The sequence below is a fragment of the Nicotiana tabacum genome, chromosome 23 (genome assembly GCF_000715075.1).
Source record: "Nicotiana tabacum cultivar K326 chromosome 23, ASM71507v2, whole genome shotgun sequence".
NCBI classification, from domain to species: Eukaryota; Viridiplantae; Streptophyta; class Magnoliopsida; order Solanales; family Solanaceae; genus Nicotiana; species Nicotiana tabacum.
In genome coordinates this window covers 34,710,050-34,782,138 of record NC_134102.1, presented here as the reverse complement: position 1 = coordinate 34,782,138, position 72,089 = coordinate 34,710,050, and the positions used below count along the sequence as shown (strand labels likewise).

The 72,089-nt window shown below is 39.2% G+C and overlaps 2 protein-coding genes across 2 annotated transcripts in view; both read left to right on the top strand.

Moving 5' to 3' along the window:
• LOC107762211 (vesicle-associated protein 1-2-like) overlaps nt 1–1,829 on the top strand; it is a 7,196-nt gene extending 5,367 nt beyond the window's left edge. Inside the window, exons 7-8 of the mRNA XM_016580552.2 lie at nt 300–377; nt 1,195–1,829. Coding sequence (XP_016436038.1) covers nt 300–377; nt 1,195–1,305 — 189 coding nt within the window. The 3' untranslated portion in view covers nt 1,306–1,829. The remainder of the gene's footprint in view (nt 1–299; nt 378–1,194) is intronic.
• A 40,138-nt stretch (nt 1,830–41,967) lies between these two features.
• LOC107762212 (auxin-responsive protein SAUR36-like) lies at nt 41,968–43,245 on the top strand. Its single transcript, XM_016580553.2, has one exon. The coding sequence runs from the start codon at nt 42,530–42,532 to the stop codon at nt 43,040–43,042; it is 513 nt and encodes a 170-aa protein (XP_016436039.1). The 5' UTR covers nt 41,968–42,529; the 3' UTR covers nt 43,043–43,245.
• Nucleotides 43,246–72,089: the final 28,844 nt, after the last annotated feature.

Genomic DNA, 72,089 nt, shown 5'->3' with positions numbered 1-72,089 from the left:
GACCCCTTTTTGACTTGTTTAGGACCACAAATTTCAAAAGTCTTTATTTTTTCTTAAACTTCGTGCTCGGTCAAACAGGTTCACATAAATTGGAACGGTGGAACGGAGGGAGTAGTATTTTCTTCTTCAGTATTTTCACGATGCTTATCTTATTGAATACTTGTTTCATATAAAGCTGGTCTCAATGTTAAAAGTTTACCAATTTAACCAAACCTTCGATAGTTTTAATTCTCCATTCCTCCATTTGTGTGGTTTAGTTATTAAGAATGTAGGTTGAGGGCTCTTTATCTTGTTTGCAGACAAAGGCACTAATTTCGAAGCTGACAGAAGAGAAAGTTTCTGTTATACAGCAAAATAACAAGTTTCAGCAAGAAGTGGTAAGGGTTCTAATGTACAATTTTTTTTTTTTGAGATTGAAATGTATAAATATATTTTACGACTTGCTTTCTCTCTTCTCAGAAAATTGTGTACTTCTCACTACTGCTTACAGGGCCCATTGACAATTTCACATGATCTTTCAATACTTTCTAAAGCTAGAGACTTAGATTGTATTGGAGAAAAGTGTTAAACTCAATTACATAATATGATAAAAAAGAAAAGGGCATAAACTACGTTTACTGGTTGGTTCGCGAGGAGAGATTGATAAGTATGAAATACACATCTTCTCAAAAATATAAGTATGAAAAACACATCCTTCTTCCTTCAATTGGAATACAGATGAGAGTGAAAGGCTATGGTTAGCTTAATATGCTTTGGTAGCATGAGAAAAAGAGATAATTAGGAATGTATATCATTGCTGTTTGCATGAGTAAAATGAACTCGTCAGCCCGACATTCTAGGTTAGGCTTTTGCCTAACCCATTTATGTTAGTTTCCTGATGAATTGGTTAATCATCAACACTTGCTTACTTTTCGTGAATGCTCAATTAGCTACTTATTATCTTTAGTATTTCAAAAAGAAGGGTCAGGCTGGTTCAGTTTTCTAATTTCAAGTTAAAAACTCAATTCATATTGAAATTAATGACACATAAAAGAGGGGATTTTGCCTACTCTGTCACGGCAAGAAGCTAAAATGTGGCCTTCTGAATTTTATTCTTGAACTTCATGAACTTTGTCCCCAGACCTTACTTGTGGGACTATACTGAGATTGTTGTTGTTGTTGTTGTTGTAACTTCATGAACTTTGTCATATGCAGGAGCTCTTGAGACGAGAACGTAACAGAAATCGTGGTGGGATCCCAACTATATATGTTCTCATTATTGGATTGCTGGGCATCCTTCTGGGCTATCTTCTCAAAAAGACATAATCATTTAGACAACCTTGCTATATTCTCAATGCTCCAACTGTCTGAAAAACTTCAGAATCTAAAGTCTATTAGTTGTCTGGTTGACATGACTTTTGTACAAGTCATTTTCACTGGCTTTGTAATGGCCTTGAGTTTCAAGAGCTATCATCATCTGGCCTACTATTTCAACATCCTCCTTTTGGCAATTTGAGAAAACATTGTGTACTTCCTAAGTTATGGCTGCAACGAAGTGTTGGAAATACTGATAAGTGATTGTAGTTGAGTGATCTTAATGGCATGGAGGATTTACTTGGATTGCTTCAACTATTTTCCTTGGTTACCCTTGGAAACCTTATTTCTTGTTTTTAGATTTAATCTTGTTTGCATCTCTCTGTATTTTTTGGGGTTGTTTGATTAACCATATTACTAGAAATAATTTCAGTGCAAAAGTTCGTACTACTAGTTTGATGTTTGGTTGAAATTTTGGTTTTTGTATTAATATACCAGTGTTGGCTACTGCTTTTCCTTCTATTTGCTAGTTCTTACGTTACTTGTATTACTAGTTTTTGGAAACGCACGTGTGTTCGGTGCAAGAGTGTTTTGATTATTTGGGTAGCAATGCAAAAATTTTCATGTTATAATTTTTCCATCTTTCATGTTCCTTTCGTAGCTTTAAAATCTTAGCTTTCTCTTCAAACTTTTCACATTTGCTTTCTGCTTCAGCAAGTTTATTGGATTTTTATTGCGAACATTTTCTTAATTATGATCCACATGGTTGGATAGCTAATTTGTAGAGGAAGTGTAAAATATTAAAACGAATTATACTATTATAAGTAAGAAGCAAGAAGCTAAAAAGAACTTAAAGAATCATACACCAGTCTGGGACAATAGTTTTGTGCTCTCTAAATAATATAATAACTCAAACACAACAATTTAACTTGAATATATTTTCAAAAGCAATTCAGAAAAGACGAAGACACTCAACCAATATCAAAGAAAATTATACATGCCTTATATTTCATATGCTGAGCAAGTAGACCAAATTAAAAGAACAATGATCTTTCATGAGAAAAGAAAATTTACCAAATTAGTAATGTTCGACATAGAAACTCTTCTCGTACACTTTTATACAGTAACACTGTAGAGTATCTGAAAGACAGTACAACTATTCTATTATCAGTGAAACACTAAAAGGTGTTCAATTAAAAAGTAAAAAGGCTTACAATGTATAAATAAAAAATGTGAAGAAGTTTACTAAATATATATCTTTATTTATTATAATATATAGATATTTTTTTGTATATTTAATTTTTGTATTTAACGTTTTCTTTTCCGTGCTCTGTTCTATTTTTAAAAAATTAGATAAAAGAAAAAGTAGTTAAAGATAGAGAATTTCGAGTAACTCAAAGCTCTCATTTTGGCCGACTCTATACATAGAACAAACTAAATGAATTATTCTTTGCAAATTAATTTTTGGTCGAATCTTTATATGAATCTTTTCTTTCCTTTTCTTGTAATTTTTCTTTTCCATTTTGTTTTTATTTTTTTCCCGCCACGGTTACTCCCCACATTATACCTATATTTTGCATTTAATTTCCTTGTAATTTGATGCAAATTTCTTTAAAATTGTTTTTTTGCTATAGCACGCTTATCATTTCTCCTTTAATTTTGAAGTACTTCAATGAAACAGGGAAAGAGGATAGAAGGAGAAAATAATGGATGCATTTGATCCACATTGTTTTTTTTTTTCCTTCTTTTCCACATTGTTTGTTTTCATTTCCTTTCCTTTTTCTTTCTTTGTCTTGTAATTTTTCGCTCTCTTTTTCCTTTTCCACATTGTTTGTTTTCATCTCCTTTTCTTTTCTTTCTTTCTTTCTTTCTTTCTTTGTCTTGTAATAATTTTTCACTTTCTTTTTCCTTTTCCACTTTGTTTGTTTTAATTTTCCCTTTTTCATTCCTCCACATAAATAAGATTTTTTTCAAAAATACTCTCATAATTTTTTTCCTATAAATTTAAAGTGCTTCGAAAGGAAAAGTGAGAGAGGACAGAGAGAAAAACTACACTACAAGAGTTCAAGTTGCAAAAGTATTCAAATTGGTTACAGCTTCCGGCCAAAACTTTAATAAGTTTCTGATCACTGCTTCCTTTCTTTTTCTTGCTTCATCCCATGATAAGAAATTTTAAACTCCTCAGAGAAAGCCTGGGGAAACCTTTTATTATGCCATGTGACCGTGCTTGATGACTTTATGAGTGAAGAAAGAATTATTGATATAATATTATATGATGCTAATGAAATACTATTTGATAAGATAGTAGTAGTAGTATTGATGATGCCATGAAATTACAAAAGAGTGTTGGTTGTTAATGCCTTGTTCTCTGACCTTATTCAATCTATGCATCTAACCTATTTCTCTTCATTCGCACTACACAGTATTTGAAATTTGGTCACAATGGAAGCAAGATGGTGAATGCATATGGTCTGTCTATTTATATAGTGGTACAATATTTAAAATTTAATGGTGAAGAATCCTTTTAAATTCCATAATTAAGTGACGAATACAAGAAGTTGTAACCGAAAGAATATAAAAGTGTTATAACTGAAACTTTATGTGATATAGGATTTTAAAGAGGAGAGAAAATTGAATAAAAGAAGGAAATAATATAAAGGAACTGTAATAGTATCGGTAAAAAGTGTACAATAACGGCTAAAAAGTGTACGGTAACGCCTAATATTGGTATTATTTCTTTCATTAATGTTATGAATTTTTTACAGGGCATTAAGTACAAAATATAATTTAATAAGAGGTAATTTTAATTTTAGGCAGAGGACAATTTGGTCATTTAGTTTTTGAAGGTTATTATAGTAAACTAACTTCACCTAAAAGTTTTCATTCTTATAATATAATATGATCTTTCTGGATTGTATTGCTGTTACTGATCTGCTGTCTCTTTTCGTCTTTTTGAGCCGATGGTCTATTGGAAACAGTCTCTCTACTCTTTCGGAGTAGGAGTAAGGCCTACATACACACTAGCTTCCCTAAACCCTGGGATTTTACTAGGTGGTTGTTGTATTTTTGTCGAATTTAATATGGGACTGCAGTGTGTATCGGCAATGGCTGTATAATTTTTATTTTTTAATCACACCCATAAGAGCTTTGGGTGAGGATATACTAAGGAAAAGGATCACACAATTGAGGGGGGCTTGGCCTGACCTCCTTCAATATAGTTGGATCCTCAAAAAGGCTTCAAAACAGCTTAAGATTGTACATTTGTATGAGCTCCTAGACAAAATCTACATATCTAAAGCTTCCTCTATAGAATCAACATACAAAGAAGTTTAGCTTTGTCATATCTCAGTCTAATGCGAGGGAGATGGTTAGGTCCCTTTGCCATTCTAGGTAGATCTTGATGTTGAAATAGGAGTGTGGACTCATTGTTTGTTGAAGCCTGTTTAGCCAAGACATCGGCCACCTGGTTAGCTTCTCTATAGCAATGCATTGTCTGACCATTCATCTGAATCAAAAGCTGATTAATATAATCTATCATATACTTCAGTTTGAAATTCTCCTTAGTGATTCCTGTCAACATATTGGTGATGAGAAGAGAATCTAACACCAACCAGCCATGAAATGCGTTGTTGTGCACACCATTCAACTCTAAATTTTGCAGAAAGAGCTTCCGCTTCGTTATTGCTACTGCAAACAATAGGTGCTGAAAAAGCCATGATCAGGTCTCCTCTCTCATCTCTGATTATGCCCCCTATTCCTCTGCTTCTGCTATTTGCCAAGAAACTACCGTCAGTATTTATTCTCACAGCTCCATGAGGTGGTTTATTTCAGCAGACAAGTTTCCACCTAGGAATAGTTTTAAAGACTTTCTACTTAACCACACCATTCTGGCCATGAAATAGGAACTTCACATGAGGTGAAGGCTATATCCATAGCAGCCTTCATATTCTAAAAAGTCTGATGCTTCATCTTCTGAACTGAGAGTATTTGTTGCTCACCATATTTATAGGCACATGACTCCTTCCAAATTTCTCAGCATATGATTACTGGCATGACCTGTAGTAGTCAACTATGTGCCTTGTTTCTGGTGTCCAGGCTCCACCGTTTTGTTGAATTCTTCTGTAGGATATTCCTTGGTGTTGGATCCCCAAAAAAGAACCAATAAAGAAGATCCATAAATGCTGGGCTACTTCTCCCTCAAAGAAGACATGTTTGCATTGTCTCACATTGAGGAATTGAGCAACATCTGCGCTGGAAATCTGCCAATCCATTACTGCTGTATAAAAGTTGTATATGAGAATTTAGGTACGTAGTTGTTAATAGTAAGTTCTTCAGCACTGATTTTAAAGTAAGAAACTGTTTAAAATAAATTTTGTTAATTCCTTTGTCATATTCAAGTAAATCTCATTGCAATGTTCTTTTCTTTATTGAGGCATCAAAGTTTGATATTTTAAATATTTTATTCACAATGTGGTAATAAACGAAATGTTAAGTTGGATAAAGCGATGTAAATAAGCTTAAGGGTTGTTAGTTTGGGAATAAGTTATATTGGGAATGTAATGAGTGAAATATAATACATGAATATACTTTTTTGGTAGATGTTTTGTTTATTGGATTAAAAATGGGATTATAATATGGGGACTAAAATATGTGTTTTGTTTACACCGTATAAATTTGGATAATTTTTGTTTCCAATTTTATCTTTGGCCTTTTCAAAATACTTTAGAAGAAGAGCATTTTAAAGCGGCATGTTTGTCGCAAAAAGTAATAGAACAAGTAGCACGAATTGTATAAGCTTCCACTAAGCATTGCATAAGCAAAAGATAAAACAAGTAGCTCGAACTGTATAAGGTTCCACTAGACATTAAACTACAAAGGTTCCAATATGCATTTGGCGGACATGAGCATTGAGGAGACAAATTCACCCCATCGAAGCTCGCAGTCCAAATCAACAAAAATGGCTTTCTATTTCTTGGATCTTCATTAACAGTTCCAAACATATTCATCCATTCACTCAAAGAGATCACTTTTGCAAGTTGCAATAAATTTACATTTATAATCGTGGGATTTCCACGATTTTTATATTATGTGCAAAGCATCCACTAGGTACTTATTTGGCTAACATTCGTACTACTAGTACTATTAATAGCACTTCAAAAACAAAAAAAGGCTTATCGCAAAGACAACGTAGGTGACTCACCGAGAATGCTTGGCTTTAACAAGACACATTAGTATGAACCTGCTTGTCAACGCCATTGTCTCCGATCTCATTTAACGATAATTACAAGTGTATAGAGTTTAACTTCTATATGTTAAAAGTATACAAAAATAATAATTATACTATCAGATTAATTAAAAGATAACTACAAGAGAGAGAGAGAGAGAGAGAGAGAGAGGGATTATTTCATAAGAATCAAGTTAAGCAACAACAACAACATACCCAGTATTATCCCACACCGTGGGTCTGAGGAGGGTAGTGTGTACGCAGACCTTACCCCTACCTTATGAGGATAGAGAGACTGTTTCCAATAGATCCTCGACTCAGGAAAGCATAAGCACCACATTAATGAAAATTTAGACAAGAAGGGACAATACAAAAAGTCATATAAAATCAGAATAAAAATAACAAGACAGTAAGGTGATCAACAATGAAAGAAAACAACGGTTAGTCATAAAAATCTACTATCAACATAAAGCGAGACTGCATGCCAATATTACTGTTATGAACACTCTAGACTACCTACTCTACTACCCTAATCCTCGACATCCATACCTTCCTTTCAAGAGTCACGTCCTCGGTCAGCTGAAGCTGCTCCATATCTTGCCTAATCATCTCTCCCTACCTCTTCTTTGGCCTTCCTCTACCTCTTCGTAGGCCCTCCAATGTCAACCTCTCACACCTCCTCACCGGGGCGTCTGTACTCCTCCTCCTCACATGACCAAACCACCTAAGCCGCGCTTCCCGCATCTTGTCCTCAATAGGGGCCACACCCACCTTGTCGCGAATAACATCATTTCTAATCCTATCTAACCTGGTGTGCCCGCATATCCATCTCAACATCCTCATCTCTGCTATCTTCATTTTCTGGACATGAGCGATCTTGACTGGCCAACACTCAGTCCCATACAACATCGTTGGTCCGACCACCACTCTATAGAACTTACCCTTAAGTTTCGGTGGTACCTTCTTGTCACACAAAATATCGGAAGCGAGTCTCCATTTCATCCATCCCGCACCAATACGATGTGTAACATCTTCATCAATCTCCCCATCCCATGAATAATAGACCCAAGGTACTTAAAACTCCCCCTCATAGGAATAGACCAGCGAGTCCAGCCTCACCTCCCCTTCCCCTCCTTGAGTCTCGCCGCTGAAATAAGACAGTCAATACAACATGTTAAATTAGAATGATAATATAATTTTCTTATGGCAAGTCTAGTTAAAAAGATGGTGTTACGTGGGATGTGGGCATGAGCGCGGTAACGAGTGCTTTATCGATTTAATTTTGTAATGTATACGTTTCTTATTGTCAGGTCATTTGAATAAATTAATAGTATAATAGTGAAAGTCAAAAAGTTAAGGTACAAGAGTGATATTTATCAAGTGCTTATATAGTCCAATGCCATTACCTAGTTTTAGAAGTATAGGATTTGTCTCTCCGTTGCAGTCCTTCAAGTTTCTTTCAAATGCCAATCACCATATCCTCTCTTTTTATGGTTTTCCTTTTGTTCCATGCATGTAATGCTCGGCCTTTCGGTGTTCTCAACAAGGTTTATTTCGATATTTTGTAATTGTCAACATTTTCTTTTGTTTACTCTAAGTTATTATAATCTCTATGTGAGTAGAATTATATATATTATAGCAGCGGTATTCATAATTTAGGGTTAACGGGTTCATGATAGATTTACATTTTACAATTCTTTTGCATACGTATAAGTCAATAGAGTTGAAAGTGTTTGTCACGACCCTAAATCAACCCGTCGTGATGGCGCCTATCATGGTACTAGGAAAGCCGACAAGATACTAAAACAGTTTAAATAAAGAAAAATCTCTTAAAACAGGATAGGAAATCATAATTCAATACATAATTCTTCCCAAAAACGGAGTGTCACCGAGTACATGAGTATCTATGAGTTAACAAGGTCTAGTACATTGTCTGGAAGTAAAAACGGAATAAATAAACTGAAAGATAAGGGAGGAGAGTCAAGGTCTACGAACGCCAAACAACTACCCCTCGATGATCTCCGAAGGTCTGGCCTCTGCAAATCAACAACCGCCGAAACCGGAAGCACCTAGATCTATGCACAGGAGGTGCATGGTGTAGTGTGAGTACAACCAACTCAATAAGTAACAAATCTAACCTTTTGACTGAAAGTAGTGATAAGTTCAATTATTACGATCCACTTTCAACATTTAACAGTACGAAAAGTTACAAAAATATAACAATGATATCTCAGATATTTATATTCTACAAGTGAAGGTACAAGAAATTTAGACATGCTTTCAACAAGGACTTAGACATGCTTTCAGACTTCACAACAAAACTTAACATATAACAGGGCAGATCCAGCCCAGGGCAGAGCCATCCCACATGTAAATAAAACAGGGCAGATCCAGCCCAAATGCAAGTAAACAGGCAGATCCATCCCAAATGCAAGTAAACAGGGTAGATCCAGCCCAAATGTCATGACTGCTAGCATTGCGCCCACTGTGAGTATGTAGACTCTGGAGGGGCCGATCAGCCCAATCGCTATAATAAGCCAAATCCTGGCATCAATCAATAAAGCCTGCTGCGGCGTGCAATCTGATCCCATAAATATCACTCATAATAGGCCCTCAGTCCCACTCAGTCAATAACCTCTCCCATCTCTCAGGCTCACCAAAATCATGATAATCAGCCCACAATGATGATATGATATAATATGTAAAGACAATAGAGACTAAGACATAATATGCAAGTTATAACTGTGACTGAGTACAACTTGACATATTAAGCAATTAGTTCTACAGCAAAGAACGACCACTTAGGGTCCCAATAGTACCATCATATAACCTAAGCAGGGTTTCTAACATGACTGACAACTCAATAGATTTAGCACATGGTGAAAATACGGGTAACAACAAAATTTAAAAACTATTCAGTTCCATGGAATTAACCAAGTCACAATTCTTACGTCACACGCCTACATGCCCGTCACTTAGCACATGCATCACCTTAACACCAATCGCATAACGCAAAATTCGGGGTTTCATACCCTCAGAACCAAGCTTAGAAGTGTTACTTACCTCAAACCGTACAAATCTCTACTCCAACACGCCCTTGCCTCACAAATCGACCTTTAAATGCCTCGAATCTAGCCACAAATAGTTTGATATAATTAACACGAGTTAAAGGAATAAGTTCCATATGAAATTACTAAGTTTTTAATTAAAGTCCAAAAGTCCACTCAAAAGTTGGCCCCCGGGCTCACGTCTTGGAGTCCAATAAACGTCATACAACCCGGAAGCCCATTCAACCACGAGTCCATCCATACCAAATTTACCAAAATTCAACACCAAATCAACACCCAAATCCCCAATTTAAACTCTCCAAATCCCTAGCCTCAAATTCTCAAATTTCACCTTACATACACACAAACTAGGTGGAAAATTCAATGGGGAGACAAGATTATTGATTAAAAATGAACACAAGTGACTTAGTTCAAGAAACCCCTCGAAAATCCTCTCACAAATCGCTTAATCCCGAGCTTGAAATGTTCTAAATGAAGAAAACTCGCGAACCCTTGAATTTAAATGTTCTGGCCAGCCTTTTCGCTTCTGCAATTCATTTAGCCGCTTCTGCGGCACCGCTTTTGCGGTCAACCATTCGCATATGCGGAAGTCACTAATGCCGACCAACCGCTTCTGCGGTCTCATATCCCGCTTCTGCGGGTGCGTTTATGCGCAAATCCGTCCGCTTTTGCGGACCAGCCTCCCCAAGTCCTTTTTCGCTTCTGCGACATGCCACCCGCATCTGCGAGATCGCAGTTGCAAAGTTTTCCCTCGCACCTGCGCAACTACTTCCACGCACCCAGAACCGCATCTGCGACCCCATGGCCGCTTCTGCGTTTCCATACCTGTGGCCAATCCCTCGCAGGTGCGGTTGCACCAGACCTTACCATATCAGCTCCTCCAAAACTCCAAAATTCAATCTGATTTCGATCTGAGCCACCCCCGAGGCCCCCGGGAGCTCAAACAAACATACCAATAAGTCCTACAACACGATACGAACTTAGTCGAGCTTTCCAATCACATCAAACAACGCTAAAACCATGAATCGCGTATCAATTCAAGCCTAATGAACTTTTGAACTTCCAACTTCTAAATTCGATGCCGAAACCTATCAAATCACGTCCGATTGACCTTAAATTTTTCACACAAGTCACAAATGACACCACGGACCTACTCCAACTCCAAAACCTAATCCGAGCAAGTTAACCACTAAGTCCACTCTCGGTCAAACTTCCAAATTTCCAACATTCGCCATTTCAAGCCTAATCCAACTATAGACCTCGAAATCACAATTCAAACACGCTCCTAAGTCCAAAATCACCCAACGGAGCTCACAGAACCATCATAACTCCAATTCGGAGTCATTTACACATAAGTCAACATCCGGTTAACCTTTTCAACTTAAGCTTCCAACCTTGAGACTAAGTATCTCAATTCATTCTGAAACCTCTCCGGACCCGAACCAACTGCCCCGACAAGTCACATAACCACAATTAAGCAGGGAATGAACAGTAAATAGGGAAACGAGGCTAAAACTCTCAAAATGACCGGCCGAGTCGTTACATCCTCCCCCTCTTAAACAAACGTTCGTCCTCGAACGAGTCTAGAAACGTACATGGAGTCTTAAATAGGCGTGGATATCTGCTCCGTATCTCTCGCTCGGTCTCCCAAGTAGCCTCCTCAACTGGCTGACCTCTCCACTGCACCTTCACTGAAGCTATATTCTTTGACCTTAACTTTCGATCCTGCCGATCCAAAATTGCCACCGGCTCCACATCATAAGTCAAATCACCATCCAACTGAACCATGCTAAAATTCAAAACATGAGACGGATCGTTGACATACTTCCGGAGCATAGAAACATGAAATACTGGATGCACACTTGACAAACTAGATGGCAAGGCAAGCTTGCAAGCCATCCCTCTGATCCTATGAAGTATCTCAAATGACTCAATATACCGATGGCTCAACTTTCCCTTCTTACAGAACCTCATAATACCCTTCATGGGTGAACCCTTGAGCAGTACCTTCTCCCCAAACCATGAAAGAAACATCCCGAACCTTCTTATCAGTGTAACTCTTCTGTCTGGACTGCGCCGTGCGAAGCCGATCCTGAATCAATTTAACCTTGTCTAAAGCATCCTGAACCAAGTCAGTATCCAATAGCCTAGCCTCAACCGGCTCAAACCAACCCACCGGAGATCGACACCGTCTCCCATATAAAGCCTCATATGGAGCCATCTGAATGCTCGACTGGTAGCTGTTGTTGTAGGCAAACTCCGCGAGCGGCAGAAATTGATCCCAAGAACAGCCAAAATCTCTGACACAAACGTGTAACATATCCTCAAATATTTGAATAGTGCGCTCGGACTGTCCGTCCATCTGAGGGTGAAATGTTGTACTCAACTCAACCTAGGTGCCCAACTCTCGCTGCACGGCTCTCTAAAACTGTGATGTAAACTGCGTGCCCTGATGTGAAATGATGGATACTGGCGCACCGTGAAGTAGAACAATCTCGCGGATATAAACCTTAGTCAACCACTTCAAAGAATAAGTAGTCCCAACTGGAATGAAGTGCGCGGACTTGGTCAGCCGATCCACAATCACCCAAATAGCATCAAACTTCCTTGAAGTCCGTAGGAGACCAACTATAAAATCCATGGTGATATGTTCCCATTTCCACTTTGGAATCTCTAGCCTCTGAAGCAATCCACCCGGCCTCTGATGCCCATACTTCACCTACTGACAGTTAAGTCACCGAGCTACAAACCCCACTATATCCTTCTTCATCTCCTCCATCAATAATGCTGCCTCAAGTCTTGATACATCTTCGCGACACCTGGATGAATGGAATACCGCGAACTGTGCTCCTCCTCAAGAATCAACTCACGGAGCCCATCTACAATAGGCACAAAATTCGACCCTGTATCCTTAACACCCCATCATCCCCAATAGTAACATCCCTGGCATCACCGTGCTGAACCGTGTCCTTAAGGACAAGCAAATGGGGATCATCATGCTGGCGCTCTCTGACGCGATCATATAAGGAAGACCGATAAACCACACAAGCTAGAACCCGGCTGGCCTCCGAAACATTTAATCTCACGAACTGGTTGGCCAAGGCCTGAACATCAACTGCAAGAGGTCTCTCACCAACATGAATGAATGCAAGGCTACCCATACTCACCGCCTTTCTACTCAAGGCATCGGCCACCACATTGGCCTTCTCGGTATGATACAGAATAGTGATATCATAGTCCTTCAAAAGCTCCAACCATCTCTGCTGCCTCAAATTTAGATCTTTTTATTTGAACAAGTGCTGAAGAATCCGATGATACGTAAATACCTCACAAGACACACCATAGAGATAATGCCTCCAAATCTTCAATGTATGAACGATAGCATCCAACTACAAATCATGAATAAGGTAGTTCTTCTCATGAGGCTTAAACGGATGTGAAGCATAAGCGATCACTCTACCCTCCTACATCAAGACACACCCAATACCGATCCGAGAAGCATTACAATACACTGTATAAGAACCTGAAGCTGAAGGAAAAACTAGAACTGGAGCTTGATAAGTAGGGATTTTAACAACTTATTTGCACTCTTTTACTTTCGTTTTAGATCAAAAATGTTTAAAGGTATTCCCGAGAACTAATGAAATGTGCTTTCTTGCAGGAATATTGGAAAATAAGCCAAAGAGATAAAAATAAACTCAAGAAGGAGTAAAATTGGACAAGGACAAAAACAAAGCAGAAAAGGGCAAAGTGCGGACCGCACAATACTGTGTGCGGCCGCAGACTATAAAGAACAACTAACAAATTCCCTTCGCAAAGTGCGGACCGCACAATTATTGTGCGGCCGCAGAAGACGAGGTTCAGAGAGATGGTGTTTTGGGTCCTTGAAGAAGTGTGGACCGTACTATTATTGTGCGCCCGCACTCATAAATGTGCGGTTCGCAGAAATCTCCCATGTCCAGCTCAAGTCCAAGAGTGCGGATGCACTCAGAAATGTGCGGTCCGCAAAATTTGAAAAAGTGTGGCCGCACCCCAGAATTGTGTGGCCACAGAAGTCCATCCTGTCGAGCCAGCTTCAAAGTGAGGACTTCACACAGAATTGTGCGGCCGCACAACCTCCGCAAGAGATATTTTGTCTGATAATTTCAGCTGGGTATAAATAGATCTTTTTGTCAAATTTAGGTCAAGTTTGAACACCTGAAAGTAGATAGCCATTTTTTCCCTTACTGTTTTGGGTAACTTTGTAATAGTTTATCATTTTAACATTAGATTTTCTTCCCTTAATCATCTATTATGAGTTTAATCTTAGTTTCTTCTTTAGTTTCTTCAATTTTGCCTATGAGTAGCTAAATTCTTAGCTAGGGTTGTGACCCAACCCTAGTGTGGGTGCCTAATAGGTGTTTAATTTAGGGCTTGTTTGTGATTGGGTGTATGATATTTAGCCTTGTTCTTGCTTGAATTTAAGAATTAATGGTTGCAAATATTGATTCAGGCCTAATTGACCTAGTCTCTACTTGAGAAAGAGAGACTAAGTCTAGGAAAACTTGGCTAATAAGAAATTGGGGTAAACTCGAGAAATTGATAGCCCCAATTAAAGGGTCAAATCTAGAGATAGTAAGACCCGACTTGAGCATCTATCATTAGTTTTGTGAATTACCCATTTGGACTTGAGAAAATAAATTGGGAAAAACCACTCAAACTACCGAGAGGTATAGAGTGGGTAATTGCGTGTGATTGCTATATTATACCCCGATCAATCAAACCTGCCCTAAAGCCCACAATCTGTTAGGTAACCACCTAGGTGGAAGTCACGACCCTAGATCTTTTATCAACTTGAAAAGCAACAATACCAAAAATATCTTTCCTTAGCTTTTCATTTACAAACAATAGTATACTTTTTAGAAGTAGGAAGAAGCAACCAATTACGTGGAAGTGCAAGTTGGGCACGTCATACTCCTAGTCTAGATATATACCTAATCTAATATAATCTCTCTGTGGAATCGACCCCGACTTATGTTGGGTAATTATAATTACATCGACCGCTTCACAATCCCAATCAGTGGTGTGAATTTAGGCGACATCAATTTTTGGCGCCGTTGCTGGGGAGCTAAAAAACTGGATTTAGCTATATATTTGGTTTTGTGTGTGACTTGTCTTCTTTTCCTTCCGAGTTACTAACCATTTTGTGAATCGATTTTCGGTACAAAAATGGCTCTCAACAATGATCCTCTCGGAAACTTGCCTTTGGGAGAGGAAGTGGACGATGACCAAGGTGATGAGGTTGTTCTTGAGCCTCAAGCAAATAGGCGAGGACGACCACCTCATGACAATATTCTCGTCCCTCCCCCACCTCCACCAAGAGCGGCTCCACACCGGGTGTTGCCAAACGAAGGATACATAAGTGCTATAGTCCCGCCCCGTATTAGGGCGGGCAACTTCCAAATCACCAATGTTATGCTCATATTGCTAGAGCAACGGGGATTCTTCACCGGGGCTCCGAGTCAAAATGCATACAAGCACCTAAAAAGGTTTGTGGATACTTGTTGGGAGAGTAAACAGACCAACGTCTCTGAGGATGCTCTAAGGTTGAGTCAATTTCCCTTCTCTCTATAGGGAAAGGCCTTGGATTGGTTAGAAAGATTTCCAAACCATTCCATCCATACATGGGATGAATTGGCGGAAAAATTCATTGCCAAGTTCTTTTCTCCCGGGCATATGGCTACTCTTCGGGATGAGATTCTAGTATTCAAGCAAGAACCTAATGAGCCTTTGCACGAGATTTGGGAGAGGTACCATACCATGATAAAAGAGTGCACGAATAATGATATAACTGAGGCTATGATTCAACAAACCTTCTACCGGGGGATCAACACTACCAATCAATGCGTGGTAAACCAACTTGCTGATGGGAATTTCATGACAACTCCATATGCCGAAGCTTGTGAAATCTTGGATGAAATGGCGGATACTTCATCGGCATGGTAAAGTAGAGCTAATGTTCCTCAAGGTGATCCAAATGTGATTCACCTACATAAGGAATTGCATAATTATGGGCAAGCAATTGCCGAGTTGACGACCACAATGAATAAATTAGCCAAAGATCAACTTCAACAAGTTCAAGGTCCTAAGCAAGTGAATGCAATGGAAGGTGTGAGTATGATGGTGAACAAAATAAGGCTAAAGGGTCAACAAGTACAAAACTGTGTGGAACACTTTGTGCAAGATGATAGTGGGTTTGACCAAGACGAATCATACAATGATCAAGAGGAAGAAGTGTAATATGTGAACAACTATCAAGGGCAAATAAACAATTCTCAAGGCCCGAGTCAACAACAATGGCGTTCTCAAGGAAACCAAGAAAATTGGAACAATCAAAACCACCAAGGCAATTGGAGTGGTGGTAATAACAATCAAGCTAATTGGAACAATAACAATAATCAAGGCAATTGGAATAATCAAGGCAACCAAGTCAATTGGGGTGGAAACAATCAAGGATACTTTGGAGGCAACAACCAAGAGGATTGGAATAATAACCAAGGGAATCAGGGGTCGGGCTTTCAAAGGCCCCCGATATTTCAACAACTAAGCAACCCACCTCCTTATCCGTCCCATGGTTATAGATCTTCCAATAATGAGATGGGATGGATTGAAAATATGTTTAAATAGATGATAGAGAAAAATGACGACTCCGATGCTCAACTAGCCTCTCACAACACTTCAATCCGAAATTTGGAGGTTCAATTAGGGAAAATCTCACAAACTTTAAACACTCGTCATAAGGGGGCACTACCTAGTGACATGGTGGTGAACCCGAAGGGTGGGAACAACACGGGACATGCCATGGCCATAACCATACAGAGTGGAAAAGGTGGGGAGGCAACAACCTCAAACCAAAGAAGAGTTGTGGATGATGATGTAGTGATTCAAGAAGATGAAATTCCAAGCAATGTGGTTCAAGATAATGAAGAAGTGAGAACTGAGATTGATGAAAATGTGGAGGAGACCCAAGAAGAAGTAAACCCGTCTAGGGAACATATGATTGACATACCAGAACGGGTAGTGTCAAAGGCCAAGGCACCAATGCCAAGGCCTCCTCCTCCATACCTTTAAAGGCTCGCCAAGCAAAATAGCGAGAACTAATTCAAGAACTTTATTGATATGATGAAGAGCTTATCTATTAATGCGACACTGGTTGAGGCGTTGGAACAAATGCCCGGCTATGCAAAGTTCATAAAGGATTTGGTGACAAAGAAAAGATAAATGAATTGTGCGACTATCAAGATGACAAATCAAGTGAGTGCTATTGTGCACTCAATGGCTCCGAAATTGCAAGATTCCGACGCTTTCACAATCCCTTGCATTTTTGGGAGTGCCAACTTTGCCAAAGCTCTATGTGATCTAGGGGCGAGTATCAACTTGATTCCCTACTCGGTATTCAAAACTTTGGGAGTTGGGCAACCAAGACCCAAATCTATGAGGCTACAAATGGAGGATCGTACTATGAAGAGACCATTGGGTATTATTGATGATGTGTTGGTTCGTGTTGATAAGTTCATCCTTCCGGCAGACTTTGTGATTCTTGATTGCGAAATGGACTATGAGGTGCCTATTATCTTGGGTAGACCTTTCCTTGCTATGGGGAAGGCTCTTGTTGATGTGGAAGCCGGTGAGATCACCTTCCTGGTGGGCGATGAAAAGGTGGTTTTCCATGTGTGCAAATCTATGAGGCATCCGAATAGCAATGAAGTTTGTTCGTTTGTGGACTTAGTGACCGAAGTGATTGTTGATGAGGCTAGTTCCATGATGAATGTTGATGATACTTTGGAAGCCGTATTGCTTAATCATGATGATGATCAGAAGGAAGGCTATGTGGAATGTGTAAATGAATTGCAAGGAATGGGGTTGTACACTTATGAACCCCGAAAATTGTCCTTAGATATTGAGAACCGGAAGACTCCTCCAACAAAGCCCTCAATCGAGGAGCCTCCCACTTTGGAGTTAAAGCCATTGCCTCCACATCTATGGTATGAGTTTCTTGGCCCATGTTCTACTTTACCAGGTATTCTTTCCTTTTGCTTGACTAACGTGCAGATAGATTCTACTTTGGCGGTGCTCCAAAAGAGGAAGAAAGCTATAGGATGGACATTGGCGGATATTTGGGATATAAGCCTCGCCTTTTGCATGCACAAGATTATTTTGGAGGAGGATGCCAAGACTCCATTGAACATCAAAGAAGATTAAATGAAGCAATGCAAGAGGTAGTGAAGAAGGAGATCATAAAATGGTTGGATGCCGAGATTGTTTAGCCTATTTTCGATAGCTCGTGGACCTCTCCGGTGCAATGTGTCCCAAAGAAATGAGGTATGACTGTGGTAACAAATGAAAAGAACGAATTGATCCCTACAAGAACGGTCACCGGGTGGAGAGTGTGTGTGGACTATCGGAAGATCAACAAAGCCACTCGGAAAGATCATTTCCCGCTTCCATTCCTTGATCAAATGCTTGATAGGTTGGCCGGTCGAGCTTTTTATTTTTTCCTTGATGGATATTCCAGCTACAATCAAATTCTTATTGCTCCTGAGGACCAAGAAAAGACTACTTTCACGTGTCCCTATGGTACTTTCGCATTCTCGTGGATTCCATTTGGGTTATGCAATGCACCGACAACTTTTCAACGGTGTATGATGGCCATCTTCACCGACATGGTGGAGGATTTTCTTGAGGTATTCATGGATGACTTTTCCATAGTCGGGAACTCTTTTGATGATTTCTTGAACAACTTGGATAAGGTCTTGGCAAGATGTGAGGAAACAAACTTGGTTTTGAATGGAAGAAGTGTCACTTCATGGTCAAGGAAGGCATTGTCCTCGGCCACAAAATTTCAAAGCATGGTATTGAGGTCGACAAGGCTAAAATAGAGTTGATCTCTAAACTCCCACCCCCTACATCTGTGAAGGGAGTGAGGAGTTTCTTGGGTCATGCAGGGTTCTATCGCCGATTCATCAAGGACTTTTCTAAGGTGGTAAATCCCTTGTGTAAACATTTGGAGAAGGATGCCAAGTTTCATTTCAATGAGTATTGTATGAAGGCATTCGAATTGCTCAAGTTCACATTGACTACTACTCCTATTATCACCGCACCGGATTGGAGCTTACCTTTTGAGATCATGTGTGATGCAAGTGATATGGCGGTTGGAGTAGTGTTGGGGCAACTTATCAACAAAATCTTCCATCCGGTCTACTATGCTAGTAAGACCATGAATTATGCCCAAGTCAACTACACAGTGACCGAAAAAGAGCTCCTTGCTATTGTCTTTGCTATGGAGAAGTTCCGCCCATACTTGATGGGTACAAAGGTGATTGTTTACACCGATCATGCGGCTCTTCAATATTTGATGAGCAAGAAAGATTCAAAGGCAAGGTTAATGCGGTGGGTGCTTCTATTGCAAGAGTTTGATCTAAAGATTCAATACCGCAAGGGTAGTGAAAACCAAGTGGCGGACCACTTGTCTCGTTTGGAGGAGGATGGGAGGCCACATGCCGGCCTTGATATAAATGATTCCTTCCCCGACGAGCAACTTCTAGCCATTTCAATGACCGGGATGCCATGGTTCACCGACTTAGCCAATTATCTTGTGAGTGGTATTGTACCAAATGAGTTATATTTAAACCAAAGGAAGAAGCTCAAACGAGATTGCCTTGACTATTATTGGGATGAGCCGTATCTCTTCCATATTTGTACCGATGGTGTGATTCGACGATGTATACCGTAGGAGGAACAAGTGAAAATTCTTGAGTCTTGCCACTCTTCACCATATGGTGGTCACCATGGGGGATCTAAAACGACAACAAAAGTGTTGACTTGTGCATTCTATTGGCCTACTCTTTACAAAGATGCTAGCGATCTCGTTAAGCGTTATGATGAATGTCAAATGGCCGGTGGGATTTCAAAGAAAAATGAGATGCCCCTCACCACCATCTTGGAGATTGACATTTTTGATGTGTGGGGCATTGATTTCATGGGTCCGTTCGTGAACTCTTGTTGGACCACTTATATTTTGGTAGCGGTGGATTATGTGTCAAAGTGGGTTGAAGCCGTGACTTTACCCAACAATGAAGCTCGAAGTGTGGTGGCATTTTTGAAAAAGAACATCTTCATGAGATTCGGTACTCCAAGAGCCATTATTAGTGATGTGGGATCGCACTTTTGCAGCAAAGCTTTTGATACCTTACTCACAAAGTATGGTGTCCCTCACAAAGTGTGAACCCCTATCATCCTCCAGCAAACGGGCAAGTGGAAGTCTCCAACCGGGAGATCAAGAGTATTTTGTCAGAGACAGTGAATGCCAACCGGACGGATTGGTAAAAAAAAATTGATGATGCTCTTTGGGCTTATAGGACAGCTTACAAAACACCGATTGGTATGTCTCCGTACCGGTTAGTGTTCGGGAAAGCATGTCACCTTCCGGTGGAACTTGAGCACAAATCTATGTGGGCATTGAAGAAGCTTAATCTTGAATGGGATGTCGCTGCAAACTTGAGGGTGGCATAATTGAATGAGCTTGATGAATTCTGGTACCATGCATATTCAAGTTCGTCCTTATATAAGGACAAGATGAAGTACCTCTATGACAAGTACATCCGGAATAAGGAGTTCAAAGAAGGTGATCTTCTGTTATTGTTCAATTCTCGGTTACGAATGTTTGCGGGAAAGTTGAAGTCTAAGTGGAGTGGTCCATTTGAGGTTGTGCATGTGACACCCTTCGGTGCATTGGACTTGAAAAATAAAAATGATGAAGTGTTTAGAGTCAATGGTCACTGGGTGAAGCATTATCTTGGCAAAGTTGATGATGGCCATGTCGTGGCATTAATTCATTTCAAGTGATTGATGGTAATATGTGTCGTGCCACGGCGTTAAATCGGGTGCTTCTTAGGAAGCAACCCATGTTTCTTTTCATTTTTCATTTTCTTCTTTGTTAGATAGGTTTTCTTTTGAGCTAACTGGTTTTGAAGTGAATTGCAGGTACTGTGTTCGAAAAGTTTGGCCAAGTGTTGAACAAAGTGCGGACCACACAATAATGAATGCAACCGTAGAAAGGAGTCTGCAGCCGCACAATTCTTTGTGCGGCCGCACAACTGGAGACCCAAAAATGTGAACTCTCTAAAGTTTTGGGTTGCAGAGAATAGGCCATTCTGTGGCCGCACACAAAAAATGTGTGGACCGCACAAATTTCTGCGGCCGCACTCACTTTTGTGCGGACCGCAGAATCTCAGCACAGGTCCAGGTAAAGAGTGTGGACCGCACTCAAAATTGTATGGCCGCACTCAGCTCAACTTTTGACCAACTCGGTCAACCTATAAATAGGTCCTTTGAGCACTATTCATAGCTTTACACACTCTGAGTTTTTGAGACCTAAGAAAACACAGTGCACCACAAAATAGCTCACACTCCATACTTATTTCATCAAGTTTAGATTCTCACCATACTTTATCACTGGTATGTTCAATCCATGTTAGATTTTTCCATTTTTCTTAATTTTTGTTCTTGATTAGTATAGTTATTTGTAGGCCTAAAATGTCAAATGTTATTCATGTGTGCTTAAAATCATGTGGGTTATATCATGTGTGTTCATTGGGGACTGGGTAGATCATTAATCATGTTTATTTGAAAATACCATGTCTAAATTGTGCAAAAATTGCAAAACCTAAAGTCAGTGCTGATTATTTCAAATTGTGCGGTCCGCAGATCTTAAATTAGGGCAAATGTGTTGCATGAAAAGTGCAGACCGCACTAAAAATTATGCGGTCCGCAGAAAAATTGTGCGGCCGCAGAAAAATGTGTGCGACCGCACTTTGGAACTTCAGAGAACCAGTGTTCTGAACTTGGGAATGTGCGTCCACACTCACAATTTGTGCGGTCCGTACTTCAGGATGTGAGACCGCACTTTGAAATTGTGCGGTCCGTACTTGGCAGTCTGCATCCGCACTCAAAATTGTGCGGTCCGCACTGTCTCTTCTGTAGACTGTTTCCCTGCAACTGTAATGCAACTATTTACACTGTTTTGAACTCTAACTGACTTATGTGCCTTGTAGTGCAGACAATGGTTCAGTCACGAGGTAGAGGCGATACATCTAAAGGGAGGTGAACCCTCCCGAGGCCGAGGAAAGGGCACTCACCCACTGGGAGTACAATCAAAAGCCATCGCCAAAAAGCCGACTACTAGGAGAGGTAGGGCCACAGAGCCCTCAGAATCTAGTTCATATGCCCTGTCTAGGGAAGCCTTCAAGGGTCATTCAGTGGAGGTACAACCTAAGGCCCACTCCTAACCACCACAAACCACTGGGAGATATCAATTGCGCAACGAACCCTCCACTACAACAAGTTCTTCTGACGGTTCCGATGGTGGTATCCAGGGTTAAGAGCCCTCCTCTACACCTACTCCTCCTACTCTAGTTGTGGTAGATGATGATGACAATGTCCTGGATGATGGTAGAGGAGGTGACACTCGAGTGGGCGGCCTAGAGAGGTCGAAAAATAAGTAAGCGTGGGAGGATAGATTTGTGAGTTTGACGGCCTTCACAAGGTTCAGAGAGTGGTGGCCCCAGAGATCGCTCACACTTTAACGACAATTCTTAATGAAGGATTTGGATAAATACAATCCAAATGTCCTTAGACAGTTCCAGGAGTGAAAGGGGTGGATGTGGTTCACCCAAAGTGTCATAGATGCAAATGAGCACTTGGTACGGCAGTTCTATGCCAATGTGGCTCACATCACGAAGGGTACCAAAATAACCAAAGTGAGAAATTTGAAAGTCAGATTCGACCCTAGCACTCTGAACACTTACCTGGGCTTTGAGGAGGTAGAGGCAATCCAGTACCTAGAAAATCTTGCTATGGGTGATGCAACTCACCCCTGGTTAGCAGAGATTTTGGTTGCTCCAAGACCACCACCACCACCGTGGATCACAACAGGGATTCCTATCACACGGTCCACCCTAAATTTTGTAGCGAAAGGGTGGCAAACCTTTGTATGCAGCCGTATTGATCCAAGCTTGAATGAGAACAATCTTCCAATTCCTTGAGCAGTTCTGGTGGCATCTATTATGGCCGGGTACCCAATCAATATGGGTGCCATCATGTCGGCCAACATGACAGTGGCTGTTCGAAAAGGTGAAAGCTCCTACCCATATCCCAACACCCTCATAGAATATTTCAACGATGCAAAGGTGGAGCCAAGGACTTTTGATACAAAAGTGAGGGCCAAAAATCCCTTCTCATGGTACTCCCTACAAGGTGCGGACAACCCAAAGTTCAAGGGTAAGGCCACTACCACAGTTGGTCAGTCTGATAAGCCATCGGTGGTGGCTACAGAGTCTACTTCTAAGCCATCTATAGCTCCCATGCCTTCCATAGTAGCCGGGCCTTCCACCGGGACAGCTGACATGCCACCACCTTCATCTTCTAGACCATCAGCATCAGTACCAATGCCGGCCTCATCCACTTATCCACTCACTGCGCTGCCAATGTCTCAACAGCTAGATGCAGGCATCCACTTCTAAGCTTTCTGACATTCCAGTGCTGTTGCAGCACATTCTTCTACCCCAGAAGTACCACAGGTCCCTCCATCAGTGGAGGAAACATTGAAGAAGATTCTGGAGAACCAGAAGACCATTATGGATACACCGGTGGCTTATGTGCGAGCTATTGAGGAGTTGGGAAAGCAGGTAAAGAAGATGAGGAAATCACATGCTTCAAAGAAATCAATGGAGAGATTGAGAAAGGAGGTGACAAAGATTGCAGTAGCAAGTGATTTTCCATTTGACCTACTGATGGAGACAGATCCATCAGTACCAGTAGACCCAGCAACACCATCAGCAGAGGCACCAGCTGGCCAGTTTGACGAGCCAGACCTTGCTGCCCATACTGCCGGGGAGATGCTTCAGATGTTAGCCAACCTTGTTGTTCCCCAGCCAGATGATGATGAGATCCAGTTGGAGGAGCCCGAGGGTGGTGATGCTGCCAGTCACCCTGAGACCACATAAGGAGTTTTCTTTACTCTCTACCCTCCCTTATTCTGATTTTGCTAAGCATTGAGGACAATGCTTATTTTTATTCAGTGGGTGGTCTATTTTGGTTTGATTTGATGACATTGGCCTGTAATAACTTTAATACTCTTTTTCTTTTATCTTTATCTTCTCTTTTATTTTGTATATATTCCTCCATCTCTTTTGATGTATATATTCTATTCCCCCGGGTTTGTATATTCATTTGCCTTACTTTCAGTAGTTTATTTCATAGGTTCTTCATTTTTTTTCTTAATAGTATAGCTTCTTATTTACTTTACTAGCTTCTTTTTGATTTTTGATTTTTTTTCTTAATAGTATAGTATGGCTCTAGTTACTGACCTTGTGACTCTTGTGTTTCCTTAGGCAATCATCAGAAGGTTTAGTTGAACCATTAGCGATTTTCAATCTTGAATGCGGTTGTTGTGGGCCCTCGACTCTATTCTCTTTAACAAACCGCTTGTGTGAGAGGTGAGGTATTTTGTTATATGTCCAAGTACCTGTGTGAATGGTCTATAACTTGCCCCGAATGTATTTCTTGGCGAAATGCTAAGTTAGCTTGGCTTGAGAAGTGATTGTAGGCTCTCCTTGACCCGTTTTGAAACCTTTCATGGCCCACCAATGATATTATTCCTAGTCAACCCTTTTGAGCCTAAATTCTTTTTCATTCGATAACCATGTTACAAGCCTTTATTCGTTTTATAGTGACCCTCTCTTGGCACCCAAGCTTTCTTTAGCACTCATGAGAAACAAATGGCGAAAACATAAGTTTGGGGGAGAGACGAGGAGTTTGAAGATGGTATCAAGGCACAAAGAGAGAAAATAAATGAAGAATAGCAAAGGAAAAGAAAAACAAATAAAGAACAAAAGAAAAACACAAAAAGAAAGTGAATAATGTGAAAGGGTTGTAAAGATTAAAAAAAAAGCAAAAGTGCAAAGCATGGAGAAAACAAAGAAGGAGAATATGAATAGCATGACCAAGATAGAGTGATGTCAAGTCTCTCTAGTTCCCCTAAGGAAAAAGAAAATGACTCAAAGAGTCGGCAAAGTATGAGCCAAAAAGAGAAAATGGAGTGCTAAAGGAAAACGCGAGGCTGTTCTTTCAATTCCTTCAACTCAGTTGGTGCCATACGATACGGAGGAATAGAAATAGGCTGAGTGCCCGACACCAAGTCAATACCAAAGTCAATATCCCTGTCGGGCGGCATGCCTGGTAGGTCTGCAGAAAATACATCCGAAAAGTCTCGTACCACCGGAACATAATCAATAGTAGTGGTATCAGCACCAACATCCCTTACAAACGCCAAATAAGATAAACAACCCTTCCCAACCATCAGTTGGGCCTTTAAATATGAAATCACTTTGCTAGGAACATAGTCTAGAGAACCTCTCTACTCGATCCTTGGCAACCCCGGCATCACCAAAGTCACGGTCTTAACATGACAATCCAACATAGCATGACATGGAGACAACCAATCCATTCCCAAGATTACATCGAAATCAACCATACTAAGCAATAAGAGATCAACTCTAGTCTCAAATCCCCCAATAGTCACTACACATGACCGATATACACGGTCCACAATAATAGTATCGCCCACTAGCATAGATACATGAACAGATGAGACTAAGGACTCACGGTGCATATCCAGATAATGAGCAAAATAGGATGATACATACGAATAAGTGGAACCAGGGTCAAATAATACAAAAGCATCCATGTGGCATACTGAGACAATACCTGTGATCACTGTATCTGAAGCAAGCATCTGGACTGGCAGGAATAGCATAAAATCGGGCATGTTCGCTGCCTCCCCCTCTTGGGTGACCTCTAGCTGCCTGAGCCCCACCCCGAGCTGGATGAGCGGGTGGTGAAGTAACTAGTGCTGAAGTCGTGGCCTGACTCCTCTGCTGAACTGGACCTCCTGTAAGGAGTGGACAGAATCTCTTCACATGACCCAACTCTCCATGCTTGAAACATCCCCTCTCGAAAAATGGCGACAAATACTGAGGTGGACCCCGAGGACCAGAAGAACTTGGTGCAGACGAACCCTAAACTGAAGGTGCACGAGATAAATTCTGAGCTAGAAGATCACTGAGAGATGACTGGCCCGAACGAGAACTCTATGAACCATGGCTAGATAATGCACCACAGTTAACTGGACGAGCCATCTAGGCAGGCCTATAAGGAAGACCCCTGTCGTGGTAGAACTGACTCCAAGAAGGAACACCGATCTGCTCACGCTCCTGACTACGGACCATCTCTAATCGCCGAGCAATATCAACCACTTCATCGAACTGTATACCAGATACACTCTCCCGAGTCATAGCAAAACACAATTGATAGGTGAGGCCATCAATGAACCTCCTAATCCTCTCCCTCTCGGTGGGAACCAACCAAACTGCATGACAAGCCAACTCTGAAAATATCATCTCATACTGGGTCATAGACAGGCCATCCTAGCGTAGCTGCTCGAACTGCCTGCGCAGCTCCTCCCTACGGGTCAGTGGCACAAACTTCTCCAAGAAGAGAATGGAGAACTCACGCCATGATAGTGGTGTAGCACTGACTGACTTGGTCCTATCATAGGCCTCACACTATCTGAACGCAACCCCAGTAAACTGGAAAGTAGTGAATGAGACCCCACTGGTCTCCCGAATACCCGCCATGCGAAGAATCCGTTGGCACCTATCCAAGAAGTCCTGGGCATCCTCAGACTCAACCCCACTGAATGATGGAGGCTGGAGTCTCCCAAACCTCTCGAGTCTACTCTGCTCATCATCAATCATAACGGGACCCACCTAGGCCTAAGCAGCTATAACCGGCTGGGCTAGCAATACCCCCGGCGTCTGAAGTCCTTGCATCACCTGCTCTAGAGTACAGGTGGCGGGAGTCTGAGTACCTCCCCCGGCCCGAGAAGTGGCTGGCGCGGTCTAAATAGAAACTGCCTGAGAAGGCTAGTGCACACAGTCAAAATCTGAGCCAAAGCCTCTTGAAGGCCTGAAATCACAATGGGCACAACTGGTGTCTGAGCTGGACCCACTGGCTCTACCACATCTGGGACCTGCTCCTGATTTGGAGCAACTGGCGGATCTGCAGGTGCTTCTCTAGCTACTGTATGAGCTGCACCTCTGCCCCTACCGTGACCTCGGCCTCTTGTGGCCTTGGTAGGTGGTACTGGTGGTTGTCCGTCCTGTCCAGTAGCACGTGTCCTCACCATCTGTGATAGAATATAAAAATAGAAGAATTTTAGTTTCCGAAATCAATAAATCCGCACGACAAGAATACAAGAATCTGAAATTTCCCAAGGGTTCGGCAGCCTCTCGAAAATAAGTACAGACGTCTCCGTACCAATCTGCAAGACTCTACTAAACATGCTTATAACTCGTGAGACCTATGTAACCTAGGCTCAGATACTAACTTGTAATGACCCTACACCAACCTGTTGTGATAGCGCCTATCATGGTACTAGGCAAGCCGACTATTCAGATATTTCCAACACTTTAAATTTTTGAAAGTTACTAAAACAGTTTATATAAAGGAAAATCTCTTAAAACGGGATAGGAAATCATAATTCAATACATAATTCTTCCCAAAACCGGTGTGTCATTGAGTACCTGAGCATCTATGAATTAACAAGGTATAGTACAATGTCTGAAAGCAAAAACAGAATAAATAAACTGAAAGATAAGGGAGGAGAATTAAGGTCTACGAACGCCAAGCAACTACCTCGATGATCTATGAAGGTCCGGCCTCTACAAATCAACAACCGCCGAAATCGGAAGCACCTGGATCTCCACACGGGGTACAGGGTGTAGCGTGAGTACAACCAACTCAATAAGTAACAAATCTAACCTTTGGACTGAAAGTAGTGACAAGTCCAATTATTACGGTCCACTTTCAACATTTAACAGTACAGAAAGTTACAAAAAACATAACAATGATATCTCAGATATTTATATTCTACAAGTGAAGGTACAAGAAATTTAGACATGCTTTCAACAAGGACTTAGACAACAAAACTTAACACATAACAGGGCAGATCCAGCCCACATGCAAATAAAATAGGGCAGATCCAGCCCAAATGCAAGTAAACAGGGTAGATCCAGACCAAATGTCATGACTGCTAGCATTGCGCCCACTGTGGGTATGCAGACTCCGGAGGACACGATCCAGCCCAAGCGCTATAAATAGCCAAATCCTGGCATCAATCAATAGAGCTTGTTGTGACGTGCAGCCTGATCCCATAAATATCACTTACAATAGGCTGTCAACCCCACTCAATCAATAACCTCTCCAGTCTCTCAGGCTCACCAGAATCATAATAATCAGCCTACAATGATGATATGATATGACATGTAAAGACAATAGAGCCTGAGACACAATATGCAAGTTATAAATGTGACTAAGTACAAATTGACAGATTAAGCAATTAGTTCTACAGCAAAGAACGACCACTTAAGGTCTTAATAGTAGCCTAAGCAGGGTTTCTAACATGACTGACAACTCAATAGATCTAGCACATGGTGAAAATACAGGTAACATCATGATTTAGCAACTATTCAGTTCCATAGAATCGACCAAGTCAGAATTGTTATGGTACCCGCCTACATGCCCATCACTTAGCACATGTGTCACTTCAACACCAATCACATAATGCGAAATTCGGGGTCTCACTCTCAGAACCAAGCTTAAAAGTGTAACTTACATCAAACCGTGCAAATCTCTACTCCAACACGCCCTTGCCTCGCGAATTGACCTCCAAATGCCTCGAATCTAGCCACAAATAGTTCGATACAATCAACACGAGCTAAAGGAATAAGTTCCATAAGAAATTACTAAGCTTTTAATTAAAAGTCAAAACGTTCACTCAAAAGTCGCCCCCCCCAGGCCCACGTCTCGGAATCCAATAAAAGTCATAGAACCCCGAAGCCCATTCAACCACGAGTCCAGCCATACTAAATTTACCAAAATCAAACACCAATCGACACCCAAATCCCCAATGCCTCAAATTCCCCAATTCCACCTTAAATACACACAAACTAGGTGAAAAATTCAATGGGGAGACAAGATTATTGATTAAAAATGAACATAAGTGACTTACCTCAAGAAACCCCTCGAAAATCCTCTAAACAATCGCCTAATCCCGAGCTTGAAATGTTCAAAATGAAGAAAAATCTCAAACCCTTGAATTTAAATATTCTGGCCAGCCTTTTCGCTTCTGCGGCACCGCTTTTGCGGTCAACCATCCGCATCCGCGGAAGTCACTAATGCCGACCAACCGCTTTTTCGGTTGCACATCCCGCTTCTGCGGGTGCTCTTCTACGCAAATTCGTCAGTTTTTGTGGACCAGCCTTCCCAAGTCCTTTTCCACTTCTGCGATATGCCACCTGCATCTGTGAGAGTGCAGGTGCGGTATTTCCCCTCGCACCTGCACAACTACTTCCACACACCTAGAACCGCATCTGCGAACCCATGTCCGCTTCTGCGTCTCCGCACCTGCGGCCAATCCCTCGTATGTGCGGTTGCACTAGACCTGACCACACCAGCTCCTTCAAAACTCCAAAATCCAATCCAATTTTGATTCGAACCACCCCCGGGGCTCCTGGGACTTCAGCCAAATATACCACCAAGTCCTACAACACGATACAAACTTAGTCGAGCCTTCCAACCACATCAAACAACGCTAAAATCACGAATCACGTATCGATTCAAGCCTAATGAACTTTTGAACTCCCAACTTCTACATTAGATGCCGAAACCTATCAAATCATGTCTGATTGACCTCAAATTTTGCACACAAGTCAAAAATGACACCACGGACCTACTCCAACTCCCGAAACCCCAATCCGAACCCGATAACCACAAAGTCCACTCTCGGTCAAACTTTCAAATTTCCAACTTTCGCCATTTCAAGTCTAATCCAACTATATACCTCAAAATTACAATCCGGACATGCTCCTAAGTCCAAAATCACCCAACGGAGCTAACAGAACCATCATAACTCAAATTTGGAGTCATCTATACATAAGTCAATATCCGGTCAACCTTTTCAACTTAAGCTTCCAACCTTGAGACTAAGTGGGCGTTTGGACAGAAGAATTGTAAAATTCCGAAAAAAAGTGAAATTATTTTTCAAGTGAAAATGGTATTTGAAAATTAGAGTTGTGTTTGGACATGAATATAATTTTGGGTTGTTTTTGAAGTTTTGTGAGTGATCTGAGTGAAAATTTTGAAAAATAGGTTTTTGGAGTTTTTCAAATTTTTGAAAAATTTCAAAATCCATCTTCAAGTGAAAATTTGAAAATATATGACCAAACACTGATTTCGGAAAAAAGTAAAATTTTTCAAAGAATGTGAATTTTTCTTATGTCCAAACGGGCTTTAAGTGTCTCAATTTATTCTGAAACCTCTCCGGACCCGAACCAACTACCCCGCCAAGTCAGATAACCATAATTAAGCAGAGAATGAACAGTAAATGGGGGAACGAGGCTACAACTCTCAAAACGACCATCCGGGTCGCTACAGTGTTGGTTTTAATTTTGAGTGATACAAAATTAAATATGTCTATTGTTAAAAAGACACATTGTATTTTTCTGAAAATATGTGTCCAATCTTTGTCAAATTATCTATTCATTAATTGAAGAAATGTATCTTATTTTTGTAGGATACATCTATATTCATGAAAAGATACATAGTTATATTTTACTCTCATAGTTATATTTTACTCTATATAAATACCTATGGCACCAGGCAAAGGAATAAGAAGTTGATTTTCCAAGACTTTATCCTTTGAGTCTATCATTTTGCTTAATTTACTCCAAAGTCTATTTCTTAGCTTTTTATAAAAGCAGTTAAAAGAATTTATCAGCTCTTGAGAATTTCTAAGTGCAGGTTCATTGCATCCAATTGAGAGTAAGACGAGACTTTGCTATTTGCACCTAGGTAGCAATAAAAATTTTACTCTAAAAGTAATGCCTTCCATAGCGCGCCTCGAACCGTATTTACACATCCAAAGTTCTATCTTATAAAGTTATATGAATTATTGCATACAATAACTGATCAAGTGTAATTCCACAAGTGAAGTATAGGGAGGATAGTGAGTACGCATGCTTATCTTTATCTTGTGTAGGTAAATTGTTGCATCTTATTTATTTATTTATTTGTTTATTTATCAAGAGTTCTTCTATTTAGTATTTCCACCTCTAATATTTTCCAACATTAGTAGTATATTTAGTTGAACTTGCCGAACCCGTTCTAGACCCGCACGTAATCATACAGAGGGGAAAACGCAAATGGCTGGAAACGGTGCCGAATGATAACGCTTTGCAGGAAAACAAAATACTAAATATTTATACGAAAAAAACATTCTACAAAAATGAGGCAGTATATAGTAATGACACCTCTTCTTGGAAAAGAGTGTTTCTTGATCCAGTGGTCAAGCTCATATTTGGGTTTATAAAGATTGTAGGTTTGAAGCTAGATATTCTATTTTCTGAACATCTTTGAGCGATTATATTTGTTAAAAATTTGAGGCTAAGGAAATATGAACTTATACCTCTATGTGCAATAATATTCAACTAAACCATTGGGTCAAGACTTTCAACTTGTAGGAAAATAATATCAAATAACACTTATTTTTATTTTAGAATGAGGAGAACATGAGTGTTGTCATGAGGGTTTTCATTTTGTCGGATGTAAAATCTTCGTCAGAGCCAAATATTCTTAAGGGAAATCAGAAAGATGAAGCAGATAGTGCTCTTGACAAAAGAAATTGTATACGGTCAAAACCGATTAGTCCGTCGTATGGACTGGTCGGTATGATAATACTTTGATCGAAGGGCAACTTTGTAATACCAGGTCGAGGTCCGAAGTCAGGTCATCAAGTTTCGAGTTCTAGGACCAATCAATGACAAGCTCGGTATCATTATTGAACTCGTATCCAAATCGAACTATGGGGCGAGGCGAAATAATCGAGCCTAAGATGCATAGACCGACCGACACTGACCCCGAATCAATACCAGACTCCGAGTCAGAATCGAGCTCGAGTCAAGATCGAGAGCTCGAGTCAATATCGAGCTCACAGACAAGAGCCGTTGCAACCACACTAGGAGAGAGAATCCTGGTTGGAATTAGGAAAAAGCTAGTTACTCATGGGTTCCCAACTATGTATTTTTTATTATATCTAAAGCAGGATCCCTTCACTATAAAGGGGATGATTGTTGTTTCTCTGAGGGAACATTAAGATATTATAATAAAAGATTATTCTTTATATTGAAAGATCAATCCTTTGAGCTCTCTTACTTCATCTTATATGGTCCATTTATTTCCTCTTTTCAACAGTTTTTATCTTTCATTCTTATAGTCAAGATTGGATATTTTTATTTCTCTTTACAATTTGTATCAAGCTATACCACATACCCTTAGAACTACGTACAAATTCAACTCTATTCGATTTTTCGGGTAAACAGTTTGGCGCCCACCGTGGGGCTGAGGATAACAGTGGTTGTTTGATACAAACCTGCAACACACACCGTTTTACGCTTGTCTTTTGAGAGTATCTTTGGCTTCGGATTAGCAAGGACAAACCCCCAATTAATGGCTTTACCTATCGACAACGAAGCCGACCTTCAAGATGAAACCAACAACTTGACGCCCAGGGCCGGAAGGCCACTTGTCGATGTCGTTGAAGCTCGAGTCGAAGTACCACTAGATGTTAATTCGCATGTGGCCCTTGAGGTAAACCAACGTTCTGAACCTAAACATAGAATTCATGGTGGCACTCGATCTGCAGCCCGAGACACCCATAACATTGAGGAAAACGGCGTCAGATTGCGTATGATTTTTAAAATGTTGCAAGCCCAACAGGTAGCGATAGATCAGTTGCAGAGCCAAACCTAGCTACTGAGCAGGCCGGAGCCCTGTCCACCTCGAGAAATTGCCCACAGAATGGAGCCAGCCATAGTGAGGTCAAATGAGTAAGAATCGAGGACTACTCCCGAAATTGCTAAAATACTCGAGGAGCTCACAAAGCGAGTCGAAGTCAACGATAAAAAAGTAAAAACATATAACTCCAGGGTCGATCAGATCCCGGGGGCTCCACCAATGATAAAAGGGTTGGATTCCAAACAATTCGTGCAAAAGACTTTTCCCTCGAGCGCATCCCTAAAACCAATCTCTAAAAAATTCTGTATGCCCGAAATTCTCAAATATAATGGAAAGACTGACCCCAACGAACACGTCACCTCTTACACGTGTGCCATCAAAGGTAATAATTTAGAAGACGATGAAATTGAATCTGTGTTGTTAAAAGAATTCATAGAGACCCTCTCGAAGGGAGCAATGATTTGGTATCACAAACTACCACCGAATTCCATCGACTCATTTGCCATGTTAGCAGATTCTTTTATAAAGGCACACGCCGGTGCCATAAAAGTCGCAACAAGAAAATCAGACCTTTTCAAAGTAAAACAAAGGTATAATGAAATGCTGAGGGAGTTCATATCCCGATTTCAAATGGAACACATGGAATTGACACCAGTCACAGACGATTGGGCCGTGCAAGCTTTCACCCATACTTTCAATGTCACCCCATATGTGTCTTTACTACTTATCCACTTCGTAATATTTTGCACAAGCCTGAACTATCGGGTTGATTGGCCAAATGGGCCGTCAAACTCAAAGGGTATGATATCGAATATCAACCCCGTACGATCATCAAGTTCAAATTTTAGCTGACTCCATGGCCGATTTCACGCCAACCCTCGTACCTGAAGTTGAGAAAGAACTCCTGTCAAAATCGGGTACAACATCAGGGGTTTGGACCCTCTTCACAGATGGTGCTTCGAATGCAAAGGGGTCCGGACTTGGCATCGTGTTGAAACCCCCCACAGGTGGCATTATTCGACAATCTATCAAAACTTCTAGGTTGACTAACAATGATGCCGAGTATGAGGCCATGATTGCAGGTCTCGAGCTAGCTAAAAGCTTGGGAGCAGAAGTCATTGAAGCCAAGTGTGACTCTTTTCTAGTCCATTCCTGAGTCGTATTTTGCCCGAGAAGATAGAATGCAAAGGTATTTGGACAAATTACAGGTAACTTTGCACCATTTCAAGGAATGGACTTTACAACATGTGCCTCGAGAACAAAACAGTGAGGCCGATGCACTCGCAAATTTAGGGTCATCGTCGAGGAAGACGAGATCGACTCGGGGACTGTCGTTCAACTCTCGAGATCCGTAATCGAGGAGGGGCATGCCGAGATAAATTCTACAAGCTTAACCTGGGATTGGAGGAATAAGTATATTAAATACTTGAAGAAAGGAAAACTCCCATCGAACCCTAAAGAATCAAGGGCCCTACGAACCAAAGTTGCTCGATTCACATTGGCTGAAGATGGAACACTATATAGAATGATGTTCGATGGACCATTGGCAGTATGCTTAGGACCAGGAGACACCGATTATGTTTTACGAGAGGTCCATGAAGGTACTTGTGGAAACCACTCCGGCGCCGAATCACTGATTCACAAAATCATCAGGGTAGGATACTGCTGGAATAGTATGGAAAAAGACACTAAGGAGTTTGTTTGAAAATGTGATAAATGTCAAAGGTTTGCACCGATGATCCATCAACCCGGAGAGCAACTTTATTCAGTACTATCCCCATGGCCATTCATGAAATGGGGATAGATATTGTCGGCCCCCTACCATCCGCCCCAGGTAAAGCTAAGTTCATTTTATTTATGACTGACTATTTCTCTAAATGGGTTAAAGCACAGGCGTTCGAGAAAGTGAGAGAAAAAGAGGTTATAGACTTCATATGGGATCACATTGTGTGTCTATTTGGGATACCCGCAGAAATAGCATGCGACAATGGTAAGAAATTTATCGGCAGTAAAGTAACAAAATTTCTCGAAGACCATAAAATAAAAAGGATATTGTCAACACCGTACCATCCTAGTGGGAACAGACAGGCCGAATCGACGAACAAGACTATCATCCAAAACTTGACGAAAAGGTTGAAAGAAGCTAAAGGGAAATGGAGAGAAATTCTGCCCGAGGTCCTTTGGGCATATCGAACAACATCGAACTCCAGTATGGGGGCAACTCCGTTTTCCTTAGTGTATGGCTCCGAGGCCTTAATTCCAGTCGAAGTCGGAGAACCCAGCCCAAGGCTTCGACATACATCGAAGGAATTGAACCACGAGGCTATGAATACTAGCCTCAAATTATTGGATGAAAAAAGAGAAGCGACACTTGTTCGGATGGCTGCACAAAAGCACCGAAAGGTACTACAATAGAAGAACCAACCTCCGCTACTTCAGGGTAGGAAACTTAGTCCTAAGGAAGGTCACCATCAATACTCGAGATCCTACTAAAGGAAAGCCCGGCCCGAATTGGGAAGGACCCTATCAAGTCCTCAATATAGTCGGAAAAGGATCTTATAAACTCGGAACGATGGATGACAAACCATTACCAAACAACTGGAACATATCACTTCTCAAACGATATTATTGTTAAGGTATGATTTTCTCCCTCCTTTCGTCCATATATGTTTGACGCTAACACATTGCAGGAGTTCGACCAAAGACATCGAGACCTCAAGTTTTAAAGTACACATTCCACTCTTTGTCCCTTAGATCGGTTTTTATCCCAACTGGGTTTTTCCGACGAGGTTTTTAATGAGGCAACAACTATGTGCTACATGAGGACAATTCAACAGTATCCAAGTCCTCCTTACAGTCAACCTTGAATACTGGGGGGCTTTACCATCAAATAAATCAAGTTCGATACAAGAAAGGTATTTCATATCAAATTCATGTCAGACAGGGTCTCGATAGAGAAACGTGTAAGGGCCAAATGGTCAAAACGAACCATGCCCTCATAGTTTTGCTCGAGCCTGACGCAAAATACGAACACATGTATAATGATTTATAAAGGAAAAACTTCTTCTTTACCAATATCTCATACTTTGAAAAGTTTGTTCTACTTCATGATTCAAACAGGCTTAAGGGCCGACCACTATCGAGTTCGAGCAATCGCTCACTCGACTATTAAGCCCAAGGGCTATCTTACTTCGAGTTCGAGCAATCACTCACTCGATTATTAAGACCAAGGGCTATCTTACTTCAAGTTCGAGCAATCACTCACTCGACCATAAAGCCTACGGGCTGCAATACTTCGAGTTCGAGTTCAAGCAATCACTCACTCGACTATTAAGCCTAAGGGCTATCTTACTTCAAGTTCGAGCAATCACTCACTCGACTATTAAGCCTAAGGGCTATCTTACTTCGAGTTCGAGCAATCACTCACTTGACCATAAATCCTACGGGCTGCAATACTTCGAGTTCGAGTTCAAGTAATCACTCACTCGACTATTAAGCCTAAGGGTTATCTTACTTCGAGTTCGAGCAATCACTCACTCGACCATAAAGGCTTCGGGCTGTAATACTTCGACTTCGAGTTCAAGCAATCACTCACTCGACTATTAAGCCTAAGGGCTATCTTACTTCGAGTTCAAGCAATCACTCACTCGACCATTAAGCCTACTGGTTGTAATACTTCAAGTTCGAACAATCACTCACTCAACTATTGAGCCTAAGGGCTATATTACTTCAAGTTCGAGCAATCACTCACTCGACTATTAAGCCTAAGGGCTACTTTACTAAAAGTTAGAGCAAAATCCTCAAACTTATGAACATTTTCATAAGACAGAAGTAAAACAAAATCTTCACTAGGCAGAAAAGAAAACAGAGACAAGTTAGGAAAAGAAAAGACCTTTATATATATGTTTACAAAACGTCCGATCAGGACCTTACACTAAAAGATCAAAATAAGAAAAACCCTAATTACCTACGAGAGCAGTCTTTTCTCCATCGGGCTCCTCCCTACTCTGAGACCCGCTCTTACTCCCATCACCGTCATCATCATCGTCATCATCATTATCGGAGGCCAAGGCCCCAGCTTCGGCTTCAAGCTCTTTTGCCTTTGTTATCTCTTCAGTAAGATCGAAGCCTCGAGCATGGATCTCCTCGAGGGTTTCCCTCTGAGATTGGCATTTGGCAAATTCGGCAATCCAATGTGCTCGAGTTCGAGCGGCCTCGGCTACTTCTCTCGTATGCGACTGAGCGGCCTCAGCATCGGCCCGATAAACAGCCATAAATGCGTCTGCATCGGCCTTTGTCTTTTCAGCCTTGGCAAGTTCAGAAGCCAACCGAGCCTCGAGCTCCTCTATTTTCCTTGCTTGAACCAAGCTTTTCTCCTTCGCACTTTGACGTTGATTTTTGGCCAATGATAATTGGGATCGAGCAGCCTCTTTCTCTACAGCAAAGCGGTCCATATTTCCTTTCCATTTCAAGGACTCCGCCTTTATCACATCGACATCCTCACAAAGTTTCCCGATCATCTCAAGCTTCTACTGCAGCTGTGAGACCGAAAGATTAGCCATCGTTCCAGTATCGAGTCCATAGGCTTTTAATAGTGTCATTACCTGTTCGGATAGATCGGTCTGATCTTTGTGAGCTTTGGCCAACTTAGCTCGGAGGTCCTTGATTTCTTTTCCCCTTTGCCCTAAGAGGAGTTTAAGGGCCTTCCTCTCCTCCGTGGCCCGTTGGAGATCGGCCTCGTATCGACGCTGCTCGGCTCGGGATCGAGAACATGCTTCTCGATGAGCTACCATGACCTACGAAGAAAGAAGAAACAAAGTAAGAAAAGAAAAAAAGACATAAGAGATAATACCAATAAAATAATTTAAGGCTTACCTGATTCAAAGCCTGCTGCACTCCGTGAAAAAGATCGGATGCATCACTAGTGCCGGCAGCATCCTCGACACCGGTAAACAGGTCACAAAAAGGATCCTCTCCCTCATGAGGCCTGTCTAGTTCGAGGGCCCCCAAAGCTTAGGCTTCCCGAATTGCCCATTCAGAAAAAGCAGGGAAGGTGGGCGAGTTTTCGATTGCTACTGCCCCAAGTAAGTCACTTGGGGCATTCTCTTCGGTTCAAAGAGATTCGGGGAGAGCCCCTTCAGACATATCCCCCATCCGTTGGCTTCGATGGAAAGCATACTCGATCTCCAACGACTCGGGGACTCTGCCCGAATCTTTCTTCGATATATCCTCAGTTCGAGGCGGAGCCTTATAAACAACCATCGATCCAGCCGCCTATAGAATGTTGGTGGTCTTCTTCTATCGGGCCACCAGTACGGACCCATCATCTTCCTTTTCCTCATCTTTATCCCTTAGATGCTGAACCGATTCTAAGGTTAAAGGGATGGTATTCTTCCTCGACTTACAAGTCGACCTTGCCTTCAGTTTTGGATTTTTGGAAGTAGAGGCCCTTTTTCTCTTATTTCCCTCTGCCGGCTTAGAAATCGGGTCCGAGGCTTCTTCCTCGCCAGTCAGGGGCCTCAAAACCGCATCTCTGCCCAGGCCTACACATAAGAAAATCGGTTGAATATGTGGGAAATATTTCGTTCGAACTCTCAAAACATGAGAAATAGGCTTACCATGATTTTAGGCCTCCCATCGACCCTTTGCCAAATCATGCCACGAACGTTCGGCGTATGTAGAGGTCGAAGCCAGGGCTCTTAAGATAGGGAACGACACTGGGCATCCAAGGAACCGCTCCATCACAAAAGAGATATCAATAAGAAAGAAACAAAGAGACAAGGCGATAGGGAAAAAGCAGCAAAATTACACTTACGCTTCATATTCCATTCTTCAGGGAATGGCATCTTTTCGGCTGGGATCAGGTATGAAGTCTTCACTCGAACGAACCTGCCCATCCAACCTCGATCCTTGTCCTCATCTATGCTCGAGAACAGTACCTTGGTAGCCCGACGTTGAAGTTTAATTAATCCACCTGGAAAGATGCGGGGACTATACAATCTAATAAGATGATCGAGGGTGAAAGGCATCCCCTCGATCTTGCTTGCAAAGAAACGGATCAGGATAACGATCTGCCAAAAGGAATGATGAATCTGACCTAGAGTTATTCGGTATTGACGACAAAAATTGATGATAACAGGGTCGAAAGGTCCTAACGTAAAAGGGTAAGTATACACACTAAGGAACCTTTCCACGTGGGTGGTAATATCTTCATCGGGAGCCGGAATTACCACTTTTTTGTTATCCCAGTTGCAATCTGTCTTTAACTGTGCAAGTTGCTTTTTGGTTATCGAGTACAAATACCTCGACATCGGCTCACACCGACCGGGAACCAACGAGCCCTAATCGACCTTAAAATCGAAGGTGAGAAGACATGTTCCGGGAACAAACTCCTCAGGCCGTGGCTCCACCGGTGTTTTATCGACGACGGGATGTGAAGAAGAAGCCTCTTCTTTTTGAGGGATCGTTTTTGATGTTTTCACCATTTTTTAAATTTAGAAGAAGGAAATAAAGAAGATGTGGTGTTTCAAAGAAAGATTTTGCAGTAAAAACCATCGAAGGAAAATTCCGCACTTAATTCATAAGGTATGAGAAAATACTTAGAAAATTTTGAGATTAGAAGATGTAAAAGTGATTAATGGTGAAAGAAGTGAGATTAGAAGATGTACAAGTGATTAATGGTGAAAGAAAGGGATATTTATAGGCTGAGCAGTGGCGGTTCAATATCGGTAAGGGCCGACCACCGTCTGACGTGCATTAAATGCCTCGGTAAACTGAACTGATGGGACAACTATCGTGTACGTCAAGATCTGATTCGATGCACACGTCAGTATATATCTAATCATACCGTTGAAAAATCATATCGTTTCTCGTTACATTCTTCTCGAGAAACGCGGGAACTATCTGTATATGGTCAAAACCGATTAGTTCGTCGTACGGACTGGTTGATATGATAATACTTTGATCGAAGGGCAGCTTCGTAATACCAGGTCGAGGTCCGAAGTCAAGTCATCAAGCTTCGAGTTCTAGGACCAATCAATGACAAGCTCGATATCATTATCGAGCTCGTATCCAAATCGAACTATGGGGCGAGGCGAAATGATCGAGCCTAAGATGCATAGACCGGCCGACACCGACCCTGAATCAATACCAGACTCCGAGTCAGAATCGAGCTCGAGTCAAGATCGAGAGCTCGAGTCAATATCGAGCTCACAGACAAGAGCCGTTGCAATCACACTAGGAGAGAGAATCCTGGCAGAAATTAGGGAAAAGCTAGTTCCTCATGGGTTCCCCACTATGTATTTTTTATTATATATAAAGTAAGATCCCTTCACTATAAAGGGGATGATTGTTGTTTCTGTGGGGGGACATTCAGATATTGTAACAAAAGATTATTCCTTATATTGAAAGATCAATCCTTTGAGCTCTCTTACTTTATCTTATATGGTCCATTTATTTTCTCTTTTTAACAGTTTTTATCTTTCGTTCTTATAGTCAAGATTGGATATTTCTATTTTTCTTTACGATTTGTATCAAGCTATACCACATACCCTTAGAACTACGTACAAATTCAACTCTATCCGATTTTTCGGGTAAACACAAATATAAAACAACAAGAGAAAGATCATCAACTGAATGACAATAATGATTTTGGTCATGTTTGTGTATCTTGCAAAATTCAGGATCAATTGAACGAGTTCCATTTGGATTACGTACCACCAAAAACAAAGCCTCCTCACAAATGAGCTGAACTGTAATAACTTATTTTGCTGCATTATACTTCTATTTTTCTTCTAAACGAAGGAGAATTTCTAACTTTAGCATGCATTAAGTTTATCTGAATAAAAAAAGGAGCATTATAGGAAAACTCCGAGCTGTGAAATTATAAGGCTCTTATATTTTGAATTATATGTGTTTAAGTTTTACGCAATAACGGCGTGGATAATATTTATACAATGTTACTTATTAGGCATAGAAATTATTCTTTCAAATATTGACAAATTTGATTGAGAAACAAAGAAAAAGTATCAAACAAATTAGAATTACGACAACATCAGTAAATAATAACCCACTAGGAGCGATTTTTTTTTAAATTTTTTAAATTTTTAATTTTTCTTTGATCCTCTTTGTTGGAGCTATGCTTCTTTGGTGACTCAAACCACAACTCTGAAATTGTAGGTGGGGTGCTGACCATTTGATCAAGCTCCTCTTGTCGGAGCGAATTAAATTTTGAATGCATAATCAATAAATAAAACGTTATTTTTTTTATTGGCACGACCTACTGCATTAATCATATTATTATACTGAGCATGAGAGTGTCATTCAATATCACAAAAAATCTTAATTTAAGCAATTCTGGGATTCATAATGATACTATGAAAATAAGTAATTCCTCTGTTTTATTTTATGTAAATGTATTTGACTTAGAATAAAGTATGAGAAAAAACGAAATACTTTTAAAACTTATGTTCTTAAATAATTCAGGTCATTTTTGTGGTTATAGAATTGCTCCATCTTTTTCGATTTATGTGAACTTATTTGACTTGGCACAGAGTTTAAGAAAAAATGAAGACTTTTTGGAATTTGCGGTCCTAAACAAGTTAAAAAGGGCCCCAGAGTATTTGTGTGGTTATGAAAGCTTCTCGTTAAGGGTAGAATTGTAAGTTTAAACTAAATTGTTTCCAAATTTAGAAATTGGTCATTCTTTTTGGAACGGACCAAAAAGGAAATAAGTTCACATAAACTGGAACGGATGAAGTATAACATAAAGTTAATATGAAAAGTTTAAAGTGAAAAAGTTTCTAAATATATGAATGTTTAATTTTTTAAAGCTGAACAACAAAAGAGTGGCACATAAAATATAACCAAAAACGTAAATAAGACTTGGATGATTGAGATTGTAGGGGGAAATTAAAGAAAAATATGAAATAAAAAGTTAAAAACTGTACCTTTATTTTTCGTATGGATGCGGCCTTTTGCCTTTAGCATGTTTGACTCTTGAAAGAGGAAAGTTGAAACTTCCAGTTGCCAAAGCAGTCTCAATCCCACACCTACGCAAATTACATTATGTACCCTCTCCTCTTTTTTTTTTTTTCCATTAAACAATTGTTCTCTTTCTGTTATGTGCAATTTATTTATTCATTCACATGTATTTTTCTGATATGTTTATTAAATAGCCCTCAATCTTTGACTAGCATCAAACCACAAAAAGGAGAAAAAAAATCTTGTATCTTTTTCTATTATGAAAAAGATACTCGACTTTTGAATTATATTAAACACCCCTACATTGACTAAAAGAAGATGTCACGCAGTTCTCCAAAATTTTGGATCTGCAAATTCGTAGATAAAGTCAAATAAGTACTCCTACTTCTCAAGGAATATGTACTGTTTTCTTTGTTTTCTTCTTCTTCGAATTATATCCTATAGTTTATAAATTAATTATGGTCACTTCTTTATTTCTCTTATTCTATTAATTTCACTTTCTTCTCCTCTCCGTCCACTCCCACGTTTTTCTCTCATTTGACTCTTTTAAGCAAGCTCTTGCTTTAGAACTATTCCTTTATCCTCCTTTTTAAAAAAAAATTCCATTATATGTTTTTGAATGAAACAAGCATCTTCTAATATCGATGTTCGATATACCCACTTCTCTCTCTGAATATTGCACTATCATTTTTCTGCTAGTTACGTCCATAGCCTTTTTCTTGAACACACAATAACACATTATATCATTTGTATACTTTCTTGCTCTGAGCTCTTCTCTTGTTTCCTAGTATACAAGTATAGTATATGGTACCTAAAATAGCAAAAATTGTTTTACGGACCAGTAACATAATCTCGTCGTTATTCATCTTTAGCAGCGGAGCCCATAACGACATGTGGCAGTTGGATTTTTCTAGTGGTTGCTATAACGTTTAATTTGGGGACCAGATTACGCTTTTGGGGGCTTTTTTGTTCCGTCCCTAGAAGCTATTTTTCTTGTAGTGATACATAAGACATGGGCAAGATCCAAGGTTTTGTTCTCAAACATCGGGTCACCACACTTCTCCGGCGTTCATTCCGGCGAATAATATCGCCGGCGAAGTACCAAAAGAATAGCCCACTTCCAAGTCTCAGTGCAAAACCCCTTTCAAAATTCTTAAACTGGACAAAATGTCTCAAGACCAAAGCCAAGGCTATTTGCTCAAAGGCTCAGTGCTCCGGGTCCGGGTCCGGATCTGGGTCGGGTCGAGGTTACATACAAATCGGGCAAGAACCAGTTGAAGAGAAGTCTATGGCTGTGCCAAAAGGTCACATGGCAGTTTATGTGGGACAAAAAGATGGAGATTTTAAAAGAGTTTTGGTTCCTGTAATATATTTTAATCATCCTTTGTTTAGTGGGCTGTTGAGGGAGGTTGAAGATGAGTATGGGTTTAATCACCCGGGTGGGATTACTATTCCTTGTCGGATCTCGGAGTTTGAGCGTGTCCAGACCCGGATCAAACAGGGTCGGGTTGCCCCAAAGTGTTGACATGAAAATTGAACTCACTTGTTTTGTAAAAGATTATCGCCATTTGAATACAAGCTTTGGTAATGTAAAAGTGATCAGGTTTTGAGTTAAATACCAAATGCATTCGAAGCATGATTCAATGTTCATGATGATGATGTTGAATTTCCTACGAGAATTACATTATGTATATAATTTTTTTATTTATTTATATATTAAATATTGAATGTCCTTGGCTTATTTGCATATTAACTTTTTATTTTTACTTTTTGAATCCCTAGATAAAAGTCCTACCTCCACCACAAAAGATGATTATTCATCAAGTTTTGAAGTTTTCTTGAGGATTCTTTTATAGAGCTCTTTTTTTGTGTGCTTAATTTGTTTATAGTGCTCATTCTTTTTATTTTTATTTTTGTTTCGTTTCCGTCTCTCGGACGTCCTATCCATAGTTAACTAGTTTGTGAAGTAGTTTGTATAGGATATGTAGAGTAAACTTAAGATTTTATATTGGATAAATTTTATAAATTATAGGTGTATGCTTTTCGAGTAGACAGGTGGCAGTAACAACATGTAGGAGATGAGTCAGCAGATGGTTGATACCGGATATAGCCATGTGACCGGTATTAAATAAGTTCCGAAGACATCCAGGTTAGGAAAGAAAATATAAAAGTAAGGTGCCAGTTGGAGAGGGCGGCATTAAAAGAGCAACCGTTATAAAAAATCATAATATTTATTAGTCATCAAGAGAAGTTTTTATTTACCTTTAAGAGGAGCATGATTTGATGATTTTGTCTCCTCTAATCTAACTATAAATAACAATTAGTACTTCATTAAGGACATAAAATACTTGTATTAAAAAAGGTTGATATTCTTCTCTTATTCTGAAAAGAGTTTTATATTATTGCTATTAAAATTTGCCAATTTTTCTTAGTTCTGGTGGGATCAATCTGATGTCCAGGCTTGTTCTTTCTTCAATTATCTTTATTTTATTCCTTTTGTACTGTGTTATTTAATTTTTTCAGATTAATTTAATTCACATGTCTATAAATCACGTTATAAATTTAACTGTACCTATTTGCGGGTAAACAGTTTGGTGCCTATCGTGGGGCTTAGACACTTGTGGTATTATTTTGATCTGCTCATCTTTTATTAACGTACTTTGAAGTCTTTATGTTATAAGCATAAAACAGCAATGACACCCAATGATTTCAACAACTCGCTCAATATTGGAACAAATAACAAAACGAGCATGTGGACAAGTTCCATGATGGAAATCACCAGGACTATTCAACAGTGAAACCTGTATCGATGGGAAGAGTCAATCCCGGACCAGGTAGAAAGAAATACTCGACATGCGAGGAGTCCTACCCCTGATGATATGGGTGATGAACTCGTTGCTGATATTTTAAAGGCTTTAACAGCACAACAAAGGAAAATCATGAATCATTTCTCAAGACAAGACCAGATAATGACTAAACTTCAACAAGCGCTATCGATGGCTTCAAATAATTCCAAGGGTGGAGTTCGAGCCCTTCTTGGCGTGCCTATAAATCAAACAGTTCCAAGAACGGGTAATGTCGCTTTAAGGAAGGAATTAGATCGAATACCAACCAAGCAGGAGGTGCAGGCATCGTATCTGGAAATAAAAACAACGCAGATGATCCTTTCAAGACCGAGCTCATGAGGTTCATGAGAGAAATGAATGCTCTAATGGATCAAAATGCTAAGAAAATCCATGCTCAGATAGATCAGATTCGGAGGCACCTCCGGTCCTGAAGGGCCCGAACTCAAAGAAGTATATTCAATTATCATTCAAGCCTAGTGCGGCTCCGGAGTTGATCAAAAAGAGATTCAAGATGCCGGATATTACAAAATATGATAGAACACATCACAACCTACACCACAACTGTGAAGGAAAATGATTTGGCTCCGCATGCGATCGAATCAATTTTTCTAAATAAATTTGGTAAAATCCTAACAAAAAGGGCGTTAACATGATATTCACTTTTACATGAACACTCAATTGATTATTTTGAAATGCTTGCAGAGTTTTTCATTAAAGCTCACGCTAGGGAAAGGAAAGTTCAAGTTAGGAAAGCGAGTATATTTAGAGTCGCTCAAGGAGACTCAAAGTTGTTGCAAGAGTTCGTGACCCGGTTCCAAAAGAAGAGAATATTGTTGCCAACAGTACCAAATGAATGGGCAACAGAAGCATTTACCAAGGGTCTCAATCACTTAACCTCCAGCGCCTCAAGGAAGTTGAAGAAGAGTTTATTGGAATTTCAAGCAACCACATAGGCTGATGTCCATAATCGCTATGAATCCAAAATTAAGATTGAAGATGATTAGTTGGGTTATTTGGTGTCTTTCTAGGCTCAAAATCGTGATTGGAATCTAGAAATATTCAAGAGTGATCTCGATGCGAACCAAAGACCATCCATGAGTCATTTTCATCTGTATGTGTCAAACGAAAGGTTTGATACTCGGTTAAGTCAAGGGCGTAGAGTTAAAGGTTTTCAATCATTATAAGGATCCAGACCGGACATGAGGACTGATCATGGGCTAAGCAGCAGATCTTTGCAAGATAAAGAGCCACCGGGGTCCCAGGATTCAGGATATCCGCGGTTATCAGATTACAATTTCAATATTCACTTGGTGGAATTGGTTTCTGTGATGAGGAACATAAAGGAAGCAAGGTTCCCAAAACCAACTCGATCGGAACCCAGTCAGAGGGATCCTAATTTGTGGTATGAATTCCATGGTACACATGGTCATAGGACTGGGGACTGCCGACATCTTCCCGAAGAGGTTGCGATGTTGTTGAAAAATGGTCATCTTAGAGAGTTCTTAAGTCACCGGGCTAACCGTAATTATTGTTGGATTTATGATAAAATGAAACCAACGAAGCCAACATGATCTCCTCATCTCACAACAAATATGATTTTTGGAGAGGTTGAAGTGAATATGGTGACATTTTTGGCTGCAAAAAAGACGAAGATATCAGTCACTCATGGCAAGAAAATCCGAGAAGCACCAGAAGATGACGAAATCCCCTCCATTGAGGAAGATGCTGATGGCCTTATTTTACCACACAATAATGCTCTGGTAATATCTTTAAAATATTTTAGATTTTAAAATTAAGCGTGTGTGGGTTGATCCAGGTAGTTCAACCAATATTATTCAATGAAGAGTCCTAGAACAAGCAAAGCTGACCGAAAACATAGTTCCGACGACAAAACTTTTGGCTAGGTTCAACTTAACAAGTGTAACTACCCGAGGAGAGGTCGTATTGTCTATGTATGCTGAAGGGGTTATGAAATCTATATTATTTGAAGTTGTGTATGGTGATATGGGATATAACGCGATTCTCAGTAGGCCATGGATCCACGAAATAAAGGCTATGCCATCAACGTATCGTCAATTGCTAAAGTTCCCAACACCGGATGGGATTAAGCCGATTAGAGGTGATCAAGCAGCTGCAATGGAAATGAATACCGTTACTTTGTCTAGCAATAAGGTGGAAGGAATCACTAAATAGCAATTACAAAAATCGGTGTCAACTTCCATTTCAGTCCCGGAGGAAGTAACGAAAGAAGACGATAGTAAGGAGGAGACACCGGATATTTACCAGGTACCTAGGTCTTTTTAGGTACCAGAAGAAACAAATGCAACAAAATCAACCGCCGAAGAGCTTGAACAAGTCACTTTGTTGACAGAGTTCCCGGAAAGAAAGGTTTACGTAGGAACGGGGTTGAGCACCAAACTCAAGCTTGAGGTTATTAAATTTCTTAAGGCTAACATTGATTGTTTTGCATAGTCTCACTTAGATATAACATGTATTCCACTTGTAGTGGTTGTTCACAAGCTAATTGTGGATCCCAATTTCCCTTCGGTAAAGCAAAAAAAGCAGCCGATAGCCGAGTCAGAAACATGTTTGTGAAAGAGGAGGCAACTAGGTTTCTTAATATAGGTTTAATATGTGAAGTTGAGTATCTTGATTGGTTAGCTAACATAGTAGTATTACCAAAAAAGAATAATAAGTTCAAAATGTGTATTGGTTTTAAGGATTTGAATAAGGCTTGCCCTAAAGACTCTTTTTCATTGCCGAACATTGATCAAATGATCAATGCCATAGATAGGCATGAGTTGATGAGTTTTCTTGCATATCCTAGGTATAATCAAATTAGGATGCACCCAGAGGATCACGAGAAAACATCATTTATTACAAATTTTGTTACGTACTATTATAATATAATGTATTTTGGGCTCAAAATGCCGGAGCCACCTATCAGAGGCTCGTTAATAAGATGTTTGAAAGTCAAATTGATAAAATAATGAAAGTTTATATTGATGATATATTGGTTAATCCTCTTAATGCAGGGGACCATTTGACTTATCTTCAAGAAACATTTGACAACTTAAGGAAGTTCAACATGAAGATTAACCTAGAGAAATATGCTTTTGGAGTTGGATCCGGGAAATTTCTTGGCTTCTTAATTTCGCAAAGAGGAATTGAAGTAATTACCGAATATATCAAAGCCATAGAAGACACTCTTGATCAACTGAAAAGTGTAAATAAGGTGCAAAGGTTGACCGGCAGGTTGCGGCCCTTAGCAGATTTATATCAAGATCTTTGAAAAAGTGTCATCGGTTCTTTTCTCTATTAAAAAAGAGAATGAATTCTCGTGGACACCGGAGTGTCATCAAGCATTGAAGGACTTGAATAAGTACTTGTCCACTCCTCCTTTAATGTCTAAACCAAAGGATGGGAGCAGTTATTTGTGTATTTGGCAGTGTCAGAAGTTGCGGTAAGTGCAGTTCTAGTTCGGGAAGAGGAAGGTACGCAATTTCTATTTATTATGTTAGTAAAATATTGTGAGGTGCAGAAAAGTAAAATATTGTGAGGTGCAGAAACTCGATATCCGCACCTAGAAAGGTTGGATCTAGCTCTCTTAGTCGCCTGTCGAAAGCTTAGACCTTACTTTCAATGTCACCCTATAGGCGTTATGAAGACTTTTCCCTTGAGAAACGTCCTTCATAAACCTCAGTTATTGGGTCGATTGACTAAATGGATAGTTGAAATTAGTGAAGTTGATATTGAATATAAATCGCAGACTGCGATCAAGTCACAAATTTTGGCCGGCTTTGTGGCTGATTTTAGTTTGGGGATGATGCCTTTAGTTGAAAAAGAAGCAATTTTGGCATCAATGATTGTTTTCGGTGTTTGAACCTTGTATATGGATGGCGCATCCAACGTGAAAGAGTCCGGTCTTGGGATAATATTAATTACCCCTTCGGGAGAAATCCTAAGGCAGGCCATTCAAACTGTTCTGTTACCTAACAATAAAGCCCAGTATGAGACTTTAGTTGCAGGACTCGAATTAGTCGGGGACTAGGTTCCGAGGTGATTGAAGTAAAGTACGATTCTCAGCTAGTGGTTAATCATATATATGGGATTGTTGATGCTAAAGAAGAGCGTATGCAGTAGTATTTGAGTAAAGTCTAAGTTTTGCTTTCCCGGTTCAAGCAGTGGTTAGTGATCCATATTCCAGGAGAGGAGAACATGGAGGCTGATACATTGGCTAACTTGGGTTCTTCAATAGAGATGAAAAGCACTGATTCTGGTGCAGTTGTTGCATTCAGTCCTAGGTGTAGATTGTTATTGTGAAGTTAATTAAACAAATCTAGTTTGAGATTGGAGAAATAAATTTATAGAATATCTAAGGCATGGTAAACTGCCTCATGATTCTAAAGCCTTCCGGGCATTAAGAATAAGAGCTACCCGGTATTGTCTTGTTGATGGACAAATATACTAGAGGTCTTTTCAGGGTCCGTTAGCTTGGTGCTTACGACCAGTGGAAGCTGATTATGTGATGAGGGAAGTTCATAAAGGAGTTTGTGGAAATCATTCCGAAGTAAATTCATTGGTGCTCAAATTAATAAGAGTCGGTTATTATTGACCCCGAATAGAGAAAGATGTAAAGGCGTTTGTGAAAAAAATATGATAAATGCCAACGTTATGCTCTGCTGGTACACTAGTCAACAAAGGTTTTACATTCAGTGGTATCACCGTGACCATTTATGAAATGAGAAATGGATACATTTGGTCCTTTGCCTCTAGGATCTGGACAGGTAAAATTTCTTTTGGTTTTGACTGATTATTTTACTATAAATGGATTGAAACAGGTGCTTTCAAGAAGGTTAGAGAATGAGAGGTGATAGATTTAACTTGGGATTATATTATTTGTCGATGAAAAAAAATCATATTATTTGTCGATGAAAAAAAATCATATTATTTGTCGATTTGAAGTACCCAAAGAAATTGCTTATGACAACGAACCATAATTCATAGGCTCCAAAGTTAAAAAATTCTTAGAGGGTTTGAAGATTAAAAGGATTACGTCGTATGCGTATCATCCAAGTGCTAATGGTCAAGCAGAGTTAACGAACAAGGTGATAATTCAAAACCTCAAAAAGAAGTTAGAGGATGCAAAATGCAGGTGGTCTGAGGAATTATTGAGAGTATTATGGGCGTATCAAACCACGGAATAGTCGAGCTCCATAGAAACACCTTTTTTCCTTGTAAATAGTGCATAAGCTCTGATTCCAGTGGAGATAGGCGAACCAACTATAAGATTTTTCTGGACAAATGAGCAGGAAAATGCTGAAGCAATATTAGTTAAGTTGGATTTGCTTGAAGAGCATCAGAATTTAGCTTATGTGAGAATGATGGCACAAAAGCAGAGGATGAAAATGTATTACAATCATAGAGCAAATCTTCATTATTTTAAAATCGGAGATTTGGTCTTACGAAAAGTGACTTACAATACCCGAAAAGTTAACACCAGAAAGTTGGGACCTAATTGGGAAGGGCCTTACCAGATTTCTGCTATAACCGGTAAAGGCTCATATCAACTGGAAAATCAATATAGAGTTAAAATTACCAGGAAGTTGGAACGGGGCTCATCTTAAAAGGTACTACTATTGAAGATCGCTGATTATAATAAAAGTACGCGCTGCACTCTTTTTTTCTTCGTGTAGTTTTTGTCCCAAATGGATTTTTCTAGCAAGGTTTTTCATGAGGCAGCAATGTAAAACATAATACGAATGAGAGTTGCTAATGGCAATAAGAAATTCAATATTCGAATTTTCATACTTTGCATTCGAACACTGGGGGGGGGGGGAGGGGGAGGGGAGCTACTCCTATCAGAGCACTCAAAGTATTAATGCTAGCCTAAAAAAACAAATGAAGAATCCGAAAATAGAGTGATACTAGGACTGCTGAAATCGAAAAACATATCTTGAACTTAAAAGTTCTATTCTTTTGAAAGACCACGAGTCGATACCGGCGACTGTATATCGAGCACCATAGAAATAAGAAGTACAAATTAGCCATATGTATTGGCAGTTTCATTTATTAGTGAATGTACATATTTTCTAGCTAATGTAAATGTACTTTTGAAAAATAGAAGGAATAAATAAAAGTCCTTTTGTTTTTATATCTTATTTCTTGTCCATTTGTCATGGTTTTAATTTATTTGAATATTACTTAAACTTCAAATGCAAGTGTCGGAATGAACATGAGACGTCCTTTTCAAGAGCACTGTAAACATAAGAGCCTCTCTCTTATGAAACCTTTCTAATTAAAGGTTAAAAATCAGAGGTATGATTACCCAGTATAGAAGTTAACTGGATGTAAACGTTCCTGGACTTTATCAATGGAAAAACATAGATAAAAAAGATATCTTTTGCCTTTTATTTCGGGCTAAAAAATAAGGCCAAAATTATAGTTACAAGAGTTGTAAAAAAAAATAAGTCTGCTTTATTAGCAGAGGGTGAGAGTTGAGAAGCTTCTTAAGCATCTTTTGGGATTGAAGGATGCTCATCTTCGGGCTCAAATCCTTCTCCTTCGCCTTCATCTTCCTCTTCATATTTCGAAAATTCAGATCAAGTATCCAAAGAGTTTGAAGCAGTGAGCCGAGTAGGAATGTTCTCGAAAGCAGTTTTCTTAAAAGCAAGAGCTTCAGCAATGCAATCATCTATATTTGAAATGCCATTTTTGGCATCCTCCAGAGTCTTCTGACGTACCGTAAAAATGCGGCACTTTCGATACTAATTTTGATTGAAGAGCCAAGCACATGATAAAGATATCAAAAACCCTAAAGAAGTCAGATTCATGGTTAGATATGTGATTGCAAGCAGATGTGCGAACCGCACTTTAATCGCAAACGCAACCAGGCTTGCCCAGTTTCAAGGTTCAAATATGCGGTCCATTATGCGGACTGCATAACCGATGTACGGACCGCATAATTAGTGGACAAATGCAAGGAAAATTTCCAATGATAAGAAGTGACGAGTCTACGATCCATTATGCGGACCACATAACTGATATGCGATGGAATTCTGGAAGTGTTGAAGATCAGATCTGCGATGATGCAACGAATGTGCAGACTACGGATCACATTCGTGGTCCATTCCGCGATCCTGGATCTTTCCTGAAGGGTATTATTATCAAATATTTGTTCGCATTTTTTGGCCATTATAAATTGAAGAGCTAGAGTTTTTGTGGTTCATCTTTGTCTGAAAAAGGTCCTACATTGAGAGCATTGAATACTTCATTTATTTGGAGTTTTTTGGATATATTCCAATACTTTGTCTTCATTGTAATATTTTAGGTCTTTCTTTAATACTTTATTTTTGTATTTTAGCATGAGTATCTGACTTTAAATACTAAGGTTGTGGGCCTAAAGTGGGTGCAATGTTAATGGGTATTTATCATTTAATATATATTTATATAATGGGTTGTTGATTTCTATTCATTTCTCATTCTTCATTTATTGTTGGTGGTTACAAACGTTATCAATTTCCATTTTACTTATCTTTTATTTGAAAAAGTAGGTTAGGATTTGGCAGAAATGATTATCAAGAACTTGATGCTTTAAACCTCGTTTAATAGAATCACTTAGGAATAAGTGGGTTCTACTTGGAATATATTGGTTGATCTTAATTGTAACTGTTGGGAAAATCATAAAGAAAAAATACTATCTAACTATTGTAAAATATTGGGTAGTCACTTAGGAACCATTTGCATATCAAAGGACTTCCCATTAGAAATATATCATATTAACACCGATAGCATTACATTCCATAAAAGGGGACACAACCCTGGTTCTTAATCCAACTAGTCAAATCTCTTAACAAAATAGCTTATCTTCATAGTTTACAACGATCAAACTTTTTCCAAACAAACGGTATAGAATTACGACCTTAGTCAAGTGATACACTATTCAAGTAATCTTTTCACGCCTATTCCCTGTGGGATTCGACCCCAACCTATTTGTGTTATTATATTTGACATCAACCGATTTACACTATTTATATAGGTATAATTTGAGCATATCAAATTTTGACGTCGTTGCCGGGGTATACGATTTTGAAATCACTAACTAGTGTGTGCTTTACTTTACGTCTTTTTCTATTCCATAACACTTTGCCTGTTTTGTTTGGTGTAACTAGCCAAGCATGGGAGAGCCGGAGAATGTGCTTGAGAATATGGATGAATTTATTGATAATTCAAATATCATTTTCCCTCCTAGAGTTGACGTGACTACCTTCAAAGTGAACCATAGTCTCTACCTAAATTCCAAGTGGTCATATGACCCAATATAACACCTCAAATATTTTGTGGGTTTGTGTGCAATGCATAAGCAGAATCATGTTTCAGATGATGCCTTAAGGTTGAGGGTGTTCAAATACTCTTTAGCCGGAGAGGCAAATCAATGTATTCATAGTCTACCTCCAAACTCTATCCACACTTGAGCCGAACTTGTGCATGTCTTCCTAGGGAAATGGTTTCCACAAAGCAAGAAGTACGAACTTCGCGACAAAATTTTCTTCTTCGAGCAATAATTGAATAGCCTGTTCTATGGCGCCTTTTTCTCAGTTTCTTGACTTGTATGTTCATCTAGTGCTTATTGCTTAGTACTTCTTGGTTATATGCTACTCGTTTTGACTTGAGAGTTAGAATGAAGCCGTCCTGAATGGGTCATGTGAAATATGTGTGAGAGGTTTAAAGTTATATTCTGTGCTATCATGAGTTAGTGTAGAATTTTTCTCGTGAGTGTGACGAAGAGAAATCAATAAGTCTTGTTGAGTCTAGGAGATGATTTAGGCATTTTTTTAATTAACCCATTGAGCATTGAATTTCATACCATGATTAAAATTATCCCTAGTTAGCCCTGTTGAACCTGTAAACTTTTTCTTTGGCATCCACATTACAAGCATATATCACTTTTTATTTTTAATTGATATTGTTTTGATCCTTTTATCTCTTAAAATACTTAATTGAAATTGAACGTTAGAAGGGTAAGGAGAAAACGAGGGTAGCTTTTGAGTGGAACCAGAGAAAGAAAGATAGGTGCACTTGTGCAAACAAAGAACCACTAGCAGAAATTGTAAGCAGTGAGGAGTGTTAAAACAAATTTAATACAAAGAGAAAAAAAGTCAAAAAAACAAACACATCTCCTGAATATATTTTCTCATCGCTAGTGAGTTTTCAATATTGAAGTGCTTAAAGAAACAAGGGCTGCTTTGAATATGAAGACCGGGCTATGATAAGGTACGCTCGAATTGATTGTTGTATTGTATTAAAGTTCTTAGGAGGGTTAGTCACTCTTATCCAATTATATCCTACATGGCCCTTAGTCTAAATTACAACCCATAAGGTCCTAATTGATTCTAGATTTAGCAGGCTTAGATTAGTCGAGTCCTACACTACGGGCAGGCCTATGGTACCACCTTAGGAAGCACATGAATTTCGTTTTGATAGCGAGTGAATTTTTGTTCTTATGTGTGAGTCCTTGAATTATATTTGATCTCTTGAATTGAATGTGTGAATTATTTCTTCTCTTGTTTATTAATGAGGGCACATGATCTCATAACAGATAGGTGAATTTATTAAATTTCTCTTGTTGGGGGTGAGTGTGCTAGCTTAGAGTGCTTAGTAACGACGATTAAGTCTTTGAGGTAAGGTGATTATGGGCAAGCTGTTTGAAACTTTAAATTTGTTTAACATTGGGCATGTAGAAGTTGGGAAGTGTGTGTAAATATGTATGCCCATACTTAATTATTGGTATCAACCATAGTCATAGGTATAGTGTGATTAATGGGCATATGTTCCCTCATGATGTGGTATCTTGAGTTGTGTGATTAAGGTAGTAAAGTTTAGGTTGTCCGAGGACGAGAAATAGTCTAAGTGTGGGGTATTGATGTTTGGCCAAAAGTATATACTCTTATATATGAATCGACTCGTATTTTGCTCTATTATTGTTGGTTCTAATATGTAATTGCAATGAGTTAAGCTAATTTTTGGTATCTATATGTGTAGGAATCAATTGGGAGTGAATTGGATTGAAAGCACATGAGTTGGAGCTAAAAAAGAAGAAATTGGACAAGTGCCGAATTCTAGCATCCAGGGTAGCGCGTCGAGCTACCCCTAGTGCGTCGCTCTACCCATGGCGCGTCACACTACCCGTGGCGCTAGAAACAGAAGCCCAAAATTTTTAGCATCCAGGCTAGCGCGACAAGCTGTCCAGGGCGCCCAATCTCAGGAATTGTCCTATTTCGACTTGGAGAAGTTCTTTTTGGGTCCTAGATGCCCCCAAATTATATTAAAAGGGTCCTAAATCTAATATGGATGAGAGGACGCCACTTTGAAGGAGAATTCACATTGGGGACACGCTGGAGCAAGCTTTTCACTAGTTTTCTTCTCTTCTCTTTCTTTAATCTTATAGTTTATTAGTTCTAGAGTTGTGCGTGCTACATGAACGTTGTAGTTTAAAACTTGAATTGTTCTTATTATTTTATCATATTAGTTTATTTATTCAATCTTGCGCTTAATAATTTGATTGCTTGATAACCAATTAAATACTATCTATGAATCTAGGATTGAACTCGGGAGAGGGAATTTTAGATTGCATATAGGATTGAGTAGAGCAAGATCTTGTGCTGAGTGTCGGGAACGTATTTGCGGTAAGGATAGAGATTTACCTAATCGCCTTTCTTGGTTACTATACGGGGAATTATTAACGCGTTCTTGTTAATCCTAATTCCATAGGAATATATGCGTTAGGTTAGCTTGAATAGGCGAGTAGTACTATATATATATATATATATATATATATATATATATATATATATATATATATATATATATATATATATATATATATATATATATATATATATATATATATATATATATATATATATATATATATATATATATATATATATATATATATATATATATATATATATATATATATATATATATATATATATATATATATATATATATATATATATATATATATATATATATATATATATATATATATATATATATATATATATATATAGTCGGTTTTCTTAATATATAAGACCAAACCAGACTATGTGAAAGAACATATTGGATTTTTACGTAAATCTTGTTTGATTTTTGGGTTTAATCCAATTTTTTTGTTTCTTCTTGAACACCCATAAAGTAAAACCAGAAGCTCATGAATTGGTAAATACTTGAAATAATAATGGTTAATATAGATTAGGTCCAATTTCTACATCTTAATTAAGTAAAATAATAATTACGACCATAAATTGGTCAAATATTTAAATAATATTGTGTGAAATAGATTTATGAAATCTAATATCATAAATCATTAACCAAATGAGCTAAACTGCCTGCCTATGCCCAAGCCCATTATGGGCTATAAATATAGGTGAAAATGTATGGTTTTTGACATAAGACAAGGTATCACATCATCATATTTTATTGTAGAAGAAGATCTCTTATTGGTCAATGAGGTGCCAAGAATTTGGGTTCTCCTTTTACCTAATTTTTGGTATCTCATTGATTCAATTAGAGGTTCTTTTTCTTGTCAAGGAAGATATAAAGGTATCAATGTCGTGACCTAGGAACTTTAGACTAGTAATTAGTAGTTGTTCGGTGGTGTCGCTTGTTATTTGTTTGTTAGAACAAAATCTTGATTATAAGTGTTGTCAAGAACTCATCCTGGCTTTATATTAACGTTGATTCATTTGTTTTTATTGTTTGACATATATTTAGAAAGTTAAGAATGCATTGACTTTTAATGCTGATATGTGGAAAGCTTTTCAAAATATTTTCAAATCTATTGATTCTCATGTTATTTCTGATAAGATTTTGTTTTATAAATTCAAGCTCCATAAGGAATACAGAACAAGTATTTATGTTGGAGAAATAAATTAATGCTCTTAGTTCATTGTTTATGCTCTAGGTGCGCAAATTCAATTTGTTGGGCTACATTTTGGTTATTCAAAAGGCTAATGTATTGATGTGAAAAAAGGCTTATATATTGGTATGTTTTGGGAGCAACATCAAAAAAACGTTTTATGGAGTTATATAAATGATCAGACCAAAGAAACAAAAGAAAAAGAAAGAGTGATTACCCTAAAACCCTCTAAACTATCACGTTTTTGTCAGTTACCTACTTAAACTATTTGGTGACCCCAAAACCCTCCTTAACTATATCCCCATATATATTAAAAAATCCCACATCGATTTTTTAATTAAATATATAAAATAACTCGTCAAAAGGACACGTGAGAGATGAAATTGTACATAAAAATGGCCCTAATTGGTCGTGTTTAATGGTTAATTATTGTTACCCTCTTTAAAAAATTTAATTTTTATATTTTCCTTCTATTTTCTTTATATTCTAGCCTTCTTCTTTATTTTTTTTATCTTTCTTCTTCCTTTGATCTCCTTATGGGTTTCATCTTAAAATATTTTATTCTCTTGTTTCTTCTAATATTATCTTTCTTCTTCATTTAGATCTTTTTATTTCAACATTATTTAGTACACTAAGAGCCCATAATTATTTTTACCAAACCCTAACTGAAATTTTACCAAAACCTAACTTTTTTTAATCCAAAATCTCATATTAAATTAAAATTTCCAGTGAAATTGAAGGTTAATGGAAAAAAATCCAATTTTTAATCGATGTTTAATGGCGAAAATCACAATTGAGACATGGTGTAGCCATTATCGGAGGATATGGACGAGATTTTTATTTTTTTATTTTTTTACAAATGATCTTGTGTTTATCCCTTCACCCTCTTTCTTTGATTTTTTAACCCCCCAAATATTTACCCATTTAATTATTTTTATTATTAGTTAAAATTCTTAATTAAATTGATATTTAGGTTAGACTGAGTAAATAGAGGAGTGTACCACACACACTACTAAAATATTGACGAGGTGTGATGACCCGATAGGTCATTTTGAGATTTAGCCTCTATTTTTGCATTTCGAGACCTTGGTTAGCTCCGTTTAGTATTTTTCGAATTACGTGCGCAGACCGTGTCTTATTCTGAAAAGTCTTTATGTGAAAAATTGAAGAAAATGCGAATTTTTACCTTTAAATTGATTACGGTCAATATTTTTTATAAACGGATCCGGATCATTATTTTACAGTCCCAGTGGGTCCGTATCGTGATTTGGGACTTGGACGTATGCCCACAATTCAATTCGGAAGTCCCTAACTTATTTTGACTCATTTTGCCGAAAAGTAGCATTTCTGAAAGTTGGAAATTACTAAGTTTGACCGAAAGTTGACTTCTTAGCTAACGGGTTCAGATTTTGATGTTAAAACTTGGAATAGTTCTGTATTGCTATTTGAAACTTGTCTGCAAAATTTGGTTCAATTCGAAATTTATTTGACATGATTCAGACGCTTAAACATGATTCTAGTGTTCTTGAGTTTTACTTTAAAAGTTCATTCGTTTTGAGGATTGGTTCATAGATTTAGTGCGCGAGTAGGTTCGTATGATGTTATTACACTTGTGTTCATATTTAGGTTGGAGCCCGAGAGGCTCGGGTGAGTTTCGGACGTGTTTCGAATGGGTTTGGCTAATGCTAGGACTGCTGATGCACTTCTAGTATTGGTGCTCTGCTGCAGATCTCGTATTTATGAGGTCTGGCTCGTAATTGCGTGCCTCGCTTTTGTGAACAAGTGTTCGCATTTGCGAGCATGGTCTAGACTGGATAACCTCACATTTGCGAGGAAAATGTCCTCAATTGCGAATGAACAGTGGTCGCTTTTGCGGTGACAGAGTCGCATTTGCGACTCAGTGTGTTCCTGGATAACCTTCGCATTTGCAAACGATTGGTCCATATTTGCGAAGGCTGGGAGTTCGCATTTGAGAACCAAATGTCGCATTTGCAACTTCTCTAGCTTTGAGACAGGGTTTGCATTTGCGAACCTTGTCTCGCATTTGCGAACAAGACATCGTAATTGCGACATCCGTAGCTGGGTAAAAGAGGAAAAAACATGATTTAGCTCATTTCTTATAATCTCTTAACCCTAAACACCCTAGAGGCAATTTTTTAAGAGACTTTCCTTCCTGAATTTATTGGTAAGTCACTGCAATCCATTTTTTTTCAATTACCCATTATATTTCATGAGATTTCAACATCAAAATTTGGATTTTCATGGTAGAAATTAGGGACTTGGGTAGACTTGGAAATTTTTGTCAAATTGAGATTTAGACCTCGAATTAAGGTCGGATTTCGAAACAAATCACATAACCGGGCTCGGGTATGAATGGATAATTGGGTTTTGGTCCGAATCTCGATTTTTACCAAGCGGGCCTGGGGTTGAGTTTTTCAGAAATGATCTAAATTGAACTCTTTCATTTGTGAGTAGTTTCTAAAGCTTATCACGAATCATTTGGTCAATGATTTGCTAGATTTAGTTGGTTTGGAGGCTTGTTCAAATACCAAGGCCGTGATTGATTGATTGCTTGAGTTGCGGAGAGAGGTAAGTGTTTGGTCTAACCTTTATTTGAGAGAATTAGGGACCCTTGAACTATATGTTATGTGAGTTTTGTGTGAAACGGGTGTATATGCGAGGTGGCGAGTGTATATGTGCCATTGTGTTTCTTGCTTCTATGTTTTCGTTACTTTATAATATATCTTGTTACATCCCTTAATTGCTACATGCTTATTTGAATTTCATGCCATAATTATTACTTGTCATCTGGTGATCCTAGTATTAAATTGTTCACCCCTCCCGTAGTTCCATGCTTATTTTCTACTTGTCTCTAATTGCTTTTCTTGCATATCTAAATTTTTCTATGTCTTGTTGTCTTATAGTTTTGTTACATTTGTTGCCTTCAATTATGTAGTTTCATTTGTATGCGTGATAAATGGATAGATATCGTGGAGTTGGTAAAGTTGCAACATCCGAGTTGTTCGAGATTCTTTGATTATTATGTTATTCTCCATTGCTTCGTACATTTACTCTCTTGATGTAGAACTTCTTGTATATTTTGGTTGTTAAATTGCTATTATTGATTGAAATTGTTTGGGGAGCGGGTTGCAGGCCTTAACGAAAATTGAAAGGTAATGAATTGAAATGGCGGAATAAAGACGGATTATGATATTGACAGGTGATGATATAGTGGGATCGGGTTGCGCGCCACAACAGATTGTATAAAGTTATATTTGTTTGTGACTGTTGGATTTGCCTCGGTAATTGAGATGAGTTTATATGACTTATTTTTCTGGACTCTCTATTAGTTGGATTTTGAGTTTGTTATTATGAATTAACTGCTTTATTTCCATTCTTGTCTTTTTTCTATTATTATTATTATTATTATTATTATTATTATTATTATTATTATTATTATTATTATTATTATTATTATTATTATTATTATTATTATTATTATTATTATTATTATTATTATTATTATTATTATTATTATTATTATTATTGTTATTGTTATTGTTATTGTTATTGTTATTATTATTATTATTATTATTATTATTATTATTATTATTATTATTATTGTTATTGTTATTGTTATTGTTATTGTTATTGTTATTATTATTATTATTATTGTTATTATTATTATTACTATTTACAGATTGTAGTGTGAGTGGCCCGCCTTAGCCTCGTCACTACTTCGTCGAGGTTAGGCTCGACACCTATAAAGTATATGAGGTCGGTTGTACTCATACTACACTTTACATTTTTTGTGCAGATATCAGAGTTGGTCCCATCTGCGCTGAGTGAGGTTTGCTCGGATCTAGCTATCAGTGGAGACTTGAGGTATAGCTGCACAACGTCCGCAGCCCTGAAGTCCCCTTCTACATCATTTTAGCTGTTTATTTTGATTCAAACAGTTATGTTTATTTCAGATCATTATCTGCAGTATTTTAGACGCTCATGTATTCGTGACACCAATTTCGGGATTTATATTTGAATTTCGTCACATATTAGTTTATTACCTTATTCCAGTCAATTCAGTTTTATTATTGTTATTTAATTTGGAAATTACTAAAAATGGTTAATAGATATAGCTAACGTTTGTTTTCCTAGCAAGTGAAATGTTAGGCGCCATCACGGTCCCGAGGGTGGAAATTTCGGGTCGTAACACAAGAAACTTTTAATATATAGGGGTATATAGTTAGGGGGAGGGGGGGGGGTTAGGAGCATTGGATAGTTTAGGTAGACAATTGATAAATAATAATTTTGAGAGGTTTTAGGGTATTCACTCAAAAAGGAAAGACAATTAGATCTATCAAGAAAGGTGCAACTCTACTGAGATTTGAAAGACAACGACTATCTTCCTTAAAATTTTCATATTTTTCTTATATGCATGCAACTCTAAGATATGTATATATTTTAGTATGCATGCAACTCTAAGATATGTATATCTTTTAGTATATGAACATATTTTAGTATTAACAAACTAGAAAGAGAAAAACGTTACTTATAATATTTAGAATGACTAGAGATCACAATGCAAACTTTATTAGATTGCTACAATAGATTCTTGTGGTTCGTCCTTTTCACGGATTCCGCTGTAAAGACCTGAAATCCCAACCTCGAGGCTGTAATGGTGCCTAACACCACTTTCTAGGCAAGCCAACACAACAAAAATAATACTGAAGGAAAAACAATAAATATCAAATGACTGAACATTAACATGGAATAAAATATCCTGAGATTTGGTGTCATAAGTACATAAACAACTAGATTCAGCCTAATACAAGGGTTTAAAAGGAGTACAACACTGTCCGAAATGAAATAGAAGCAGTACTATAAAATAGGAAAGGGACTTCTAAGGCCTGCGAATGGGATGCAGCTCTACCTCGAGTCACTGACTGGTATCCGCTAAGTGCCTCTTGGGACTCCGCTTGTACCAATATCAAAATCTGTACAAGAAGTGCAGAAGTATAGTATAAGTACAACCGACCCAATGTACTCAGTAAGTGCCGACCTAACCCCGATGAGGTAGTGACGAGGCTAAGATAAAATACCTACTAAAAACCTGTGCAGATATGTATAAAAAGCAATGAAAATAACAAGTAAAGCGTTAAAAGATATAACCGGGGTGGGGTCATATAATAAGGGCAACAACCGGCACTACAAGAAAAATGACTATTAGTGTCACGACCCACTTTCTCCTATAGGCCATGATGGCACTCAACGTCACCGCTAGGAAAGTCAACAGTGAACTAACCATATATTATTATTTTTAATAATTTCAAATTAGTTGAGGTTTATTTATTAAGAAAATAAGAAGTGAAAAAGTTAATAAAGTAAAGCGAAAGCTAATGAAAGAGCAATTACAGTGAAAGAAATGCTCAAAAACTATAAAGTCTACTAGCATGTTTCCAAGACCTAGTGTCACAAGTGTATGAGCAACTAGTAAAATATACAAAACTCTAAGCTACTGTCTGAAATAGAGAAGACAGAAAATAAATGCAAAAGAGAGAATCCAAGTGCTACAGAACAGACTCAGAAAATAGCTCACCACTAAGCCTCGGGGTAACGGGGGTGTGCACTGGAATGACTGCCAGATGCACCTGCCTCAGATCTTGCACGATTAGTGCAGAAGTATAGCGTGAGTACATAAACAACATGTACCCAGTAAGTATCCAGTCTAACCTCGAAGAAGTAGTGACGAGGGGTCGACATCGACACTTACTGTGGACTAACAATAAAATGAAGGAATGCTAAATAGGCATAAAATATATGAATAATAATATTAGCACAATAACAAACAGTGATTAAATGATTCTTTAACTAATAGTAAATATTAAAAGTCTTCCACTAACACATACTAATTCCAAATAAATTTCGGAAAAATAAATAAATTATAACCTATCAATTCATGAAAATGATATCAAGTGTATTCGGGCTCCAAGCATTAACACGCATAATTTATGCCGAGGTCGTACGACCCGATCCAAAATAATGTGTATACTGCCGAGGGTCGAACAACACGAACCATAGATGCATCTATTATACTGCTGAGGCGTTCGACCACAAGAAGAAGGAATACTCTATGAACATCCGATTTAAAAGCTATTAAAAGAATAATACACAGGGAAGCACAATTTCTAGTAACGGTCAAGTAACCCGCCAAAACTCAAAGTAAGTAAAATTCTATCTTTACAAATCCTTTATCAAATTTCAATATAATTTAGGAACTTAAATTAACAAGTAGAGTGCAAACATTACAAGTATTTCATGATTTGAGTGCTAAATATACCCTAACTTAAGCATAGTTAGTAGCAACGCACAGACTCTCATTACCTCTTGCGTGCATAGCCCCCAAATTAGAAGCTAATAGTAATTTAAAACACCTATGGAGGTAAATTCTCTCTTACAAGATTAGGCAAGAGACTTACTGTAATGACCCGATCGATCATTTTGAGTATTACAACCTTGTTTCCTCCATTTACTGTTCAATTTATGCGTTACAGTTGTTTTATGACTTACCGGGTTAGTTGATTCGGGTCCGAAAAGATTTCGGAGTGAAATGAGATACTTAATCTCATAATTGATAACTTAGGTTGAAATAGTGATCGGATGTCGACTTATATGTAAACGACCTCAGAATGGAGTTTTGATGATTCCAATAGCTTCGTATGGTGATTTTGGACTTAGGAGTGTGTACGAAAAATTAATTGGAGGTCCGTAGTGGAATTAGGCTTGAAATGGCGAAAGTCAAATTTTTGGAAAGTTTGACCGGAGGTTGAATTTTTGATATTGGGGTCGAAATCCGATTCTAAAAATTTTAGTAGATCTGTTATTTCATTTATGACTTATGTGCAAAATTTGAGGTTAATCGGACATGATTTGATAGGTTCCGGCGTTGTTTGTGGAAACTTTAAATTTCAAAGTTCATTAGTCTTGAATTGGGGTATGATTCACGGTTTTAGCATTGTTTGAGGTTATTTATAAGTTCGTATAATGTTTTGGGACTTGATGGTATATTTGGTTGAGGTCCTGGGGGGCTCGGGTGAGTTTCAGGAGGTTAACGGATTATTTTTGGACTTGGCATGTTGGCTGAAGACTACTAGTGTATTTTTCTGGTTTCCTTCTTTGCGTTCGCGAGCGGGCCCTCGCATTCACGAAGGGGAATTTGAGGCAGGAAAGATTTTCCCTTCATGTTCGCGAGAGGGTCTCACGTACGCAAACAGGAGCCTGGGTTGTGCATCGCGTTCGCATTTGGGTAACGCATTCGCGAAGGGAAATATAATGGGCTTGGGTTTTTGCCTTCGCATTCGCGAAGGGGAGCTCGCGTTGGCGAAGAAGAGCTCGGTAAAACATCGTGTTCGCGAGCAGTGTCTTGCGTTCACGAAGAGCAATGTTGGGCAACACAATTTTGTGCTTCGCAAACGCGAAGGACCTATCGTGTTCGCGAAGAAGAGAGGTCTGGGCAGAGAGTTTAAGTTTTGAAAATGGGACTTCGTCCCATTTTCTATTTTTGACGGATTGGAGCTCGGGAAGAGGCGATTTTTGGCTGATTTTCAGAAGAAAAATAATGGGCTAAGTGTTCTTAACTAATTATTGATCAAATTACCTGAATCCATGATTGTTTTTAACATTTAATGGGCGAATTAAGTTAGAAAGATTAGCAAACCCTCTTGGTTTAATTTAAAGATTTGAGTGTCGCGTTGATATTGAATTTTGGTAGAATTGGTATGGTTAGACTCGAGGTTGAGTCGGCTTTCGGATTTTGTAACTTTGGTCGGGTTCCGAGACGTGGGCTCCACGGCGATTTTTGAGCTAAATTTCGGATTTTGTTGGAAAATTAGTATTTTCTTATGGAATTAATTCCAATAAATTTTATTGACTGAATTGAATTAATTTTGGCTAGATTCGAGGTGTTTGGAGGCCAATTCACGAGGCAAAGGTGTAGCGGAGTAAAGAATTACACGTTTTGAGGTAAGTAACACTTCTAAACTTGGTTCTGAGGGTATGAATCCCCGAATTTGGTATTATATCAATTGTTGAAGGTGACACACATGCTTGGTGACAGGCGTGTTGTGACTTAATAAATTCTGTGGAGTTGTAAAATATAAAGAATCATGTTATTATCTGAATATTCTCCTCGTGTTAGGAAATTGAGATGAGACTCTTATTAAAGATCATGTTTAGGATATGTGCCGATATTTTTGGACCCATGAGGTCGTGTTGCTGTTGAAATAATTGTTTTAAAAAATAAAAAATAAAAAAATGTACATTTCACACAGAGTCATATTCATCCATTATGAGGATATTTATGGGATCGAGCTACGCGCCGCAGCAGACCATATTGGCTATATATATATATATATTATTATTTTTCTGAATCGGGGTTGCCCGTCTGCAGCATGCCATAATGGCTTTATACAGTATTATTATTATATGGATCGGAGCTGCCCGCCTACTGCAGGCCTTATAGGCTTTACTATCATTTGGATTGGGGCTGCCCGCCTGCAGCAGGCCTTATAGGCTTTACTATTTTATGGATAGGGGCTTCCCGCCTGTAGCAGGCCTTATAGGTTTTATATCACGCTTAGGCTGAAGGAGCCCCTCCGGAGTTTGTACACACCCCCAGTGAGCGTAGATGATTATATATATTCAGGATGGATTTCCCAGGGCATGGACTTGCCTTACTTATTTATATTGTAATGAATTTACCTGGACATGGATCTTGTCCGTATCATTTACATTTGGGGATAAATTACCCCAGGGCTAGATTGGCCTTATACGGTACTGAGTGACTGACTGTCAGTCGATGTGTATTTATATACGGGTTGGAACACCCTTGGGCTGGATTGGCCATAAACAGTACCGAGTGACCGAATAATTGGTGACCAGTATTTACTTGAGGTCTTTCTACTGAGATGTCATATTCCTCATATCATGCAGTATTGATCTATTTAACTTGTATTGAGTCTAACTGTTGAACTTGAAAGCATGCCTACATTGTTGTACCATTATTTATACTGGACTATACCTGCAGAGCTCGTCACTACTTTCAGCCCATAGGTTAGTCTTGTTACTTACTGAGTTAGTTGTACTCATACTACACTCTGCACCTCGTGTGCAAATCCGGGTGCTCCCGGATTTGGCGGCTGCAAGATTTCGAAGTTAATTCTGTTGGGAACTATCGATGTAGCTACTTGACGTCCGCAGACTCGATTCCTTTCCTGTTTAATTATTGTACTGTTCTATATTTTCCGATAGTGATTTTTATCCTTGAGCTTTTGTATTCATATTAGATGCTCATGTACTCAGTGACACTGGAATTTGGGAGTGTTATATTTAAAAATTGTGAGTTTTTTCCGCTGAATTTAATTATTTTGTTTTCAAACTTAAAAGATATAGTGGTTTATTGAGATTGTTTTCTTGCATAGTATTGAGATAGGCTGGGTCGTGACAAGTTGGTATCAGAGCCTAGGTTACATAGGTCTCACGAGTCACGAGTAGGTTTAGTAGAGTCTTGCGGATCGGTACGGAGACGTCTGTACTTATCTTTAAGAGGCTGCCGAACCCTTAGGAAATTTCACTTTATTGTATTCAGTCGTGCGAACTTGTTGATTCCGAAAACTAAAAGTCCAATTATTCTATTCTCTCACAGATGGTGAGGACACGTACTACTAGATTGGACGGTCAGCCACCAGTGCCACCAGTTAGGGCCGTGAGAGGGCGGGGCTGAGGTAGAGGTCGAGGTGTAGCTCGTACCACAGTGGGACCAGCACCTGCAATACTACCAATTCCATTGAGATTCCAGGCCTTCAGGAGACTTTGGCCCAAATATTGACAGTTTGCACTGGCCTTGCTCAGGTGGTTTTGACTCAGGCCGCACCTACCACTTCTCAGGCCGGGGAGGTATGCATACCCCCATTTCCCGTACTCCAGACCAGGTAGGACAGGAACTTCAGATACCGGGGGAACTACCAGCCCAGCCAGTTGCAGCCGCTCAGGCTCCGGTAGTCCCTGTTATGGGAGATGATATGAAGAGAAGACTTGAGAGGTTTGGGAGGTTTTGACCTCTATCATTTAGCGGTACTGAGTCAGGGGATGCTCAGGGTTTTCTAGATAAGTGCCAGTGGATGCTTCGGACAACAGGTATTCTGGAGACCAGTGTTGTCTCATTCACTACTTTTTAGTTTTCTGGGGCTGCCTTTAGATGGTGGGAGGCTTATGAGAGGCGCATGCCGGTTGGTGCAGTACCACTTACATGGAAGGAGTTCTCCGTTCTCGTTTTAGAGAAGTTTGTGCCGCAGTCTCCAAGAGAGGAGCTGCGCAGATAGTTTGAACAACTACGTCAGGATGGCATGTCCGTGATGCAGTACGAGATGAGATTTTCTGAGTTGGCTCGTCACGTAGTTTGGTTGGTTCCCACTGATAGGGAGAGGATTAGGAGGTTCATTGATGGCCTCACGTATCAACTGCAGTTACTTATGACTAGGGAGAGGGTATCTGGTGTGACTTTTGATGAGGTGGTTGACATTGCTCGACAGATAGAAGTGGTCAGTAGCCAGGAGCGTGGTGACATGGAGGCTAAGAGGCCTCGAGGTTCAGGCAGTTTTTGTGGGGTACTTTTTAGAGGGCAGTTCTACCACAACATGGGTCGTCCAGTTCACCATGGTGCATCAGCCAGTCATGGTTCATATAGTTCTCATCAGAGTCAGTCAACTCTAAGTGCACTTCCAGCCCCGAGTACGATCCGTGCACCATCAGTTCAGGGATCATATGTACTAGGTCCTTCTAGTAGTTATTCTGGTTCCCGAGGTCTGCATCCGAACTCGCCACCATTCTTCGAGATGGAATGCTATGAGTGTGAAGAGCTGGGCCATGTGAGGAAGTATTGTCCCCGCGATACGCGAGGTTCAGTTCAACAGATGAGTCAGGCTACTACTTCTGCACCAGTTGCTCCACCACCCGCTTAGCCAGCACAGGGTGGGGCTCAGTCCGCTAGGGGTCGCCCAAGAGGGAGAGACCAATCCGGTGGCGATCAGGGCTAATTCTATGCTTTTCCTGCCAGACTAGATGTTGTTGCTTTAGATACAGTGATCACAGGTATTGTCTTAGTGTGCCACAGGGAGGCATCTATATTATTTGACCCTGGTTCCACATATTCGTATGTTTCATCATATTTTTGTTTATTTTCTAGATATGCCCCGTGAGTCCTTAGTTTCACTTGTTCATGTATCTACGCCGGTAGGCGATACTATAATTGTGTACCAGGTGTATCAGTCGTGTGTGGAAATTATTGGGGGACGAGACCAGAGTTGATCTTTTATTTCTTAGTATGGTCAATTTAGATATTATCTGGGTATGGTGAGACAGATATTTTGTTATATGGCTTTGGGCCGAGTGGGGGAGTCTGCTATTTACGATTTGATTGCACGATTATGTGCGGTATTGGTTTCATTCCGAGGTACACTTGTGGATTAGTTATGACCTGCAGAGGTTGAGATCGAGGATGATTTGAGTAAGAAATTTCTTGAATGCAGGTTATATTACACTTTATGAAAAATCATGAAATGATTAAATTGTTATTTTGAAGAATGTAGTGTGCACGGAGTATGAATTTGACTGATGGTGTTAAGGCAGGGTTACTTCTTTGGGGACTGTTGTGCTAATGGGGGCTTGTGTCTTTGGGCCCGTTCGGACGGTGCAATTTAGATTTGAACATTGTGGGTGACTTTCGAAAGGGTTATAATGGATTCAAAATGTATATGTATCAATTGAATTTATTTTTTAGAATTTGTATATCGCCAGAATCGGTTATTGCATTGGATGGTACGGGACTTGCGGTAATTCTGTATGACTATGGATTTCACATTCCAATATAAGAAGGGAAAAAGAATAATTTTAAATTTACATAAGGTATTTTCAGAGTTAGTGTTATGGTTGTGGCACTTTTGTGGTGATTAAGAAGAATAAAATGGCTTATGGACCTTAGGACGATGTGGTTTTATGTTGGGATATCTTAAAGTGAGCATTCGGTAAGGGTAGTAGTGTTCTGATAAGGAGAAACGTCAACTTGAGGGTAATTCAAGAGAACCTCGGAGAAAATAGCACCGCTGGGTAGTAGGCTAGACTAGTATGGTAATGGCATGTTCAGTTCTTTTGGGTAATAATGATGTGGAAGCTTTACAGATGTTTTAGTGGTAATATTTTTGAGTTTTGGTGACCAGCGAGGCTTGGACGAGATAAAGGAAATTAGTTCTGTTAGCTTGATTAGGTGAAAATGGATTTCAAAGTGTTCTTAATAGTTTCTACCATGGTTTGAACCGGATATTTTCTACCGGTGTGGGGAACGCATTGTGCATTGTGATTTCCTCCTGGAATGAAGCAAGAGAAAAGTTTCCAACTAATAGGGTATGTAATTTGCTGGTGACTCAGAGTTTATAATGAGATTCTCGTGCTTTTCACGTGATAGATGTGGTGTGTTGTGTGGGATTTAGATTTATATGTACGAGGTGGCAGTTAATTCTTGAAAGGAAGATCACGAATTCTAGACGGAATGGTCAGTGTTATATATTTAGATGAATGTTATAGTTACTCGGTAATCCCTGAGAAGGGTGTGCGGTTGAAAGGGGCATTGTGTTTTGATTTACGGATGTTCATTGGTATTACGGTACTCTCCTGGTTGATAGACTATTAATATTCAAATTATTGATATTATTGGCACGTGAGTTGTCCGTGCGGGTTAAGATATTGATACTATAGCACATGAGTTGTCTGTGCGAGTGATGTTAATATGAGCTCCAGAAGAGCTGGTTACTGTTATTAAATTTGTGTGTCTTGGTTCTACTATATATAATGATCTTATAGCATTACAGTTGTGGTGGTGCTTGTTGAACTTACAATACGATTCTTTATTTTGAGACATCTTCCATTTTGGGTACAAGGTTGCGCAGTTGTGGATTGAGTTGTATTGGTGTGGCATGTCAATGGGATAGTTGTGTTTAATACTATAAGGTCATTGGACCTAGAATGGGTATTATCAGGTTTGATTACGGTATATTGGGAGGATAATATTGAAAGTCAGCTTAGAAAATGATTTTGGTTCTGGTTGGGGCAGGAGAGCTCCATGACTTGTCGATCTGATAAGATGTTATGAGATTTCGCATGTTTCTTTCATTATCAGCTGTGTGCGAAAGTATTAGAATGACGTTTTGTTTGATATGGGGTTCAATACTCTTACCGGGTTACTTTGGAGTAGTTAATGTGATCGAAAATGGTGCTGCGAGCATGCGAGTTGTGTAATATGTTAAGTGATTACATCTGGGGTTATGGTTATGGCTTGATACAACTTTTTCAAACTCATACAACATGTAGATATGAGATTCAGGTCTTGAAAAGAAATTATGAATGTTGGAAATTGAATTCCAAGGTTTGTGGGGTAAGATTGAAGTAATAATTTTCAGTTATGTTGTGTTGTCAGGCCTATACAATTTATGTAGAGTAGGGTGACATGGGATCACCCCCGGGTATGTGCATGGTAGATGTAATAGTGATGTGGTGGCTTAGAAACAACTCTTGGCACGTTCGAGGACGAATGTATGTTTAAGTGGGGGAAATGTAACGACCCGACCGGTCATTCTGAGTACTACAACCTATTTTCCTCCATTTACTGCCCAATTTATGCCTTACAGTTGTTTTATGACTTATCGGGTTAGTTGATTCGTGTTTGGAAAGATTTCGGAGTAAAATGAGACATTTAGTCTCATAATTAAAAACTTAGGTTAAAACAGTGACCGAATGTCGACTTATATGTAAACGACCCTGGAATCGAGTTTGGATGATTCCAATAGCCCCGTATGGTGATTTTGACTTAGGAGCGTGTCCGGAAAATTAATTGGAGGTCCGTAGTGGAATTAGGCTTGAAATGACGAAAGTCAAATTTTTGGGAAGTTTGACCGGAGGGTTGACTTTTTGATATCGGGTTCGAAATTCGATTCGGAAAATTTTAATAAGTCCGTTATGTTATTTATGACTTGCGTGCAAAATTTGAGGTTAATCGGACATGATTTGATAGGTTCCGGCGTCGTTTGTGGAAACTTGAAATTTCAAAGTTCATTAGGCTTGAATTGGGGTATGATTCATGGTTTTAGCATTGTTTGAGGTTATTTGAAGGTATGACTAAGTTCGTATGATATTTTTGGACTTGATGGTATGTTTGGTTGAGGTCTCGGGGGGCTTGGGTGAGTTTCAGGAGGTTAACGGATCATTTTTGGACTTGGCATGTTGGCTGAAGACTACTGGTGTATTTTTCTGGTTTCCTTCTTCGCTTTCGCGAGTGGGCCCTCGTGTTCGCGAAGGGGAATTTGAGGCAGGAAAGATTTGCCCTTCGCATTCGCGAGAGAGTCTCGCGTACGCGAAGAGGAGCCTGGGTTGTGCATCGCGTTCGCGTTTGGATAACGCGTTCGCGAAGGGAAAAATAGTGGGCTTGGGTTTTTGCCTTCTCATTCATGAAGGGGAGCTCGCGTTGGCGAAGAAGAGCTCGGTAAAACATCGTGTTCGCGAGCAGTGTCTTGCGTTCACAAAGAGCAATGTTAGGCAACACGATTTTGTGCTTCACGAACGCGAGGGACCTGTCGCGTTCACGAAGAAGAGAGGTCTGGACAGAAAGTTTAAGTTTTGAAAATGGGACTTTGTCCCATTTTCTATTTTTGACGGATTGGAGCTCGGGAAGAGACGATTTTTGCGAGATTTTCAAGAAATACAACGGGGTAAGTGTTCTTAACTAATTATTGGTCAAATTACCCGAATCCATGATTGTTTTTAACATTTAATGGGTGAATTAAGTTAGAAAGATTAGCAAACCCTCTTTGTTTAATTTGAAGATTTGAGGGTCGCGTTGATATTGAATTTTGGTAGAATTGGTATGGTTAGACTCAGGGTTGAGTGAGCTTTCGAATTTTGTAACTTTTTTCGGGTTCCGAGACATGGGCCCCACCGGCGATTTTTGAGCTAAATTTCGGATTTTGTTGGAAAATTAGTATTTTCTTATGAAATTAATTCCAATAAATTTTATTGATTGAATCAAATTAATTGTGGCTAGATTCGAGGTGTTTGGAGGCCAATTCACGAGGCAAAGGTGTAGCGGAGTAAAGAATTACATGTTTTGAGGTAAGTAACACTTCTAAACTTGGTTCTGAGAGTATGAATCCCCGAATTTGGTGTTATATCAATTGTTAAAGGTGACGCATATGCTAGGTGATGAGCGTGTTGTGACTTAATAAATTTTGTGGAGTTGTAAAATATAAAGAATCATGTTATTATCCGAATATTCTCTCCGTGTTGGGAAATTGAGATGAGACTCTTATTAAAGATCATGTTTAGGCTATGTGCCGATATTTTTGGACCCATGAGGTCGTGTTGCTGTTGAAATAATTGTTTTAAAAAATAATAAAAAAAAAATATACATTTCACACACAGTCATATTCATCCATTATGAGGATATTTATGCGATCGAGCCGCGTGCCGCAGCAGACCATATATATATATATTATTATTGTTCTGAATCGTGGTTGCCCGCCTCCAGCATGCCATAATGGCTTTATACAATATTATTATTATATGAATCGGGGCTGCCCGCCTACAGCAGGCCTTATAGGATATACTATCATTTGGATTGGGGCTGCCCGCCTGCAGCAGCCTTATAGGCTTCACTATTTTATGAATGGAGGTTGCCCGCCTGCAGCAGGCCTTATAGGTATTAT

What these genes read in the sequence shown, in the direction of transcription:
- LOC107762212 (XM_016580553.2), top strand. Translation starts at nt 42,530, where the DNA reads ATGGGCAAGATCCAAGGTTTTGTTCTCAAACATCGGGTCACCACACTT.